Source organism: Amblyomma mixtum, chromosome 3 (assembly GCF_055824585.1).
Source record: "Amblyomma mixtum isolate Tamu chromosome 3, ASM5582458v1, whole genome shotgun sequence".
Classification (NCBI taxonomy): Eukaryota; Metazoa; Arthropoda; class Arachnida; order Ixodida; family Ixodidae; genus Amblyomma; species Amblyomma mixtum.
Genome location: NC_143014.1, coordinates 370,264,953 through 370,337,041, shown reverse-complemented (window position 1 = coordinate 370,337,041; position 72,089 = coordinate 370,264,953). Strand labels below are relative to the sequence as shown.

At 45.9% G+C, this 72,089-nt stretch overlaps 1 protein-coding gene across 1 annotated transcript; it reads right to left on the bottom strand.

Moving 5' to 3' along the window:
- Positions 1–13,212: 13,212 nt before the first annotated feature.
- On the bottom strand, positions 13,213–46,614 carry LOC149356749 (uncharacterized). The gene is made up of 6 exons (XM_089577817.1): positions 46,508–46,614; positions 28,533–28,606; positions 23,551–23,661; positions 22,825–22,932; positions 15,466–15,591; positions 13,213–13,328 (listed from the first exon to the last, which is right to left on the bottom strand). Exons 1-5 carry the CDS (start codon positions 46,612–46,614, stop codon positions 15,485–15,487), a joined length of 507 nt encoding a protein of 168 aa, XP_089433943.1. The 3' UTR covers positions 13,213–13,328; positions 15,466–15,484.
- Positions 46,615–72,089: the final 25,475 nt, after the last annotated feature.

Here is a 72,089-nt window from a genome sequence, read left to right as displayed (position 1 = left end):
CCTCCTGTATGGGCCAATCTATTGGTATGCAGTATTATGAAATAAATAAATTAATAAATAAATAAAATAAATAAAATAAAATCAAGAAATGCACTCTGTTGCCACCTTGCCGAACTCCCACTCTACTACTTGACGTACACTGCTCATTTTTTTTTGTTGAACCAAGCATCATGAGGTCGAAGCCTGGATCCTCAAAATGGCTTGAGCAGTCAGGGTCTCAGGGGATAAGACGGATCCCCATATATGACGAAGCAGAGGCCTTGAGTTATCTTTTCGAGATTGTCGTACAGGCTTGTTTTCTTGAGGATGCCTAAAATGCAGTGGCATCTTAAGCATAAAAAATGGATACCAGACGCAGGATTTGCACTTCAAGAAAGCTGGAATTTCAAATCACTATTGCAAAAATAATAAAACCTAAGCATCTGCACACCATGGGAAGAGGGTGACTTGGTGGATGACAACTAATTTCTTGGCAGATCAAAAACCTGCATACAGTCATTAATGCAACGCCAAATGCCCGCTCAGAATTTTAACGCGAAAACGTTAAGGGCCCCGTTACCCAAAAATCCGGTGCGGCGTTGTGAGCGAAAAATCACAGGCATGGCTCTGGCAGGTTGTGCCCAGAGAGCAACACAGATGGTAGGTTGGCCACCTAGATCCGTGAATTTGCGGAGCCATCATAGCCTGCCCACCGGATCGTGAGCAAACTGCCCACCATGCCATGTGACAGTTAAATTAATGATTGGTCGCTCAGGAAGAGCAACCTTGTCCGCACAAGGCACACCACCTGGAGCACCTGCCATGTCAGGGCAGTGGCGCATCGCTTATCCGCTGCACCACTGTGAGAGAAGGGGTATGAAGACTTCCAGGGATCTATGAATGTAAAGTAGAGACGGTCCTATCACTGCTGTGGTGGCCTACCGGTTTTGAGCATCCACCTCGCATGTGGCAGATGGGAGGTTTGATCCTCAGTGCCACCGGGTACCTAGTGGTGATTGTAACGGACACGTGTCGTGTTTGTATCAGTGCCGCACATCAGTGATTGTATCGCGCCGATGCGCAACAGTAATGCGAAGTAGGTACAGCGCTCTCGCTCGTGCCTATAAAAGCTGTGCCTTCAATAAACAGTGGTTCATTCTTGCACTGACCATGCTGCTGTAAGCGTCGTACCTCCGGCTGGTTACAGTGATAAAATGGGTTAAAGCTTGATCCTGTCTGGTGCTCGGATTCTTTAGGACGAAATGCTTGGGAAACGGAAGAAGAAACCACCTTGTGCCATGGCGCTCTTTGGCCACCCTTGCATCATAAAAACTCATGATCATCAGTACAGAATAACCTTCTGCATATATGGCAACTAACCCATTATGCTATCGCATCATACCCTGAAGGTAGAGCTTAGGTGCCCCCTCCAATTTGTTTTCTCTTTGATCTCTAGTTATCCTCTCCGTATTCATGAAAAGTATTCAGTATTCAATGCAAGCACAGCCGGACTACCCGGGATCGAACCCGACCGCGGCGGCCGCGTTTGGATGTAGGCGAAACGCTAGAGGCGCCCGTGTGCTGTGCAATGTCAGTGCACGTTAAAGGTCCCCAGGTGGTCGAAATTATTCCGGAGACCTCCACTGCGGCCCCTCTTTCTCTCTTTCTTCTTTCACTCCTACCTTCCTCCCTTCCCTGACGGCGCGGTTCAGGTGTCCGCCGAGATATCAGAGACAGATACTGCGCCATTTCCTTTCCTCAAAAACCAATTTACCAATTTTTATCTAATGCGAGCAGTTGCTTCATTCTGCCGCCATTTTACATTTTGTTGTGTATGAGAAGAGGAAGGAAGTGATACCTCGAGCTTTACTTATGACAGCACAAATGAATGACGAGTTACACAACAAAGATAGGTTTAGTGTCGGGCCTTGTGAGGTGGCCTTGTGAGGTGGACACGCTACTAGCACGGCGAAACATAACAGCGTGTCCCACCAGGCATCGGATCCAGGATCACCGCCGCATTGCCGAAGGAGGAAGGAAACGTGGGCCGGAGACGGGGAGTAGGGGAAGTGAAGGAAAAAACTGTATTTACATGGTTACATGATTAATTACATTATTTACATAGAGAGGGACTGAGAATGGCTCTCATTGGAAGGGGAACGTCTTCGTCAACCGTAGTCGACTGGAGCTAGCAGGCTTCCCTCGGCCACACTCCCGGCCGAGTTAAATATCGTTCGGTTTCCCCAGATCCCTGGCTGGGGAATAATGGTCGACGAGCACTGTCCAATCGGATGGACCGAAGGGGACGTTCTTGTTACCACCCACGGCTGGGCAGGTGCGAGCTTTTCCACTCTCTCGCAGCTGGGTCGATGAGAGGGGGAGATGCCGACTCATCCAGCCCTGCGGGAAAAGGAATCTCCCGAAGTCTTCCAGCAGGTGAATGAACTTGCTTCCCCGCCGATTGCCCAGAACGCGAGTCGGGGACACAGAATTCTTCAATTATCCGCCAGCGTGACCGGCGCCGGCACGTCGCCTCCGCTGTGGTCGCTCGGACAATAATTCCTGCGCGTCCCCGGCCTTCGCCGCTATAGTGGTCACCTCCGCTCAAGGAATTTCGCTGGGGTTACTGCTGACAATGGCCCTTGACATTCTTGCTACACTAATCCGCTGAGGCTCGGAGGGGCATTCCAAGCATCCCACTTCCCACCGCCGTCGCGGGGTTGTCGGCCTCGATGAATGTTCACGGTAGCTGCTTGATCGGGCCCACGTGGTCCGAAGTACGGTCACAACAGCACGTCCGCCGCCCGAAGAGGTCTCGTAGTGGTTGCAGCCAACGCTGCTGCGCGCAGAGACCTGGAGTTGTGTCCGTTCGGCTTTTGGTCACAGCTGGGCCCAAAGGTTCTTCTTGCTTCGTTGACAACTGTAACGGTCTCAACCAGCAAGGTACACAGCCCAACAAGCAGAAAGCGCCAAACCGACCTTAAGAACTGCCAAGCTGTTTTCGGTCGACAAAGTCTGTTTAGAAAAAATGAGCTGTCGCGTGAAATTTACGTCCTCCTCCGAAAGTTTCCAAGTTTGACCAAACCAGAATACACAGAGCTTGTTTAGCCAAAAGGGAAAAATTTCCTAAAATTTTTTGGGGGGGGGTGCCGTAGCACGGTTTTTGTCACAGAAAGCCACCTCCCGTGAGAGCACAAAGGGAAGGTGGAGCTGCTGAACATACATACAAAACAGACAAAAATGATTCCCGCTAAAGCAGAAAAAACAAAATACAAATTTGCATAGCGGATTAACGCCCGGGGAGTCAGGAAAGGGCATTACACGGGAAAGCTTCGGCTGAGGCCAACAGCGTTGCCATTACCTCGCAATTTTCTGCAACGCATATAAACTGAGTCCCGCAATGCCAAGCTCCAAAATTTCGCTCTCATTTCGCATAGGAGAGTGTAATGAACAAAAGACAAAAACAAGCATTAAACTCAATATCAGGTTATGCGTCATATCCGCCCCTTGCGCGGCCGTGGTCCGACAGCTGCTTTAGCAGATGAGACATTACATAATTACATTACATGAGACATTACATTACATAACTCTTGAGCACCGAGGTGCCAAATTGGGGCGGCTACGCGGTTCGGATTTCAGTCGAGCATTCAACAAGAGCCGCACTTTCCCCTTGATTAACTCTTCCCGTTTGGCCACCTCTATACGCTTCCGCTCCGTGGAAACCCTCGCTGTTGGTTTGCGAGGCGCGTCACTAGCCATCGCGGAACCGTCACAGGTTAAGTCGTCGGCGTTCGCCTCATTGTCAGTTTGTGATCCAGCCTGCTCTGGCTCACTAGCGTGAGAGTTTATGAGGGTTACAGGGCCACGTTTGCCCTCTTCACCCGCGTGCTCTGCTGGCGCTGCGAATTCTGGAGCCTTCGAACTGGTGAGGACCTGCGCAGCGTTATCTCCAAGACTAAGGCCCTTTTCTTTGGGCAGCATATCCAAGCGATTTGGGAAAATCGAGGGATGCTGCATAGGCAGGTCTTGGGAGACGGCTGCCTCGGTCAGACGCAGCTCGAGCGGGCTCTCGATCGCGACGCGGGCAGTAAGTTGGTCGTGTTGGATACCTTTCCTATCCTTATACTGGCGGTACAGCAGGCCAGGACGGAGCTGGAAAGGTATGTTCTTCCGTGACACACCTATGCCACTTTGGTGACTCAAGTTGCGTAGAGATTGGTCTTTCTCTTGCTCAGCGGTGAACGTTTCTCTGTCCACACGAAGGAGTTCGAGAAAGCCATCTGAGTGGGGCAACACTAGATTGGAATTCAATTCCTCACCTAGCTCCAGCTCATCACTTGCGCCTGATTCGGAAGACTCACTACAGCTTGCACTACTATCGGTGCTCTTTACCCCTGTGCTAGAAGTGAGTAAGTCCTGGGCTGGCTCGTCATTAGGTAGCGCGGAGCCGTCACAGCTTAAATCGCCGGCGTTCGTCTCATCGTCTGTTTGTAACAAAGCCTGCTCTAGCTCATCACCGTGAGAATTTACAGGCTTCGGGCTTACAGATTGAGGTTTGCCCTCTTCAACCCCGTGCTCTGCTGGCGCCGCGACCTCACGAGCCTTCGAAATGGTAAGGACCTGCGCAGCGTTATCTCCAAAACAAAGGCCCTTTTCTTTGGGCAGCATATCCAAGCGATTTGAGAAAATCGAGGGTTGCTGCTTAGGCAGGTTTTGGGAGACGGCTGCCTCGGTCAGACGCACCTCGAGCGGGCTCTCGATCGTGACGCGGGCAATGGGCAAAGACACACTGGTTTCAGTGGAGCATAACTAAATTTCGGGTGTTTGGTCGCGAGCGGCTGTCGTTCCCTCATCGTTGAACTGAGCGTTGTTTCAAGGCAGCGCTGAGGCGCATTCCTGGCTTACAATAGAACTTGCAGTTGCCGCTTTCAGCGCGCGACTGCTCTCTGGAGGACTACATTTTTGCGCTGCGCCTACGCCTTTCTGGGTTGCAAGAGAAATCTGCGCGGCATCGCGCTTTTCAGCTAACGCCGCGCTCTGGCTTGGAGCTCCACTGTCGCTGTCAGGTTTGCCCTCTTCAACTACGTGCTCTGCTGGCGCTGCGAATTCACGAGCCTTCGAAGTGGTAAGGACCTGCGCAGCGTTATCTCCAAAGCAAAGGCCCTTTTCTTTGGGCAGCATATCCGAGCGATTTGAGGAAATCGAGTGATGCTGCTTAGGCAGGTTTTGGGAGATGGCTGCCTCGGTCAGACGCACCCCGAGCGGGCTCTCGTTTGCGACGCGGGCAATGGGCAAAGACACGCAGTATTCATTCACGATTTTAATTTCACTTCGCGCCGAAACCTCCTGATTTAGTGTTGAATTCCTCTCGGCGCGCTTTGCCTCTAAAATTTGTTGCAACTCCAAACGCTTTAGAGCAATTTCTTTATCCAACCTGTCAGCCTCCTTTTTAGCGGCTTCCTTACGGTAAAGGCGTTCTTTTTCAACCCTGTCGGCCTCCTCCTTGCGTTCTTTTTCAACCCTGACGGCCTTCTCCTTGCGTTCCTTTTCAACCCTGTCGGCCTCCTCCTTAGCGTTCCTGATTCCCTCCTGAATGACTTCCCAGGTCTCCCAAATTTTGTCACCCTCCTCCTTAGCACCACATTCCTTAATAGCCTCAATCAGCTGCGGCTTTCTGTGACTTTTCCTGGCCTCAATACCCAGTTTTTCACACAGCAACATCAACTCTGGCTTCTTTAGTTTGCTCAAATCCATGGCAACTTCCGAACGAGGACTTTCAAAATAAGCTGCTACGTGAAATGCTTTAGCGAGCACGTGCAGAAGATTAATCTACAGGTAGTGATAAATTTCCAGAGTTATCAAGCCTGGCAGATTCTCAAAGAAAGTCAAGCGCTCACCACTGCTGAAGCCAGGACCAAGCGTGGAAGATCCCGCCGCTGCCAACCAGTTGTTATGTTTTGCCGAGCTAGTAGCGTGTCCCTCCAGGCATCGGATCCAGGATCACCGCCGCATTGCCGAAGGAGGAAGGAAACGTGGGCCGGAGACGGGGAGTAGGGGAAGTGAAGGAAAAAAACTGTATTTACATGGTTACATGATTAATTACATTATTTACATAGAGCGGGACTGAGAATGGCTCTCATTGGAAGGGGAACGTCTTCGTCAACCGTAGTCGACTGGAGCTAGCAGGCTTCCCTCGGCCACACTCCCGGCCGAGTTAAATATCGTTCGGTTTCCCCAGATCCCTGGCTGGGGAATAATGGTCGACGAGCACTGTCCAATCGGATGGACCGAAGGGGACGTTCTTGTTACCACCCACGGCTGGGCAAGTGCGAGCTTTTGCACTCTCTCGCAGCTGGGTCGATGAGAGGGGGAGATGCCGACTCATCCAGCCCTGCGGGAAATGAATCTCCCGAAGTCTTCCAGCAGGTGAATGAACTTGCTTCCCCGCCGATTGCCCAGAACGCGAGTCGGGGACACAGAATTCTTCAATTATCCGCCAGCGTGACCGGCGCCGGCACGTCGCCTCCGCTGTGGTCGCTCGGACAATACCTCCTGCGCGTCCCCGGCCTTCGCCGCTATAGTGGTCACCTCCGCTCAAGGAATTTCGCTGGGGTTACTGCTGACAATGGCCCTTGACATTCTGGCTACACTAATCCGCTGAGGCTCGGAGGGGCATTCCAAGCATCCCACTTCCCACCGCCGTCGCGGGGTTGTCGGCCTCGATGAATGTTCACGGTAGCTGCTTGATCGGGCCCACGTGGTCCGAAGTACGGTCACAAACGCCTAAAATGCGAGTCAACGATGGAATCTTGCAGTAGCTACAGCACTGCCCTGTCTTTTCATATCAAAAAGAGTAGTGAGCGCCTGATGGTAAGTCAAGACGTAAACACACGGCCTTAAAAGCACATGTGAAATTTTTGCACTGCAAGCACAATGCTTAGGGCTTCTTGTTCTATTTGGCTGTAGTTCCGCTCTGATGCAGACAATGACCGCGAGGCAAAAGCTACTAGTTTTTCACTACCATTTTCGACGTGCGACATTACTGCGCCCAGCCCGTACTCAGAAGCATCACAGGTATCCTGAATTTCTTTTTTCACATCGTAAAGCTGCAAGACATCATTATCAGACACGATTTCTTTACATAATGTGAAAACCTCGTCACACTGACGCGACTTGTGCCTTTTACTTTCTTTACGGAGCAAGTTGCGCAGTGATTCAAGGACCATTGCCAAGTTTGGCAAACATTTGGCGTAAAAATTGATCATGCCCAAAAAGGCCTTCAGCTGGGTTACGTTGGTCGGCTTAGGCGCATTTTTAACGGCCACCACCTTTTCAGGTGTGGGATGCAGCCCATCCTTATCAATGTCATGTCCCAAGTACGTTATGCGCTGCTGAAACAACGCACACTTTTTTTTATTCACTCGCACACCGTGTTCGATCAGGCGCCGGAAAACCTCTCTACTCTTTCGTAGCACTGCTTGTAGCTGTCGTCTTTGGTGACTATGTCATCCAAGTAGCAGGCCGTACCAGGCATACCATGGAGTATTTGCTCCATGACTGCTTGGAGCACTGCAGGTGCAGAAGCTACAGCATACGGCAAGCAACGAAACCTAAAAAGGCTCAAGCGCGTGTTTATAGTAAGCAGTTCTTGAGCTTGCTCGTCTAGCTCGAGCTGGAGATACGTCTTAGACAGGTCAAGAACAGAAAACACTGTTGCATCTTATAAAGTGGCAAAATATCCTCAGGCAGCAGCAAGGGATAAGGGTCCACCTTAATTACTGGGTTTACGGTGACCCGATAATCACCGCAAAGGTGAAGCTCCTTGCTGTTCTTTTTAGGGACTATGACCAGGGGCGTTGCCCAAGTGCTGTGCCTGACCGAATATACGACGCCAGCTTTCTCTAGTTGTGCCAATTCCTGTTCGACTTGATCGTGTAAAGCGTAAGGAACTGGCCTTGCTTTAACAAACACTGGGCGCTCGATCCCATGTTATCTGATCGTCAAGAAGGGCTAGCAGTCGGCACTATATGGCTTCGGAACGCAATCCCACGACGAGCCGATACCGCAGAGCTTCGCTCAGAAACGTGCCGAATTCGCAGGCTGAAGCTTGTCTCTCCAATTCGATAATGAAGTCCGCGATGGTCAGATGGATTTCTTGCTTGCGCTGGTGAACCGATAGCGTTCGGTGACAAGTGAGCGTTTGGGAGCGTAGTGCTTCTTTTGGGCACTTACCACTTCCTTGAAGACTTAGCAGGTGCCGGCGACAACAGCAAGCTCCGGAGCGTGACATAGGCCTTTTGCCAATAGCCGTTAAGAAAACTTGCAGTTTCTTGTCATCCTTGATTTTGTTGGCAGCAGCGAATAATTCGAAGCGTTCCAGGTACACTTCGAAGTTGCCATTTTCGGGCTGGAACTCCAGTAGCTTCCCGACGCTTTCGGTCATTCTGGTTTTTTGGTTGTCCTCATCGATCCCGTCCTCGTCACCACTTGTTGTAACCAGACGCCAAGTAACCAGACGCCAGCCAGGGAACGGGACGCTTTATTACGAGGTGCTCACTAGCAGCTTCAAACCAACGACAACCGTGCATGGCGTCCGCACGGGGTTAAATACATTTGGTGAGATGCCGGCGCATGCGCAGCAAGGCATGGCGAACGTGACAAGCCACGAGTAAACGCCACGATACAATACAACAATGGGCGAGGCTGTCGTCCAAATCGTCGTCCAAGGCACCTTTGAGCGAAGCAACTCACTGGGCACGTACTGAGAAGCCCTCGACTGCTGTGCAGTTGCTGAACCATGTGCTGGAAATTAAGGCTCAGCCTTGCCGAAGGGCACCCCATGCTCTAACCTTTGAAGAGCAGATTTTGCATCCATCATGATGACAACAGCTTAAGCCGGAAAAGTCCTTAACTGCCGTAAGGCCGTCTCAATGGCAATGATTTCTGTCGCAGTGGAGGAAACTGCCCAAGCAGCGCGGGAGCACCAGACCGTATTCAGAGATGGAATATGAAAAAGCTACTGCACAAATGCCGCTGGTTTCGTTCTCTTCACCATCGGTTATACTTTGAAGATAGAGATGAAATTCTCTCGAAATTCTCGAGTATGAACGAACGAGTTTCCGCCAAGGAATACTCCGCTTAGAGCGAATCCGAGGAATGGTCGGAGCACAAACGAGACTCTAAAAGGACCATGACGGGTTTAACTGCTGCCTCCGCCTCCGAAAGTTAAGACCTATGGCACTTTCAGAGTTCAGTGCCAGTTGAGTGCTGCAGTGTTCATTTCTGTGAAGTTGTAATTCTCGGTCTGTGAAGTGAAGTGTGAATTCGAATCCGGTGTAGTGTGTTCTAGAACTACTGCCGAACTGTACATAGCGGGGGCAGGCTTTGTCAGACGGCAGTTCTGCGGCTTTTATCCGTCACCCCCTTTTCTACTTTAGAGAGAAAAAGAAAGTTTGATTCAAGCCCGGGAGTAGGAGCTGTCCTGAAGATGCGCTAAAGGAGCTCTAATAACCATTGTGAACCCAAAAAGGCTTCAGGTTTAGAAAGCGACGCGAGAACAACTTGATTATTTGCAGCCGCCTGTGGTACTCCAAGGGCTCTCCTTAGGCACTTTGGTGCAAAGCTTTTAGCCGACCACATCCCGATATAGATGAGAAAATTCACCCCCTTGTGAGCTTCGACGAGGCAGGAAATCACAGTCGGCATAAGCCGACTGTGATTTCCGGGTCATGAGTTCAGCTTGTGTGTTTTCTGGCTCTGTGTGTACGGTTTAGGGCGAGCAGGGCTCGTCCAAACCGTGTTTGCTTCGCTGACAGACGGCAACGTGGGTAAAAGATGACCATTTTGGCATCACTTTTAAAAAAAGAAATGTGTCTTTTAGGAGGGTAAAGATAGCTGATACCTTATGCGGCTCACCACCAGGGCTTCGTGAATTACGCTAGACATACTGGTAGCCAAAAAAGGCAACGACGAAGCTAAAGTAAACAATGTCAGCGTGTAGGTAAATAACTGGTTTGGCTAAACGTACAATGAATGTGCGCATATCCGTGCCGCTTTCCTGCGAGTGCTGGCAAACAAGAAAGGTAGAAGTGTACCCGGTGCATACCGAGCAGCACTTCGACTCCACAGAAATATATTTGGACGGCACGAACTTTATCATCCCCAAAGTGTGTCCACGTAGTGAGTGCGAACGAGCTCGAGTGGTTCGAATCGTAGCGAGATGATGGCAGCAAAAAATTAGGGGGACACTTTAGGATATGAAGTGAGAGAATTGACGGTTTATTTCAGTAGTTCCTCTTCCTAAGCATCACTGTTTTTTTTATCATTCACACATCACAACATAGATTCGACATTATTTTCTTAGAAGTCTTCCACACCGCAGTTAAGCACGCAATGTTGCTTCTAGGTAAACACACATTGATTAATACGTTTCTACACGCACAATAACATGGCCACAAAGATGCGTTAAACTCAGGCGGAAGGTCTGTCATGAGAAAACTTGATCCTGCTCGCGCCATCTGTTGAGGTAGCGGAGCGCATCAGACGGTGCAGCTTTTCCTGTGGCCGCCGCATGCAGGCATCGCTATGCCACTTCAAGCAAAGAGGATATGAAACGCCAACATGCACATTGCTAATCTCTAAGTTACTGTTTCCATAATCAGAACTTCCCTAATTACACACAACCTCATTAGCATACACTCATAAGATATCAGTTTAAGTAAAAGACTACAACACATACATATATAACCCCGCTTGTACCTAAGCAGGAAGAGCATCCCTTTCTTTACCCGACTGGGCCCCGATGAGAACAAAGTCCCTGCGATACCCTGTCGGTAGCGCAATGAAAAAAGAAAACTACTCAATCGGTAGTGTGCGTGCCTGCTTACTGATGGGTCGGGGGTGTGAATCCCCATTAAATAGTGTCCCGTAGTGGTGAGTGCAGTCCGGTGAGCAGGAAGACTGCGGGAATGGCTTCCAAACGAAATTTTTTTTCAGCCCTGCCGCGGTGGCTCAGTGGTTATGGTGCTAGGCTGCTAACCCGAAAGACGCGGGTTCGATCCCGGCTGCAGCGGTTGAATTTCTCTGGAGGAGAAATTCTAGAGGCCCGTGTACTGTGCGATGTCAGTGCACGTTAAAGAACCCCATGTGGTGGAAATTCCCGGAGCCCTCCACTACGGCGTCTCTCATAGCCTTAGTCGGTTTGGGACGTTAAACCCCGTAAACCAAACCAAACTAAAACAAACCAAACGAAATTTTATTTGGGCTGACTTGCACCTGCAAAGAACTGAATGACTCGACGGCGGAGTTTGGCAGTCGTGGAATAGAATGCCTGCCGCTCTCAGGTGCACTCAATTTAAAGCCGATAGCGAACTTTCGAGATATGCGTGCAAAGTTACTACAGTATTCGGGAACAACGTAGAATTGACTCCGCCTGGATGCGATCAATCGAGATAAATCTGGTCGCGTCTTGCATCACAAAGGGATAAAGCGGCGTGCCGGCAGCTTCGAAGAATGAACTGCAAAGATTCGTGGCAATACGATAGAATTTTTTTCCCGCAAAACTTCATAAAGGTAATTTGAGACCTTCGCCGATTTTATTTCACATTACGTCCTTTCTTCAATTATTTTATTCAGTTCTATTCTATTTTCATTATTTCATTTTATTAATTTATTGTATGCTTTTTCGAGGGAAAAGGAGCCTTCTAAAGCTATCGCTTCAAACGCACATGAAACTCGCCTTCTATACTCCATCTCAGTTGTTCTTCTGAGCACTGCCAAAGCTGCGATGAGTGCAGAAGCGACGTTTTGACGCTGCACAACGTACTGCCAGCAAAAAATCAGAATAATCGACAACGTACGCTTTCAAATAGCGTGGTTCATAGTGTACATGTGGCAGACGCTAGTTCAAATTGAGCCTTTCCGTACGCTCGCGTTACGCACGCTATATTCCTAGTTTGACGTGCGTGGCTCTCACGTACGCTAAAATATCGTTTTCAAAATGGGGGCGCTTTTTGAAGCAGGACCTCTCACTTCGGACTGAATACGTCGTTATTACTGGCAATTTCAGCTCGTTCACTGGCCATAAATGGGCTACCGGGTTTTGCATCGTGTGATCTCCGCTTTAAGAAAACATGCGAGAGCAAAATTTTGAAGATTTTTTGTTTGTAGTAACAACTGTGCCGCTGCCAGGCATAATGAGGAACGTCAGTTTGTTGACAAAAATGGTTCTGAAATGTGCAGATGCGACGAATGGTGTAACGTCCCGCAAAATGCTTGCATTCAGCGCACCTTGGCTTGCATGCGCTTGTGGTACTCAGACAGCGTTGATTTATGCTCTTTTATTACTACATCTGTGTACGCCGCGGGCTGACAACATGCAGACGACAAGGCGCCGAGAAACACGTTTGACGCGCTCTCCTGATTGGCTGAGGAGGTCTCTACTTTCTCTTGTGCTGCTGGTAACTTACGAGATGCAGTATAGAGCTGACATGGTAAAACGAACTACGACTGCACAATGAGACACAATCCCTGTTTGTTAGAGATGACATATTGAATTCGTTCCAGTAGTTTATTGCCTGAGCAGCTGCAATAGGGACCTGACGTGAAACTAGCTGAAGAGCAGTGTCCTTTGTGCGGGCTGTGTTGAATCGTGATGTTGTCTTTGTAATGTCTAAGCGTCTTCAAACATCCCTAAGGATCTCATGGTCTTTTCTGCTTTAAATATCCAGGTTAATCTTATTTTTTTACTCATTTCTGCCGAATAAATAGACATGTGAACAACTCTGAAAAGGGAAAAATATGTGTTTTGAAACCTCTCCAAATTTTGTTCATCGCCCAAGGCTTCTTCGTGTATTCTAACTATTGTGCTTACCGCGCAGCTGCAAGCGAGCTTCTTTTTCTTAGATACAAACACCAGCAAAGTTTCACTTGCAAAACTTTTCTGCCTCAGTGGAAACAAGAAATGTCTGTTTTTGCGTTAGGCAAAAACGATCTTCAAAAAATAACTCCCCAAGGATTCAGGTTAGATTTGCTGAAGAAAAGGATGCTAAAAGATAGTTTCTAATTCTCGCTTCTGGGAACTGCTTTAAGAATACATGATTTCACGCACTGTTCTGCTGAAAGGATCTGAAAGCCATAAATTTGCAGTAATAAAACACGGCAAAATATTTTTATTTTCATTAAAATAATCTACGAGTCATTCAATGCACTGGAATGAATTATTAGAGAATGGCGCAATCGCAAATCACTTTTATTAGGCGTAAACAAAATCATAACCGATATTTTCGCATCAACAATTAAATCTTGGCTTTCTTCGTTCTGCAAGGTGGTAAGGTGGCAAGAAAGATGGCCTACGAGGGAAAAAAAAATAAGCATCATTTGCGGGCATAGCATTATAGGTGCGATTTATTTTCTTTAGCTAAATGATGGAAAATCCCAACGTGTCTGTAACAGCTGGCGTAAAGTCTCAAAAGGACACGTCACAATTTATGGCCGACAGGCTTTCATTACTTTCGTACACAACAAAATACAGGATTATTTTTTCTGAACTTTACAGATTGCCACTTTAAAACAGCGACGGACATATTGGTGGGGTCTGCTTAGCTCGGCTGACAGCAAGGCGGACATTATGTACGGCATGCGGCAAAATAAATCGGGGCATGCGACAGGCGGCCAGAATCAGATAAAACTGCATCGCCGCGCCATGTGACGTTGCACTGCTGATGTCGAGACATCGTAGTACGTGTTCGCGTCCTTTCATGCTCGCAGCCGTCTTTTTTTCTCCCCTGCTGCGGACTATCTGATTACTTCCACCTTCTGGCGTTAGGCGTCGCTTTCTTTATTCTTCTAGTCGCTTTCTTTCTTTGAGATACATGTTCATTTCTCACATCAAAACTATTTCAGATATAGCACCTGTCTTACTGTACATTCCTTTGCATACTTTTTTTCTAGCTGGTTCTAAGTCCTGCATGTATATATATATATATATATATATATATATATATATATATATATATATATATATATATATATGTGTGTGTGTGTGTGTGTGTGTGTGTGTGTGTGTGTGTGTGTGTGTGTGTGTGTGTGTGTGTGTGTGTGTGTGTGTGTGTGTGTGTAATAACGTGACAGTCTGTTGGCCTTGTCAGTTAGGGGTGGGAGCCCCGTCAAGCTACTGAGTTTGTAGCTTTTTGCTCCAACCCTAGCATTTCTTTTCTATTGTTCAGGACAAAAAATGCTGAATAAAGTTGATTGATTGATTGATATTCACAGCGTCACTCTCACAGCTCGCTTCACCCTTGTCATGCGCCCGCCGAAGTGCGAGCGTGACGTAGTTAATCAAGAAAGCGACCCCCTACCGCCAAACGCTGCGGATACGCACCTACTCAAATGCAAGCAAGGAAAAAGACACGGCTGCGGGCATCAAAGGACGCGCACTGCGATGTCTCGACCACATAAGTAAAACATCAGACGGCGCGGCGATGCAGTTTTATCTGATTCTGGCCGCCTGTCGCATGCCCCGACTTATTTTGCCGCATGTTGTACCTCACGTGAATCCAGATTTAGACTTAACTGAAATTCACTAATAAACTTTATTTTGCTTTAATTTCCTGGGCCAAGATTACGTTTGCTAATTGATGGGCATCTACATCGAAGGTGAGCCTTGATTTTAAAATTTCTTAATCGGCAATATGGTTCGAAACAATGAACGCCAAAAATACGCATTTGAATGTTGCTGCGCTAGTTTTCACGCATTACCTGGTTATGAACTGGTGTTGCCACGCGTGGTATCCACGCCGAAATCAAGTTAGCTTCTTCTACATCATCAAATGCAGCAACTGCGCCTGTATTTAATGGATAAGAAGTGCGAGAAAAGCCAATTTTGTGAATATGCAATGTGGGAAAGCCAACTCAACGAGCTCCCAAATGCATATTTTTGATGCTCGATATTTCGAAACACATTGCCGATGAAGAAAATTTAAAATCAGGAGTCATGTTCGATTTTGACGGCCATTAATTTCACAATATCGCCCCTAAAAACAAAAGTTTATTACTTAATTTAGGTTCATTATTTGTCTAATTACAGATCTATACGAGGTACACAATGTCCGTCTTGATGTACAATCCAACTCAGCCGACCGCACCGACGTATCTCTCGCAGTTTTTGAAATAAAAACCTCTAAAGGTTAGAAAAAATAACCTCCTATAAAAACAACATTACTGAGTTGGAGCAGTAAATGGCCGCCGAAGAAAATCTAAACCGAAAAATCACAGCGAAACTAACCATCGCAGATTTCCCCAGAGTTCACCAGTACTGTGTGCGTCAGCAATACGTCAGCAAACAAAGCACTGATAAGACAAACACACACACACGGGCGCCTTCTTTCCTTTGTTTACCGTAGCGAAGCGTACTTGGGCTAGAAGTACGCTTAGCAGTGTACTGAGAAGCCAGTTGAAACCTCTTTGCATTTCTTTCGCCAGCCTTACGTTTTCTTTGTTGTTCTGGTCAGTTCCACCTGCAACTGCAGTCCTCGCCGACGCACAGGCCCTTCACGCCTTCTTTTCCCTTGTGGTCCCTGAGGCACAGCGCCTCGCAGCTCGACCTTTCGCAGTCTGGGAAGAAAAAAAGAACGATTTCTTCAGCTCTCTACATTTTTCTAAGCTACCATTGTTGCGCACTTTCGAAACTTCAATTGCAGTAGTTATGACAATAGCGAATAATGAGGCCTCTATGAAAAAAACAGGTTCTTGGTTAGTGACGAAGCCCTGAAGCAAGCGAACGTGCGTTGATGACCTCCTGCTGCTTAATGCTCCCTGTGCGGTGCTAATGCTTAGTGGTTTGGAATTCTTCATGATCAGGTTTGGAAAGCCGAATACAGGCAAGGAAAAAAACAGGCGCACCATTTCAGTGTTAGCCCCAAATTAACATTGTTGTTATTTCCTGCTGTATTGCTCCCTCTTTCCGCTTTGCTTCCCCTCTCACTGTAGCTCAAAGTCCGCATGATATACTGGTTTGGTTTATGGGGTTTAACGTCCCAAAGCGACTAAGGCTATGAGAGACGCCGTAGTGGAGGGCTCCGGAAATTTCGACCACCAGGGGTTCTTTAACGTGCACTGACATCGCACAGTACACGGGCCTCTAGAATTTCTCCTCCAAAGAAATTCCGGCCGCCGCGGCCGGGATCGAACCCGCGTCTTTTTGGTCAGCAGCCGAGCACCATAGCCACTGAGCCACCGCGGCGGCGCATGATATACTGAAGAGATTTCAATTAGCACAGTGGGCTTGGCACCGAAATAGGCTGAGTGCGTTTTGAGCACTGTGCCCTCAACCAGAATCTCTCCGTCATCTTGTTGCCCCAATATAATTCCGAAAATAAGGTTGAACGAAATCTAATATAGGAACAATAAAAAAAAGCCTTTGAGTTATATTGTCGATCAATTCAAGAAGTGAACGAACAGACCGCATAAAAGCGCCACTTGAGCATGCACCGCTAAAATGTGGTCTTAATGCTCACACCTGGGCATTGCGTGCAATTCACTACCCGCCAACGGAGTGGATGAAGAAGGGCGAAATGTTGACTTCTAGGACGTTATCCCTAGTCACTGAAAAAAAATTTCCGGGTACGGCATCCGTTTCCACCGTACCGCTGGGCATATAAGGTATCCGTGGCCACCACCCAGCGTTCTCAGAAAACGTGTAATGCGCCTTTGAAGGCAAATTGCATAGAGTGGCTAGAGACACCGGAAGCTTTGACGGAGTACCGCATTCCTCTCCCCTCCTCAGGATCTGGAACGCATATGACGGCCGCTGCCTAGCGTTTCCAGTACAACTATTAGCTGATAGCTTGAAAGCCTGCGTTGTTGGCACAGCCCAGTTCATGAAAATGCGAATTAACGCTTACAAGACACAGGAAGCGAGGAATTTTCAACCATGTTTAGGAAGCACGTTGTGCACTAATGCAGGTCCTAGAGGGCAGTGCTCTGTACTTGCGCCGCTCCATGTAAATTACATGCAAAGGCTGTTGCTAGCTTTTCTGGCAACTTTGGGCTGGGGCAACCATATATCTTTCATGCTTGGCGGCGCGGGGCAACATAATGCGGCACTCTGGAATTTTTTCCCCTGACTGTGCCGAAGAGCCAGAACGCGCTGCTGCTCGGCCGAGGCGAAGGTTCGTTATACTGCGTTCTGGCACTGCGTACGAAAGGAGGGTGAGTGCGCTGTTGAACTAAGTGGCCGACGGCTCCTCAGGACTCGAGCGCAGCTACCATTGAGACACACTGGAACGCCTTTCATGCACTGTATTTCATGCTTACATCTACTTTCGACGACAAGATCGAATGTCAATTTTTCTTTATGGTAGCGTTGATCACTGCTGTAGATAAGTTCCGTACACATTCTAGATAAAGAAAAAACTACCGTAGGCACTTAAGCCTCCTTACGTTCTTATCGTAAGGAGCTTAAGTGCCTGCGGTAGTTCCTCTTTCCTTATCTTCAGTTTAGAGTGGTGCCTAAAAACGTAAAACATTTATTTAATCGTTTGTCTAAACACGTTACAACCATAAAAAGAAACCAGCAAGAGAACAGGCTGGTAAAAATTTAAAACAGAAACATGCACCAGCGCCACATGCAGGCATGGAAGATAGCAGCATGAAAACAGCTTGGCAACAAATACAAGATAAATTTAGCGACAAGAACTAAAAGTAATGATCAGAGAAGCTGATTTCGGACAGAGAAGTCCTGGTCGCAATGAATCGCGAAAACGAGTTGGCACGGTTAGGCATTCATTTTGTTTTTAAATAGATGGGGTCTGTAATAGCTGATTAAAGAAACAGGCCCTTAAGTATTTCGATTGCTATCATATCTATAAACTAAAGCTATCTATAAACTTCAGCGAAAATATTTTTCAGTGGGGTTATTGCTAATTTTCTTCCGACTGCGTAAATATATTCTGTACGAACGGTACTTATATGCAAATGCGATGTTATTTGCGATTGATTTGACGCTTTGGCAAGTTCTGATGCAAAGCCTGCCTTCGGGACGGGGCAATACTGCATATCTCAGAACTGTTACAACCGAACGGCAGTGTTGAAATAGCAACGGTCCTTCTTTTGAATTCTTTTGAAAACCTGCTATTGCGCTGATGATTTTTTTTTTTGGTTTTATGATGTGCATTAATGAGTACCCCTTTTTTCCCCGATCTCTTTTCCTACTGCTCTGTCATTACCTCCCACACCGCCCTTATGTCCTGCCTCGGGGCTTTTAAGGGACCAATAAAGTATTTTCTTTATCTTCAGAGGATTCAAATCGATTGTTCTATTTGAACCAATTAAGGTAATATAAACTGAAAAATGCTTCTTTTTGCCGACTGAAAATGCCACCTCTGCCATTGTAGTTTTTTTCGCGCAAATTCCGCCCCTTTTCATAGGGGTTTAGCCGACGTGGCTTGCGATGGCCAGTATAAATCACCTGCTTGGTGTAACAGATTTCTCTCATGGAGTTTCGACCGAAGACTGCGTGATTAACCGGTGTTCTGGGCAAATATTTTGTTTTCTTGAGCTCTATTGGTGTTTCTTTGTTTTCCTCTACTTCATTATCAGTTCCCACCATATTTTCTCAATCTGCTGTACCGCTTTGTTTCATTCCTGATTTCAAGTACCTTGCTGTGATCCCTGAATTATGCTACGTTGTTGTTGGCTGATTGTGCATTTTTTGTTCCTTTTTCTTCTTTCTTTTCCTTTCCTCTTTCTCGTGAAAAGTGCGTGTGCAATGGGGTGCACTGTGTGCCTTCAGAAAGCATACGTCCATAGTGTAAGGGAATAGGGAGCTAGTCAAGCTGTCTTCTGAGCTTTTTTTTCACCCTTCCCTCATCGACTGGCCGAGAAATAGAGGTGTTATTAATCAACTGCTCTGCTCGGGATATGTGCATTTCTTATCTATTTTTGTTTATTTAAAATGTACTGCCGACTAATTTGGTTCAGCAAGGAAAGAATTCATTCATTAGTAAGAATGAGTATGCTTTAGGATCAGCAATACTGTAGTAGTTGCAAATAAATTTACGCGTAAAGTGCCCTAATAGAAATAAACAGAGCAGCAAAACAAAGTACACTGTGTGCAAATGCATGCCGCAAGCATAACCATATCGAACGAGAGACACAGTATGGTGCTGCCAATAAATATATATATATTTTTTAATAATCGAACAAGATATATAAGCTGTCACAACATTGGAGAAAGGTGAGGTTAATCTTCAGATGAGTTCCAACTGAATATTATTTTCGGGAAAAATAAAATTTTTTGCGTATTCGCGCGGGAAAAGATTGCCTTGACGCTGCGACTGTGTTTATGTCCGGAAGGCCTGGCTGTGTCCGTTTCAAGGTAATCTTGTGGTTCAATACTGGCATTTTGAAAATACACAGAGCGAAAAATCCGAAGCGGGGTCGCCCTCCTCGTTCCAGTCAATGGTTCATAGGCTACCTGATGTAAAATGACGGACGGAGAGTCTCTTAGCTTATATATTTTGTATATGAATCGAAGTGCTATTCTTTGTACCTTTTCTCAATTTTTTTTTGTTTGTTGCAGAGTGTGGGTACCATATTTTGCTATCATAGCAAAGAATGGGTCTAAAAAAATTGGCAGTGGCTTAGCTCAGTTATGCCAGGATACATGTAGCGAGAGCTACATTTCCCTGAGATAAACCGAAATAAACAGAGATTTGACAGAGATAAACAGTGTCCGATGATCGGCAATGTAGCACGCAGTTGTCTCAATGCTGCCTACTCAGTATTTAGACTGGTTGGTTTCTCATGCGCCGCGCACCTGCTGCCCTTCTACGGTTGCCGCGCATGCGCACAACTGTCTACCCTGGCTGATGGCGTAATGCTCGACTGGGTAGCGTAGTGTAGCTCTCGCTACAAAATGGAATCGTGTGCTTGCAGCTAAAGTGTACTTGATGAGTTGCCGAATCGTCGCTTAAAAAAAACGAACTTTTTCCTAGCAGATGAAGAGTTCAGGAGATACAAGTAGACCCTTTAAGATCCGATGTTACGATCACCCCCAGGCACCGAAATTCTTACACTTGATAAGTTATGTAGTCCCTAATTCCATACGTAAAGCTAAACAGTTTTGTCATAATTAATCGTCATATACCGATTAATTCTCACACCAATCTGCTGGGAGCTGTAAAATCGCATTCAGGACTGGTTGGCCGGTTACGGAATGAGTGCTTTTAAAAGTAATGCAGCCATCGGCGAATAACCAAAGTGCTTGTTTCAAAACACTAAACAGATCGTTGATGTAAATATTACAAAAACAGGTCCGAAGATGGAGCCGCGTGGAACACCCGACTAAATATATCTAAAGCGGGAGCAGTGCCCTTGAATATCTGTATATTGGTATCGATTGTTATAATATTACATAACGAAAACGATTCTTCGAGAAGGAATGCCAATTGCTTTCATTTTACTTATTGGAAACTTATCGAGAACTTTGGATAAGTTCATAAACGTAATACCGACCTGCCCCCCGTCTGCGGTGAGTTTTAGTGAGCTCATGTACGCTTCCGGTTGCGTAGCAGTGGAAAAGTACTGCAGGAAGCTATGACGCCTATCGCTGATTATGCCATTCATGTCTACAAATCCTAAACAAATATGAGTACAATATTTCGACTGATTTTCAATGGACAAGACTGACTGATATTTGAAGTAATTTATAATAAAGTTTCTTTCTACTGCTGTTTCGGTTTTGGTTTCAACGGTCGAACGATGCATGTGACGTCAAGGAGAGGTTATAAGTCACGTGAACCTTGAAAAACTGCAATCTAATCAATGCTTCTGCATACGATGTCACTCCGGCTGTGAAAGAAGGCTCTTGAAGAAGGCTGGCTTCAGCACTGTAGGGAATTAAAACGATGAAGGAGCGACTATATCGCAATTTGTTTATGCCTCACGAGATTTATAACATCTTTTGACGTCCCAGCCATTGTTTGGCTGTTGAAACCCAAAACCGAAACAGCAGGGCAGAAAAATTCGATCACGAATTATTTAGTGGTCGGAGGCGAATGCCACATGGTCACACATGTGTAGTCGCGTCTTCCGTAGAATTATAGAGAAGAAAACATGTCACCAAAATTAAGTGCCTATACTTCTTTAAAAGTGACAAGGTATTATCTGAATTCCAGCATGTCTTCAACTAAAACCCTGTTTGCTGTATGTGCCAACCTCAGTATAAGCGTTTACTCAGTCGCGGTCTTGAAATTTTCAGTTTTCGTGGTTGCTTAGCTTGAGCACTTTACTCCCGTCGTTTTGGAGCTTTGCCATAAGTAGGCATTTTTCTTTGGTGTGCTCTTCTGGTCTTTAATACTTTTCCTTAGAGCCTTGTGGTGGGGCTACATCCCTTCACCAGGCTACTTGCCGGACGTCGGACACGTTTTATCTGGTATCGCCTCCACCTCCTTCTCGTGACAGTGAGCATTCTATGTGCTGCACGCGCCGCTGCCAACCATCTTTTGCCTTATGCGCAGCAGGGGGCAGATCGTTGCGTTCAGTCAGAAGGCTGCATTTTAAATGGACATGTACACAATTAGTGACCAGTGCGCTTATGCCCATCAAGTCTCCTGCTAGGGATGAGGTGGTGCGATGAGGTGGTGTGCTTTCCATCAGTTTCACACGGAATCAACTGCTTGATGTTTTCTTTTCTCTGCTCACCGAAATATCCCGGCTTTCCTGGATGTCAGTGATCACTTTCCACTTTCCCGCGTTGAAAATCAGTACATGAACAACCTGCCATTTATTACGTGAATGCTTTCTGTGGTCATGTTGCCATTTTATCTGGTTAGTAGGTTTATTGTATGCAATATTGGGGTCATCATAAAAGTCGCACCCTTCTGTTACATACATGAATGGAGTGAGTTTCTTATATGATGACGATGATGCTGATGAATTTAAATGATTCAAGGCCAGCTTTTGCCAAAAAAACACATGGGAGAGAATGCTATTGCCTTCGCAAGGTGACGTGAATGGCGGATTTTTACAATTTCACCCCAGAGAAGCCAAGCACCAGGCCAGGCAAAAACATGTATCCGTTAACTATTCGGTGGGTACACCTGGCGGCTCTGGGGATCGAACATAGCACCTGCAGCATACGAGGCGATTGATGAAACCACTGGGCCACCACCACGGTGTTTTTCATGGTGTGCTTTCAACTATGTTTATTTAGTGGTAGTAGCTTGTTGTATAATGTCGCTACAAAAAGATAGAATTCCATTCCCTAATGGTTTAGTGCCTATGAAATCGGTGCGGTTGTATCGGAGCTCCAACTCAGCACCAGTCACTAGTTGGCACACTGGAACCCACGCGTAGCGCTCATTCGCACGCTAATGCGAACATACAAGGCTAAGAGAAATTTCAGTTTTTTGTCTTATTGCTGTAAAATACACTTGAAACCTAGCACTTCTTTACACGCATGTGTTATGGCCTTTGCCGACGCCAGAAAAAGGCAGCGTTTCTTGCAATCGAGTGCGTTCGTGTTCCTTTGAGACCTGAATAGGCCGCTTCCCTTTAAACGCTTAGAGTTAAAAACGCACACATCCTACCTGAAATGTCCAGCATGTCTGGTCTGACGCTAGCATATTTGTGAAAAGCATAACAGCGGCTGTTTCTGTCCTTATGCCTAAGATGACACATCCATAAATCAGCCCTGCGAAGACATTCTTACAAATGTTCGCCTTTATCATCCATTGGTGCAGAGGACGAGAAATAGGCAAGAGACCAGAATAAGAGGAAACTGTGACATAATCCCTCTGATAAATTGCATGTTTTCTTCTTTCCATTTGAGGGCTGCACACTTACGGTTGTCCCACTTGCAGAAGCATTCGTGTCGGATGCAGTTCGCCTTGAGGTTCAGCTTGCCCCGTTTCGTTCTCAGGCAGTTTTCGTAGCACGGCATCTGTCTGCACGCTGCAAGTGTGAAAAATGAGTTGAAGAAACTACACGAGCAGAAACCTGTGTCTGCCCTCCATGAGCATCTGCACATCTGATTCCCCGAAGTGGTCACATTATTTTTATTACGTCGTACCTCATTCTTTTATGATTTGTCGCTTATGTGCAAGTTGCAATGCGCGGCAGTTGTAAACGTTCTATGGGATGTCTATAAAGAACTATGGCACAAAATATCCTTGTTCTGTTACTGCGTGCGTTACATGCGCTAAATAATGACCATTCGACAATTATATTAACACAATGTTGAATACACAAAGGCGCCCTGAAAAGTGTCTGAATCCAAAAACTTAGCTACCGCTAAGGGCAAGCTTAAGTTCAGGCTCCAATGTTTATTGTATATTAATTAGTGCTGCAAAAACTGCGCGGTGGGCTAGAAATAAACCAGAACTCCAGCATAAGCAACGACCTATCACTGTTCTGGCAGGTCGCTGCTGTATATTTTGTTCTTATTCACGGGTAAACTGCCTCAGCTGCTAAACGCACGGTTTACGAAATTCAGCACGACCATGCATGAGTACGGCTCTGGAGGCAAATGAGCAATAAGGGAAGATTCCCAAGACATAAAAGCTCCCTTACGTTCACGGTACTCGCAGTTGCAACCGTCTCCGTCGCAGCGGCCCGTAACGTCGAGCTTATCGGCTCCGTAGTGCTCCTCGCAGATCTGCTGGCATCGGTCGAGGCTGCAGTCTGCATGCGTACAATACAGATTCGAACGATTATAACTATCGGAACTTTAGTTTATGTCCCGCGACGGCTCATCGCAGCTTCCGAGTCTAGTTCGACAGAGAATTACGGGGCGGTTACGAGTGCCCAAAGCGGAGCTCAGCTGTCGTGGTGCGACAGCAAAGAATTTTAACCGGCGTGTTCTGCTTTTTTTCTTGCAAAGACAGAAAGGTGAGTGTAGACGTCGACTTGTCTGGGACTGTAGTAATATTTGAAGTGAACTTCTTTCGAAAGATCTCTTACAGATTTGGCAGTCAACCTGTACGTCTGTTCAGAGAAGCTGGTAAGAAAGTACGAATTGGAACTTCCTTCTCCGTGTGAACATTACACGAACTGCCTTTAAAGGATGGGGTGTTCCAAACTAGGTTTGTCCCCGAAGGGGCGTAGCGGGATTTGCGGAGCCTCTTCAATGCGGAGACCGTTCAGAAAGCCGGCCATCGGGCTGGGGGACACTTGAACCCATCCTTCTACGGGGGCTGGGTCTAGATTCAACCACCTCTCGCAGCAGAGGAGGATGCCCAAGACACTAGGCCTCCTTCCCTATCCCCTCTCTCACGTTTTTCTCCACCCTATTCTCTAAAAATGCAATCAATATTGCTGCCTGTCCATTTGGTCACTTGCCAGCCGAGGCAGGTGGGGGTGCGGGCACCGACGATGACGACTACGTGGAACTGAAGAACAGCTATTAAGAACCAGCGCTCTAGAAAGGAACGGCCACGCCAGGGTGATTTCAGCGAAAGAGCGTTGACAACGAGGGAGAAACCCCTGGCAGGAGTTGCGAGGAACGGGCTGAGTTTTCTATATATCAGGGTCTAGCTTGATGGTTGCTAGACTGCAAACTATAAGACACGCAAAAAGTCGCTAAGAGGAAAATTGGAGACAAAAAAATTAACCAAAGAGCAGCAGTCAGCTCTCCTATGACACGGTTTTACAAAGGAATTCATCCCTAATATGCGCGGTGTGCAGTGTGCCTCATTAATAATGAGGCACACTGCACACTGCAGTGTGCACGATCGGTTTCTAGACTCTAGCTCTTGTCCAAAATGCTCAGCAAAAGCGAGAAGAGCAAGTAAATGAACGAGAAGGAAGCCTGAGTCCATTCAGTAGTATTATGCTTTGCGTGGATTATATAAACCCTCACTGTGGCCGCGTCATAATGTGTCGCGCATGTCGGTAAAAGATTGTTAAACGCTAAAGAAAGAGAAGAGCGCGGCAATGTGGAAACGTTGCTACCGACCTCCGTGGTGCTGGAAGGTTCCCGCAGAGTTTTGCCAACATACATCTTGTTTGGATTGTTTTCAACAGCAACAGAACAAGAGGAAGTTTATTTTTTTAAGCACTGACTATTCCGACAGTCTAATCCCACTTCTTTCATTTGTCCAGGGAACACCGTGCATTGTTCAAATTCAATAATTGTTTAATTCCGCAGCCCTTTTCTAAAGTGCAACTTACTACTTAAGCTTGGCGTAGCTACCTCGCGGACAAATATGACTTTAAATAGTAGCGCTGATGCTCTCCACAATATGGCAGAGTATGCGCTTGCGTAACAATTAAGTCTATCTTCAGTACTTCATTTAGACGATACGACTATACGACGATTTCGAATTATAGTCTTCAATACTGTCAAGTATCTGGTGGGAGTATGAGGACTTGGATCATGCCCATTTTTGTGCGAGTATTGTTGGAATTACTGCAATCTAAACTTCGAAGTTACTTTCGCCTGAAGCCTTTCATTTAAATATTCTACGTAGAGGTTATTTTCATGGCCCCCGAAGAACGGTTCAAGGCGACTCAGTTGTTAGTTTCCTGTTTCAATTGGTGTAATAATAGCAATAAATTAACTTGTCACTGCACCAATGCCCAAGTAAACTTCCTTCACTGTACGAATGTTTTAAAATAGTGAGGTTGAAACCCCACAAACGAACGTACAGAGAACAATGCATTTCTCTAGGCATCAGTGGATGCAACGTAAGCGAGGTATTTCTTTGCTGGGCAACATGCTTTAGCTACGACGATGACAATGTGAAACGTCGGCACGAAATAAAAACATGGGTATAAGAAACTACCACTCCAACTATGTGAACGTGGCTCATAATTAGACAAATCTAAAACGACCCTTACCACCAAATAAGTAACCAATCGCTGTGAGCGGCCCCTTGCTTCAAAAGAGAACATTATAAATATGTAACAAAAATACAGTATTTCGTACAAGTGTCATTCTGTACTAAGCAGTAATAGACAGTTAAAACCAAGCCTCTTGAACCGCACAAGTCACAGGCAGATGCGACAGCCCACCTCTGGAAGATTCCGGCACGCGCTCATCCCACTGAAACAAACAAGTTGATTACAAGCTCCCGCTTTTGGTCTAGGTGTTAGACCTGCAAGCACTTACTGAACTGCGGCACAGTTAAAAGCATAGCAAGTAACAAAATTTAGATAAGGTTTATATCCAATGCTGTCTTCAAGCTGCAGTGCTCCTTCCGTCATAGGCATATAATGGGCGAGACAAATCAAGCAACTAGCACCAGAGGGGCTTCGCATCATTTAAACACCGTGATTAATTTCTTAGGCAGGTAGTGGCCGCTGATCCAGACAATGAGAGCAAAATGACTTGAAGAATTATGACTTTGAGTGCCTATGGCAGGTTATTTCAGAATAGCAGTTTACCAATGTCCCCCAAGAGAAAGTATACAACAGCAGCATCTTACCGGTACTAACCTCTAGGGCAGAAACATGGAGGCTAACAAGAAGTGTTGAGCCTAATTTAAGAACAACGCAGCGAGCTATGGAAAGAAAAATGATGGGTGTAACGTTAAGAGATAGGACGCGGGCAAAGTGGGTGAGGAAATAAACGCGGATTCATGATATCGAAGTTGAAATGAAGAGGAAGAAATGGGCTTGGACAGGAAATAGTATGCGGAGGGAAGATAACCGCTGGGCCTTAACGATGATGGAATAGATTCCAAGAGAACGCAAGCGTAGCAGGGGGTGGAAGAAAGGTAAGTGGGCGGATGAGATTAAGAATTTTGCAGGGATACGGTGGCCGCCGCTGCAAAAGGAGAGGGTTATTTGCAGAAACATGGCAGAGGCCTTTGCCCTGCAATGGGCGTAGTTAGGCTCAAGATGATGATACTGATTGATTTGTGCGAACTTAAACAGAACGTTAGGTAACTACGCTTCAAATCACAAGAGCAGAAAATTTGAAAAGGCCTTCCCTATTAGTACGTTTAGGGCTCTAAAGCCTACGAGCACCAACACCTCCAAAGGAAAATTCTTGCTAGCATGTTGGTGCGTAGTTTCGCTTCGCCGGACTACAGGCGCAGGATGGCAGGGTCAACAGAAGCGAAAGAGACAGGACACAGTGCTGTGGGCCTTTTCCTTTGTATCGGTTTTCACTGTAACTCTCCGCTAGCAGTCCGTCGATAACTCCAATGGAAACTTTAACTATTTTTTGAGGCAAGCGGTATCCGCTGTCAAATTATGGCTCTTGGGAAGAGCACAATTCGCCGGGATGTTTCTTCCTAGGCTTCTGCCCACCTCACCTTATTTATTTGATTCGTTCGTTCTCTTCGCTTTTCAGCTTTGATCCCGATTCTTATTTGCGATTCCTTTCCAAATTAGCCCCTCACTTCACAGCTCTTAGCAACCTCCTACCAGCAGCCGCAGCCTTCTCATCCCACTGCATTCTTCTCCAACCTCCGAGCCGCCGCGGTGGCTTAGTTGTTAAGGCGTTCTGCTGCTGACCCGAAAGACGCGTGTTCCGTCCAGGCCGCGGTGGTCGAATTTCCATGGAGGCGAAATTCTAGGGGCCCGTGTACTGTGCGATGTCATTGTATGTTAAAAAACCCCAGGCGATCGAAATTTCTGGAGACCTTCACTACGGTGTCCGTCGTAGCCTGAGTTGCCTTGAGACGTTAAACCCCCGTAAACCCATTCTCTTCCCTCTCAGTCAAGCCCTCATCCCCACTCCCTCAAAGGCGAAGACCTTGTCGACAGTTTCACTGGACCTTCGCGTGTTCAAACTGGCAGCTTGAGAACCGCTTTCCCATACAGTCAACAGCTCACAACTAGTCACAAAATGAGGTGACTGGAATGTGTGCCACGCCAATAACTGCACTTGTCCGGACGGTGACTCTTAAAACGGCTGAATGAAAGAAAACCAATATTTCTTGGTGTGTAATAGAACTACAACTGCGGCTTGTTGAAAACAGTGCATGAAGGTGAACTTTGTACATCGTGAAGGCCTCACGGATCACTGCAGAAAAACACACATCGCCGCTGTCTGGAAGCTCATGTTTAGTGGCGAGTTTATAAAGCGAATAACAAATCACGTTTTTAAACATATCCAGTTAAACTGATCCAGGCGAAGTAGCTTATACTTATGGAAGGTTACCGAAATGATACTAAAGTAAAATCTTTATTTTTATTTCTTTAACCGCAGACGAAGGTTACCTGCTGCATTTGCTCAAGAACGGGGCTAACGGCACTAGCCATCCTCCAGCTTTTCTTCTGGAGAAATAGTTTGAGTTCATTGATTGTGACCTTTATTTGAGTGTAAATTTTAATTAACTTTGTAAATGCTCCTCTTGCTCATTGCTTGCGCTTATCGTGGTTCGTCATGACCTTATCAGCATGGGTAACCCATGATCTTTCACCGCGAGGTGTCTAATTGTTTTTTTTTTCACCCAGCATTGAATGTCCATTCAGTGGTGACGACGATTTCTGTGCATTTCGGTGAGTACGATCATTGTACCACGTTTGCCGCTTTGCGAAGCTGATGAACTGCCTCGGCTATTCTTTGCTGCCAGCCGGGCCTAATTGGATTTCAGACTCACCAGACACAGCTGCCATGTGCCATGTTCTTGTAATTGGGGGCAGCTTTATCTGTTGTTGCTGCTGTTGTTGACCACTGTAACGGCAGAAATAAAAAAGCATGATGCACCCGACGACGACAGTCTTTTCACCTATCAATTTATGACCTCTAAATCTACTCTGTTCAGTTAAAAGTTTTTAAACTGACTTATTGAACAATGCATAAGGATTTGCCACTAAATTCTTTATCGTTTAGCTCCGTGAGTCATCGGCTGCAAAATGCCTAATTCATAAGAGAACAATGTATACTGCAACACGGTAAATTTTTGCTTCATTGGTTGTCCTAGGTAGAGCTGTAAATTAGATTGCATAAACAATACAAAGATACTTTGAACTATATGATAGATAAATAAACTCTCAGAAAATCCCCCGAGGAAAGCTACCCGAACCATATTTGTTTCAAATGATTGAACTTCAACCCGTTGCAGGTTCAAGTTCCAGAGCACAACCTGGAAAGCAAAATGTACTGCTTCTGGACACAATATATCATCTCATGGAGTAATGTAGCAGCTTCCGTCAGCGACATCTCCGGCGCTGGAGCCTGAACTTGCACAGTTTCTACAACTTCGCAGCTAGAGTTTGTTTCCCCTAAACATTTGACCAACTTCGCAGCTAATATGGCATGGGATACCATATCCGCTTTGCTTTTGTGTGGCTACGGAAGACACTTGTAGCTTGAGAAGTAGCTGGAAATACTAGATAGCGCACTTGTCTTGCTCTCTCTCAGATAGGAGTCGAGGAAGAACTAGGGTTCGAAGAAATTCACATGAGAACTTGCGCGAGAGGACCTTTGCGTTGCTAAAAGCTGGAAGCGTTGGAAGTCAAGCAGACGATATTTGTGTGAGCTAGAGATGTACATTACAAAAGTTTAGGAAAACATTACTGCACTTTATCAAATGTGCTAAATGAATAATATATACGACGAGCTTGCGGTGACGTGAAGTAAACACTTTCAGAGACCACCTGCACACCTCATACCCCGCTTCATTAAAAAAATGACTACGTGTTCATTTCTATCAGCTGAAATTTAAATTGGGCGACCAATGCCTTGGTGTCCCTGATGTTCATTCAGGTGTATTTCGCTGGGAAATGAACCGTCGCTCTATATCCTCAATGGAAATTTTTGTTAGCTGCCTTCTGCCCCCCTGTTTGCTTCATTTTGTCCCCAAAATTAGCTTAAATAATCTATCAGCTTATAACGTGTTACAGCTGCTGGAACGCCAGGCTTGCTCTTCTAGAAGACGTCAGAAGTGAAAGTCATGCATGTATTTAGACGCAGATTGTCTTTTGGCGCCAGGCATAATCTAGATACACGGTACCACATGCGAATAAATGGTCCCTCTCCGCCATTTTTGCTTTTCGCGAATGAGTTTTAGCCACATGAAATTTTTACGACCAATAAACAATTGTCACCCTCGCGAGGTTTTGGAATGACTTCCGATATTAAGAATAGGATGTTATGCAATGAGAGGGCGCTCACACGAATTAAACTCACTTTTATCTCTCGCTGTAAGGCAGTGTCTTGAAGAAGTAGTTCGATACAGTATTCTTTGTGGGCATCCGATTGTATTAAGGAATAGCGTGATTTTGGAGTGTCCTCATTCGTTTCGATGCATGTATACTTTAGGCCTACGCATGCATTCAAGACCCGAAAAAGTACGACGCTAAAAATATATCTCACCCTTTAAAGGCGCAACACTCGAAAAATTGGGCAGGCTTTTGGTTTTTTCATAGATTGGAAAAACTCGTTCTCACTGCTGCGATGCTTGCTTCCAGCAGTAATTTTCATGTTTCGTGCGAGCCTTCGCTTAGGTGTACGCGGGTTTCAATTCTCGTGAAATTACTTCGTTCAAAATTCCTGTGTTCAGTTTGCACCTTGACGTCTCTATCTGTAATAAAGCAGACATATTATTATGTATCGGCAGCGCGAACACAACACAGGAAGAAGAAGGAGAAGAAGGTAAAGAACGCTGAACTTCCAACTTTTATTTGAGCAAAACTGAACTCGCACTTATATACACATACCAGGTAAAATCCCACCAGGGGGGTAATCAAGGCGCGCGACAGAATTGGGACCAACACGATGTCCAGGGCATCAAAAAGATAACTAGAATCGCACTATACAATGACTTCCGTGAAATGAAGCACGAATGACATGCGGAAAAACAATACAACGTAAAAACAGTGTTGAGTGTGCGCAAATGGAAAAATGGGAAAACAGAGTTGAGGGCGCGAATTTTGCTAAAAAAAACATGAGAAGGCGAGAACACCGTACCGCTTACCTTTTTACCGTGTTCTCGCCTTCTTACGTTTTTTTGGCAAAAGTCGCGCCCTCAACTCTGTTCTTCCATTTTTTCCATTTGCGTAGACTCAACCCTGTTTTTACCTTTTTCCGTGTTCTCGCCTTCTCATGTTTTTTTAGCAAACTTCGCGCCCTCAACTCTGTTTTTCCATTTTTCCATTTGCGCACACTCAACCCTGTTTTTACATTGTATTGTTTTTCCGCATGTCATTCGTGCTTCATTTCACGGAAGTCATTGTATAGTGCGATTCTAGTTATCTTTTTCATGCCCTGGACATCGTGGTGGTCCCAATTCAATCGCGCGCCTTGATTAACCCCCTGGTGGGATTTTACCTGGTATGTGTATATAAGTGCGGGTTCAGTTTTGCTCAAATAAAAGTTAGAAGTTCAGCGCTCTTTACCTTCTTCTCCTTCTTCTTCCTGTGTTGTGTTCGCGCTGCTGATACATATGGATCGCAACCAACTAGCCCGACAGATGGTGTTATTCAAGACATATCAGGGCATATTTTTGGCTAGTGGGCACTGCAAGCATACCTTCACGATTTCCGCTGCTCACACTTTATCTCGTCAAAGCCATAAAAATTGCTGATTATGAGCACGTGTCCGACACGCGACTCAGAGGCGTTCATCGCCTTCATTTCCTACGAAAGCCAGAAGGACAAGCCATCGGCTGCGTGCGCCCAAATAAAATGTTGGCAGACTACGCTGTAACTTGCCGTAGAAAACAGCCCCCGGACTTCGTGGTGTCAACACGTTTTTTCCTTCTTCCCGGCAGTTGTCAGCAGCTAGCCCTCGCTCTCTTATGTGCTATAATTTCGCGGAAGTGTGCTCCAGCACGAGAAAACTACTTCGCAGTAAGAACATTGCGCCAGTAGACTGCTGTTTTCTCAGGCCATTACATTCGAATGAAGTTTATGGTTTTGGTCTGCGGGGGTTTACCGTCCCAAAGCGACTCAGGTTATGAGGGACGCCGAAGTGAAGGGCTCCGGAAATTTCGGCCACCTAGGGTTCTTTAACGTGCACTGACATCGCACAGTACACGGTCCTCTAGAATTTCTCCTTCATCGAAATCCAACCACCGCGGCCGGGATCAAACCCGTGTCTTTTGGGTCAGCAGCCAAGTGGCATAACCACTGAGCCAACGCGGCGGCATTTGCAATGAAGTTACAACTTTAGGGCCTCCGCTGCGAGTTTTTCATGGTTCGCTGCTAAGCCAGCCGCCCAGGTGCAGGTAAAAATGTGGAGTTCCTAAATTATGATAATGATGTGCGTCGTACAAGGGCGGGTAGAAAAGATTAGCACAAGTAGCACGAAGGGCGGGATCGCATCGCGCTGATAGCCACAGCAAGTGGAGGTTCGTAAGTGGAAATCTTTACAAAGGTAGCCGCTTCCCAAGCGAAGGAGTGCCACTGACTGACTGAGGCGGTGACCGGCCTACTTTAACAGCAATAGCGATGTATTCATTTTTATTTTGCTCTTTCCTTGTAAGCAAGCCTCAAAAACAAAAACAAAAAATTTTCCCCGGTGATGACTCCGTGCTCAGCTTCCATAGACACACAACTACGAAAGGCCTTGCGCTGTCGTTATGGGCCTGTTCACGAACCGCTGCGCCGCGCATTGAAATTGCGCGGCTCCGGTGATTGGTCAATTGTGCTGCTTTTTACTCGCGCCTGTACAAAACTTGAATCAATATAAATTGGTCGCACAAGTAAGAATCGCGGCAACTCAATTCATGAAGTTGGAATGTTTTCGTATTGTGTTCGCGTAGAAATTTTTGTAGTTTAAGAAACGGTAAATCATAAATTTCTCCACGAACTTGACATGAACAAGTTCTGCAGCGCCACAGAGAGTGTCGACATCAGACACTTGTGTGTCGCAATATAAGAGGGCAGTTATTTCTGGCTTCAAAGAAATTCCACGAAATATAAAAAAATTCTACTTTACGATCCACTCGCGCATAACATGTTCAGCTGAACAACGAATAGTGCTGCCAGTCTAGTCAACATAAGCAGAAAACACACAGCGCAGCGATATACCGACTGGCTCCAAAAACCTGTTGCATTTCTGTTATACCGATTGAGCGCAATAAGACTCTATCGCTACAAATCACCTAAAGCGTTTTCCATATCACATAGCGAGCGTGACACCGGTTGCTATCCCAAATGTAACTACCAGCGCATGCGTTATGGTCACGGTACTTTTTCAGCTAAAAGGGCCTAGACCGGAATAGGGTTTCGTGCATGAGTTCATATGGTGAAGGGTGAACAGCTGGTCAGGTGATTTTTGGTTTTTCGGCGTTTTTTCTAAACAAAACTGCTGAAAGATCTCAACTTGAATGACATGAATGAACCGCTCGGTAAATAATTTATATGTCTCCGAATATTATTATATTGATTGGCTTTGGACTAAATAACACAAAAATAGGTTAATAAAACCTGGCGAGTTAGACACAGTGGCAAATACGTTTAGTTCCTTTTGTGCATTACCAATAGCATGCTTTTAATTGCACCCTCCCAAGCGCAAGAAATCTAACCAAACGCACGCTTCTAGTTTGCGCGATTGCCTTCACGCGCAGCGTGGCGCTGAGTGCCGAAACTAAACGTGAACGGTAGATCACGTGGGAATTTCGGAACAGGCAGGCGACCATTCCCTAATGTCGCCGGGAATCTTTATCAATCTCACAAAAATGAAAGTGGACGAGGAGGGGAAGTACAGCGTGGGAAGTGATCCTGAACGTATTGGTCTGCAGATGGGAGCCCTGACGAAAGCAGTAACGCAGAAACGCAAAAAGGGAACGTAAAAATAAACGAAGAACAAATAGGGCTAGTAGCAGCAGACGTTGAGGAAGAAATGGAGAAACACACCATAGAGTAGTGGGCAGGGATCAGAACTAGTCATTACAACGAAAATGAAACAAGTGAAAGTGGCAAACAGCTGGAAAGAAGAGAGGAAGCCACGAAGATCATGGAATAAGAAAATACGGAGGCCATCGAGGAACGACAGGTGGCTTGAAGACAATATAGAGAGGCAAAGAAGGCGCAGTTGTCTCAAGATGAATTAGACCCAATATGGGACTCTTATGGTTAAAAGCAACTGGAAGTATAGATCCTGGTGCTGGGTAAAATAGAGCAGTCCAGCGATCACTGGAAGGCTCTTGGTCGCAATGTACCTTAAGGTGGGCCAAGAGAATTCGGGAACCATATAAGGTGGAAGGGTAAAAAGAATCAGTGAACGTGGGGACGGATTATCGACGACAAATGTTTAGAGGGAGACGACGCTGTAAATGCATCACATGAATTATAGCTTAGTCATTTAGGAGCAACGATAGATTATCTCCACGCATCAAGAAGCAAAGGACTCCATAATAGAAAGGAGCTTAGAATTTCGAATCAAAATTGGGAGAAGGCGAAGGAAAATAATGCTAAAGGCCCAACCACAGAGATAGATGAAATTTCAATCCAGTTGACTAATGTGCTTGGTTCATGGAGCGAAAGAACGTTGTTAACAACATTGGAAACAGCCATCTAGTAGGAAAATTCTGGACAGCTAGCGGCAAAGTAAAATGAATCTGATTTATAAAGGGAAATATGATAGGACGAACATAGTATTTGAGAGCAATTATGACAGCATATATGCAGGCTGGTAATACTGGCGGTGAAATTGAAAATGCAGATATGGGTGGATATAATAAGATACTCGGAGAACTTCAGAACGGGTTCAGATGTGTTTGTCGCCTAGATGATAGCCTGTTCGTGATTCCCTTCTGTTCGCCCTATAGCAAGTATACACCTCATCTCTGCTCCTAACCTTACTAATCATTATAAGAACGCATTAAAAAATTCTAAGGACACTTAAGTCTGCTGACGTGGAGGATTGCGAAAGCATGCGTGTTGAGGAAAGGAAAAGGCGCAGTAGCTCTGAAATCTCGACATCTCTGGGGACCCCTCAACTGCGTCTTAAAGCATGTAACTGAAGGTGCATGTGTCATCGGCCCGAACACCTGTCGCAAGCTAGCCTAAAACTTCGCATCTCGACATATCGGTGGACACCGCAACTGCACCCTAAGGGAAAATGCAATCTCACAAAGCATGCAGCTGAAGGTGCATATGTCCTTGGTCCAAACCCTTGTCGCAAGCTGCCCTCTAAGTCCTCTAACTTGACTAAAACGTCGAAGCTATGTGCAAAGTGAAATTCTATGACACCACCCGGAATGCTGCACGACCAACGAATGCTGAGAATTTCGGTGAATATATTCGGTAATACTGCCACCGCATTGAGGTCAACCAGTGATATCATCGCGGGGATTTTGTCTGCGTCTGCGATATCTGTTGGTAAAACCAGCGTCGTCGCTTCGGATGACGCGGTTTTCTACCGCGCGTCTTTATCTGTCACACTTTTCTACCGTCTGGACGTGTCCGGGATTGTGACTCTGCTTGGGTGTGACGTAATAACTGCCTAAATTTTGCGTTATCGTGTCACGTCATCACGCACTACGGCGGCTCGGTTTAGATTCTGACGTAGTCCACAATTTTATTTTTTTTTCAATTTTCTTATCATTATAATGTCTTATGACGTCATACAACCGATTACCACACAGGAGACCAATTTCCGGTGACAGATTTTGGGGACACTTCCGGCGTCAACATAGCCTTCTAATGCTTTCGCTAATGGTTTCGCAGTAATAACCGCTAGTTCCTCGAATAGCACTTCTAGACTAGCGTCCCTGCAGAAGATTCTAGCGTGATACGCTGCCAGGTTGTTTTCGATGGCGGTCTGTCAGGAGCCAGAGATCCTTATTAACCTCTCCTGGGTCAGAGCTCTGACCGCCGCCTTGGCCAGTGCCTATGCAGGCGCTGTGGACTGTGGGTGGAGGGCTAAATGGTTCATTGAAATTAGAGGTTGTGGCCAAGTACAACACTAGGGTGGCCAAATCCTGTTCTGGTGAAGGAGTGCGTAGTCGGTTCTGGTCACCGCGATCATGCAGCACCACAGGCCTGCGTATGCATATCCATAGGCATGCGCAGTTCTTTCTTTTTATCCGGTTGAGAAGGAAAAACTCCGCGTGTCGATGGATCGGCAATTGCGTGGAGACTAACGAAAAGGGTTGAGTTCATGTTAAGGAGAACGCAGTGAGCTATAGAAAGGAAAATGATAGATGAAACTGTAAGAGACAGAAAAAGGGCACTGTTGGTCAAAGAACAAACAAAGGTAATGACACCCTAGTCGAAATCAAGAGCAAGAAATGGATTTGGGCAGGGCACGTAATGCGAAAGAAAGATGACTGATGGCCGTTAAGTGTAACGGGCTGGATTCGAAGAGAAGGCAAGTGTGCCAGGGGGCGCCAGAAGCTTAGGTGGGTGGGTGAGATATCAGAGGTTTGAGGGGATAGGATGCCCGCTGCTGGCAGAGGACACAGTTAATTGGAGAGATATCGAAGAGGCCTTCGCCGTGCAATTGGCGTAGCATTATTATCTCAGTCACTTGCTAACAAAACAAAGCGTATTTTCTATTCATCAGTTTTGCCAACCATGTTAAAAAATAAACACCCTAAAATTTTGGAGTACTATAAACCCTAAACGCTCGCAACCATTAGAATTACACGATCACTGCAATCACCTGATTCCTGCAAGTCAAACAGCCGAAGAACTAAACCGCGCATTCAGTTGTGTTTTCGCACAACAACCTGCTAACACTTTACCAGATTTTCCCCATTACGATCACACTGTTATGCCGGAGATCACTTTTAATCATCCCGGTATTGTGAAAAACATTAAATCATTAAGGCTTTCATCTTCTGCAGGTGTCGACGGCATTAACCCCAAGGTACTGAAACATACGAAAAACACTGTCAGTGTGATTTTATGCCATATTATTCAGCCATCATTGTCATCAGGAGTGGCGCCGGAAGACTGGAAAGTAGGCAAGGTTTTTCCAGTTCCGAAAAAAGGCTCTCCATCTTTATGTTCTAGTTATTGTCCCATTTCACTAACTAGCGTTTGCTCAAAACTAATGGAGCACGTGCTTTACTCTCACATAGCTAAATTCCCGATGACTGTCACTTTTTTTCATCCTAATCAGCATGGGTTTCGCAAAGGGCTATCATGTGATACTCAACTAGCTTTATTTATTAACTACATAAGCTCTAATCTCGATTTAAATATTCCGGTCGACGCTCTAATTTTGGATTTCGAAAAGGCATTCGACAAGTTTCCCCATCAAAGAGTTCTACTTAATATTTCAAGCTTACGCATTAACCCCCTTGTATTGGATTGGATACGCAATTTTCTCACTAACCGGAAAAAATTTGTGTATGCTAATAACCTCTCGTCATCTTGCTCCCTGGTCCTTTCCGGTGTCCCCCAGGGCACCGTGCTTGGGCCTTTGCTCTTTCTAACCTATCTTAACGACCTCCCTAATAATATTGTAACGTACTTGTTGACGAACTCCGGCATTTGATGCGTGGCGTCAAAGAGCAGCTTTTCGCAGGCCTCGTGCGCAGCCCACCATCGACCGTTGCTGCATTCCTTACAGAGGCCACAACGATGGAAAAGGTGCTGCAACAACGTTCTGCGACCTACGACCGGCCCGTGCATGCTGCTGCTGTCACCGCATCGTTTGCTACCTCCGGGAGCCCTTCCTCGTCGTCGTCAGCAGCTATGCGCCACCTGGCAATGCTAGGTGGCATTATTCCCCCCCTTATGAAAAAAGAGCGCTGTCGACGTAACAAAAAAAATAAACAAAAAACGAGCAAAGTTCCGCAAGTGAACCGTTCCAAGACATCAACACGTCTGCGTCACCGAGTATAGTACGGTTTAAGCCGTACAACGTGCACAATGTCAGAGCTGGGCTGTCGGCGTCGGGGTTGCGCAACACCGTCCGGAACCACTTCATAGTTTACGTCACTCACACGCCGGATCACTCTGTAAGGGCCAAAATAGCGGCAGAGCAGTTTCTCGCACAAGCCTTGGCGACGGACAGGAGTCCATACCCAGACTTGGTCACCGGGTTTGTAGTCAACCTGTCGGTGGCGAAGGTTGTAACGGCGCGCGTCGGTGCTCTGCTGTTGCCCGATGTGCACGCGGGCCAGCTGACGGGCTTCTTCAGCACGTTGTGCAAATTGTTGGGCGTCTGGGTCGAGTTGGTCATCCTGTGGGCACGGGAGCATGGCATCAAGCATGCTCTGAACTTCACGTCCGTACACAAGGCGGAACGGTGTAAAGCGCGTAGTTTCCTGCAGGGCGGTGTTATAGGCGAAGGTGACATACGGCAGGACCTCATCCCAAGTTTTGTGCTGGACATCTACGTACATGGACAACATGTCCGAAAGGGTCCTGTTCAATCTTTCGGTCAAGCCATTGCTCTGCGGATGGTAGGCTGTGGTCTTGCGGTGCGTTGTGCAGCTCAATATCACTTCTCATATCCGTCTATTTGCAGACGACTGTGTAATCTACCGCCCCATCCATAGCACCTCTCATTAGGGGAACATTCAGCCCATCTCTCATGTAATACCGCATTCCTGGGGCATTTGAGGTATTGATAATAAATAAGTAAATCTGAATATGAGCTATTTGGCCCATATCGCAATGCAACAGCAGACAACGAAGGACAGCGCACAGCAAACAGACACGACAGCCTCGTGTCGTGTCTGTTTGCTGCGTGCTGTGCCTCGTTGGTTGCTGTTTTATCCCAATGGGCGCAGTCACGGCAATGATGATGATGACGATAATATTGTTTTTCTTATAGACAGAGTTCACTTACTATATACGTCGGTTATAATGAACAAAATGCGCGTGACCATCAGGTTTGTTATAACTGGGCTCGCCGGTATCAAGGCAGATTAGGAAGGAATAGTTCTATATCACAAGAGTCAGTACCTACTATTGGAAGCTAGATAGGCGAGTCTTAGATCGGGAAGCAGCAAAAGAAATTTAACTAGAAGATGACTTATGTACAGTGTGGCTAAATCGGTGAAAACAATTTAACATCTGATAATAGAAGGTGGCGGTATCCACACTTGAGTTAAGAGATAACAATGACCATGTCAATTAATCGGCGTTAGAAGTTAACAAAAAGCAATTTTAAGATTGGCGGCTGCAAATCAGCTAGGTGGAGTAATGTTAGAAGCGCATGAATAAAAGTTGTAATTAAAGAAAACGACGATTGTATAGAACGATTTATCGCACGCATGAAATCGTTAAAGAAAGGCAAAAAAATGGCAGGTTTTTAGCGTAGTTAAACCGAGTAGACGTGCGAAAGCTTGAGGTTAGCAAGATTGGCGTATGGTTTGCTTTGCTTGGTCGACGGAACGTCTGGCGAAGAATCAGATTCATGTTAGGCTCTGATTGAGGTTAAGCTGATCTGATCTGTTCACGCCGCAGATAAAAGTTGATGATCTAGATGATGTGCAATGCACAGTGCGAGAGTGCGTTGCAGTTAACTCGAGTAGTGATCGGCTGCAGTTATAGCTTAACGACCACGTTTAACTATGCTCTCTGCTCGAAACAGCGCATCGGCCCTTGGCCGAGAAATTGCAACATCTAAAAGCATCATGGACACCTACAAGATTGCGCTGGCTCGTCTGCCGTCCAGTAATGTTGTGGTCAACACAGTATTTTTGCATGGTGATCTAAATGGCCGTCCGTAGCGAGCTCCTAACTTCAGGGTTGCCCTCGCCCGTGTTATGGACATACGAGATATTGTTTGCATCAGAAAATATCAAAGGAGCCATATTTGGATAGTGACTTGTGCGAGTTCCCTTTCAAAACAGAAGCTCATGGACTTTGTGGAGCTACGCGTGAAGGGGCTGAACCGCATGATATTTGATCCGGAAACCGGAAATATTAAGTTGAACTTGCTTCGGCTTCCGCGCCACATGGAGCATGCCGGATTATGGAAGCTTTGGAACCGTATGGCACTCTTCATTCAGCGGAGCGTGAAAAGAGCCGCTGCCCTGGAATGGAGCGTATGGAGGCGATAAACAGTGAGGTGCCTATGACGCTGAAAGTTGGGGTCTCATCTTCCAGCATTCCCCACACCCTTAGTGTATTTGGGATTCAGGCCATGGAAATCATACCCGGCAGGTCTCCGCTGTGTCTTCGGTGTTGCAGAGTTGGGCACGTCCGGCGGCAGTGCCGTACGGCGCGGTGCACGCAGTGTCATAACTTTGGTCATAGAGTGTATACCTGTGTCGTGACATATGCCGATAGGTAACGTCAGGGCTCCTGGTCCAAAGACTACGACGAAGTCTCAGAGCACGTCATGGATATTTCAGATGTTGTTGACGCTTCCGGAGAGCTCAACACTGAGGTTCCACGTGAAACATTGTCCTTTATTAACTCAAAACACACCACGCCGTCACCTACAGAACCTCCCGACCCCAAGCCACAGGACACTAGCCGGCTTCAATATGGCGCACCTGATTTTTAGCTGGCTAAACAGCCGCGTTCTACTGTACAAGTATGTGAATATTTGGCACCGGAGACTGCCTAGGAGCCAGCGGGTGGGTGCGCGTCGAGACTGCACCTTCGATGGCACGTCGCTGGGGTGTAGTGAGCCGCGTTTGGAGTCAGCCACCGGCGTCTGCAAAGAGCTGCCAGTCAACCTTTGAGCCGGGAGTGATGTGGTGCTCCAGACGTCATGGGCGGAAGCCTGAGACACCTTAATGGCCTTCATGGACAGCAGCGTGCCTCAGAAGCGTCCCGCGAATGAAGAGCTCGGTGTCAGCGGAGATCCTAGTAAGGCATCAGGGGCGGAATGAAATGGAAGCGTGGCTTGTAAAAAGAAGGCAATGAGAGCCCAAAAGGCCGCCACTTCGCCGGCGGTGGTCCCCGCCCCGGCGGATGGAGTAGAATAATGTACATGTAAAAAACGGCGGGGGTCGCAGCTTTTGAGGTGGATACCCTTAACGTTAGAGGCTTGCGGAATCGACGGCAGCAGTACAAGTTAAAGCACCTATTTGAAAGCTGTAGAGTGAATGAAGCTGCAATTCAGGAAACTAAGCTGGGTACGGATGAGGATACAGAAACTGCTCTCAAGATATTTGTACCGAGATATAATATTAATGTCAGTCATTCGAAAGGCTGAGCAGGATCGACCGCCTGCTTGGCTCCCTTTTCTCGATGTTTGCGTGTATCTCCCGGAATTTTGGTTTGGTTTGGTTTATGGGGTTTAACGTCCCAAAGCGACTAAGGCTATGAGAGATGCCGTAGTGGAGGGCTCCGGAAATTTCGACCACCTGGGGTTCTTTAACGTGCACTGGCATCGTACAGTACACGGGCCTCTAGAATTTCTCCTCCAAAGAAATTCTAGGCGCCGCGGCCGGGATCGAACCCGCGTCTTTTGGGTCAGCAGCCGAGCACCATAACCGCTGAGCCACCCCGGCGGCTCTCCCGGAATTTTGATGTGCTGAAAAATTGTGAGTTGATGATGGTGTCACTGTGTATGGCAGGTTGCGTGATGCGACCCAGTTATGCCGGACTCGAGGCCTGTCAATGTGGGTGTACTTCCATGCAATGAAGGGCTAAAACTGCGGCTATAGCTTAGTGTTCTTGCGCAGTGGCCAGCGAAGCTCATCTATTCGCTCCACAGCGGGTTCGAACCCCAGTCGCGGCAGTGTTCAGTTTATTTATTTTATTTATCGCTGTGAAGTAGAGCTTCCGCTCAAAAAAAAAAAGCCGAGCAGGCGGCAGCTGCTTCCGCACCGTTTCAAAGGGGACGCTCCTACCTTTCTTCCTTCTATCTATCCATCCGTCAGGCCGTCTGTCTGACCCTCCCATTCAGCCATTCATCTGCCCACCGTGGGAATTGCGAATGCTCAATACATCGAATTGGTTTCCTTATGGTAATCAATTCGAGCATTTTATAGTTGGAGTTCGGCAGCAAGCAGAAAGGATGGGCCATGATAATCACCATTTTTCGGGACTAAATAGGTTTCTAAAAATTCCAAGTTTCAAACATCCTCATACAGGTATTCGCTACAGGCGGCCAGTAGATGACGCTAGTTACTCATGTCCAAGGAAGCTTGCCATGGCCAGCGGAGTGGTACAGCCTTAAGCGTTCGCTCAAGTTGCATGGAAGGCGGGCTGCGTTCAAGAAAAGTTGGCAGCGCTAAAGGCAGTCTAATCACCTTGTCTATGTCCTTTTAATCACTGCAGACTAACCAAGTCTGCATGCGTGGAAAGGAGAGCTTTGGCCGCACAAAGTAATCGCTGTCCTGCATACCATGCCGAAATTTAGGCTGCAGCAGCGCACACTTGGAGCCGATCTCAGGCACACACACTTGCTTCTCTAAGGCAAAGAAAGATGTGAAACCATATAAAAAGTCGCCCAGTGCACAAATGAGGTGACAAGCAATCTCCCCTTAATTATCGCCCTGTAAAGAGGAAGATGGAGCAGCAGAACCGACGCGCGGCGCGAGACGAGAAGACGACGATCGGCAGCTGAAGCAGCAGAGTCGGCGCGCAGCGTGAGACGAGAGCATGAACTGTTCAGGGACCGGACCTGCCCTTGCCCGCTCTAATCGGCCTTCACAATCAGTCTTCTCCTGTCAATAAAGGCCGTTACAGCCCCATTTCTCTAACCAGGGTTACCTGTAAAATCATGGAACATGTCATTTCTTCCCAAATTATGAATCATCTTGATAGCAACAAGTTTTTCTATCCTTCACACGATGGCTTTCGCAAGGGTTTTTCTTGCGAAACCCAGCTTGCACTTTTCGTTCATGTTCTGCGTACTAATCTTGATCGTAACATCAAAACTCATGTCATTTTCTTAGATTTTGCAAAAGCCTTTGACACCGTACCTCAAGCACGTTTGCTAGTAAAGCTAGAGTAGCTAAATTTACCTCCTAACATTCTTGGTTGGATCAATGAATTTCTAAAAAACCGCTCCCAGTTTGTTTTTGCTAAGAATCCAAATTCTACCGACCTCGCAGTAATATCAGGCGTCCCACAAAGCTGTGTCCTTGGTCCACGGCTGTTTCTAATCTATATTAACGATTTTCCAACGCATCTAACATGCAACGTTTGCATGTTTGCCGACGATTGCGTCATCTATCGCACAATAACCCACATATCCCATTAAGAAGCTCTTCAAAATGATCTTAACACGTTCATCGCTGGTGCGACTAATGGCTCATGAAGCTAAATGCTAACAAATGCAAACTTGTCTCCTTCCACCGCCGCCAACAGCCCCTCGCTTTTAAGTACGCTGTCCTCAGTTCTGCTATCGAACTCGTGAAATATTATAAATACCTTGGCTTAACATTGAGCAGTGACCTTTCCTGTCGCACTCATATCACTAAAGTCATCATCAGCGAACCGATCTCTTGGATTTCTGAAACATCACCTACGTGAATTTCCACCGCCCATGAATCTACTCGCCTATAAGTCGCTCATCCGGTCTAGGCTAGAATATACAGCTCCTATCTTGCATCCGCATCAAACTTATCTAGCTAAAGCCCTTGAAGCTTTGCAAAATCGCGCTGTAAGATTCATTCACTCCGATTACTCTTTCAATACAGCGTAACCTCATTAAAACCTCAGTAAGAACTTGTGAGCCTAAGCACTCGTTGTCATATAGCTAGGCTTTGCCTGTCTCATAAGATATTTAATAGTTCGCTTAATCATCCCCCATGCCTAGCACTACCTTCACGAATATCCAACCGCACTATGCATCCATATTTGGTTGCTCGATCGCTCACTTGAACCGCTACGTTCGCTGGCTCATTTTTTCTCCGAACAGCTCTTATCTGGAACGGCCATACCCACGACACTGCTGCCATCACCTGCCCATCGAGGTTTGCGACGAGTGCTCATCCTCACATTCAAAGATTGTAATCTCACCCCTGATATGTAACCCACCCCTTATGAAATACGCCGAAAGGGGTCTTTAAGGTAATAAAACGAAACAAAAGTCCTCCCGTAGAGGCATGCCCTTCACTTTGGCTTATAAAGGACTTCCATGGCACCTACCGCGTAGGACTTCCTACAACACAGCAGAGCTGCACGGAATAAAAGAAGCTGTGTCCTATATCTTCCACCATAATCCAGGATGATGGGTAACGTTCGCAGACTCTCAAGGAGCTCTACAAACCGCAAGTCAATATCTCATCACACTGGATACCTGCACCATTTGGCTCAATGGATTCCAGCTCACTGCGGCATTCTGACCAACGAGAGAGCAGGTGAAGCGGCCCGCAAAGGTCTATAGGGTCTTAACTGTGAGCGCATTATCTTCACAAAATCATACGCGCCCTAACTCACCAAAATATATAGCAGGATGAAAAGAACCGCCTCTGGAACTTGCCAAGTGATCATTAGCCCTTTGTCCATTCCATCGATCCGCAGCTCAAATCAAGACTACCGCTCGGGCTTCCGCGTCCCCTAGAAACAATCATCGCCTTCGTCTTAACGTTGCATTTACGAAGAATCTACGATACCGTTTCAAGCAAACAGACAGTCGTTACTGTGACAATTGCGGCTCAATAGAGACGGTACTTCATATTCTCTTTGAATGTCCAGCTTACGCCAACGAACGCGCGCACTATAAACAATGCATGCCGTCCGTCAGCCATGTTCAACTCGCAGTGGACTTTATATTAGGCTGCTACAGACCGCAGCAACTTGCAATGATATTCTTATTTGCCTATTTAGATGCTATTGGTGTTTTAGAAAAACTGAATTGCCCGAGCACTTGACAACCCCGCTGTACGTGCACAGAACTTGACTTCGGTCTTGTCGAAAGAAGCCATCATGCTGTGAACTATTGCGCAGCAACCCTCTTCAATGACACCACTCTTTTCTAGCACCCTTCTTCTAGCTTTAATTCCTTATTCCCTCCCCTAGCCAGAGTAGCATGTCGGCAAATATTCACGCCGGCTAAAATCTGTTTTTCATTAAAGAGTTCTCTCCCTCTCTCTCTCACACGAAGGAGGCGTGGTGAACAGTTTTGTTTTCAACACCCTCAATGATTTACAAATTAAAGTGTGAGCATAAAGCGCTCTACTAGTGCAGCCATGAATGATGACGCAGCGGGAGACCAGCATAATTTAATTCGGCTTTAGGGCCTCCATGTGGACACTTTGGTTTGGGAAGTGGACAGGAAGCCGTGCTAAAACAGGGACAGTTACTTGTAGATCTTGGTTGATTGCGCAGTATTATGCAACACTATTTACGAAAAGACAGGTGATGAAACACAGAAGTAAAAACGAGGCTCACCTCGTTTCTACTTTTCTGTCTCTTCGCCTGTCTCCTCGTTAGTAGCAATGCGTAGTAGCGTGCAGTAAACCAAGATTGAGCATTGACACCGCGAAGTGAAGGAGCACATCGTTCCAACGTTAATATGTTAATATGCCGAAAAAGCAACCTGAAGAATTATTTGCTGTAGCTAGGCCATCTCTAGAAACTGAGATGTAAGTACTTATTTGTCCACAATAACCGTCATGTGTTCTACCACGAGCCATTGCCTGACACTGAAATGCGGAGATACGTTCATTAAGGACATCATCTGCTGTCCATTACTGAAGTTACTGAGGCGGCCTGCGCTGCATCTGTCTGCTCTAGCCCAGTTTGGGAAACACTGAAGTAAAATCAGATCTCCTCAGAGAAAACAAAGGGACAATCAATGGCGCATTGATGGCCTTTTAGAAGCCAATTGTTATAACGACTATTTTGCTCGCAGAGAGCAGGACGTGCTACCCTTCACGGAAGCTAATGATTATTCTGGTTTACATCTGTTCACGAAGCTCTCGCCTTCATTGCCAAGCTCCGAGTATTATTTAACATCAGGCATACTCACTTATGTGTCAGCTGATAATAAGGACAGGCCATAATATGTCGTCGCCTGTTGCCAGAATAGTATGAATCAATACCTCATTTTATGTTTTTGAGTGCCTTTCAGCTTCAAGTGCTTGCGATTGCAAGAACGTTGGTAGCTGCACAAAGGAGCACGCAGCTCTTATAAAATCTAGCACGACCTGTCAGACGCCACCGTAAACATGTGGCACCTAACACGCGCACTTTCCTCTCTTTTCGCTCTCTTATTCTTAGTCTCATCCGAACCTGTTCGTCTCGCACTCTCATGAGACTTATTGAGATATTAAAGGATGTGATATCGTGAGTGCCACCCGAAACGAATTACTGAAAGGATTTGATAACGTTGGAGTTGCTCCTTCTTTTCAACTCCTTCGAGCCTAGTAATTAAGAAGTTCAGCACACCAAAGACAACATGGTGTTCTTAATCATTTTCCATTTGTAACACAGCACGGGCACTATTTCCTGGCAAATGTAATGGCTATGAGTCGTGGCTTCTTGCATACGCCGTTTTTTCAGTAGCCGATTCATTGTAGGTGCAGGGAAATAGATCGACTATCACACCGCGAAAGACGCTGCCGTTGACGCTGGTGGACAGTTGGTAACCGGGGCACGAAGGCGTACCGCGCATGATTTCAGCAAAGGCTCCTCCAGAAGAAGTTATTAGCTGCACTCTAAAACCAACAAGATCCGCATGCTTTCATAGTTACGTGCGAGCAATAAATCAATCACCGGAGTATTTTGTTAGCCACGCGCTATGTCTTTGAATGTCTGAAGCTGACCTATGCAGGCTCACGTTCGTCTACCAGAGGGTGCACGTACGTACCCGCCCTTCCTGTGGTGGTCGTAGTGGTGGCCGCCAGCCAAGACGAGTGTAGTGAAAGACAGGGCGAGAAAAACGCGAACCAATCCTGCTCTCGCTGCCGGCTCCATGCTTGCCTTAGAGAAGTGGACGCTTGCTAAGGGGACCACAGCTATATTGCACCCTTCCGCATATATATGTCGGCCATAGCCACTCCTCTCGCCCTCTCGCAGTGGTGCAACTCGGAGAGAGCACCGCCTTTGTTCGAGCGCAGTGGTGCAAGAACCATAAAGCATGAGAGATAGCAAGGGGGAGAAGTATTGCCGCGGCTTGTTCAGCCCGTCTGACGACGCAGTATAGAGCACACTTGCAGAGAGGACACAAGAGCTAGTATTGGTTTCACGTTCTCGCTCTTGCTGCTTTCAATTCCTTACCTTTTTTTCGAGTTCTCTTAAGAACCCACTTTAAGAAAACTTGTTGCTGTTTTTGGACTCGCGTAAATGATTGATGAGCGCTGCTGCGCGGAAATTTCAGACCTTTTTTTCTGCCCAGTTTTTCTCCCCCTGCCAGTGGCGTCGTTCGAGTGCACTTTAGACGTGCCCCTTTCACTTTGTTCTCTTCTGCACGGTGTCCGCCGTTGACAAGAGGAGCGTATCAAGGGAAACGCAAAAGCAAGTGCACTTCACTGGTGGCAGTCAGCATAAATCACTATCGAAATACGACCGGGCGCCTGAATGGGACAGTTCGTCGAGCCAGTATTGTTTCCGGACAGGGATGCGAGTTGTTCCACCTGGCTGATTCATAGTTCAAATCTTCCGCCAGTTTGTCCCTGTGGCAGTAAGAGAGAGCGGCACTGACAGGAACACTTTTGAATAGCGTCGGCGGCGCATTCAAAATACGCAGCTGCTCGCCTCCCGCAGCGCTCTGGTCCTGCTGGTTCTTATTTTTAATGCCTATCCTTGCTTTTTCTCTGGCCTGTTCTCAGTTTTTTTTTTACCTGTTCGCGCTATATTCGCCGTGAACACAGTGTGCCGCTGAAACTGGCGACAAAGACTGTTGTGGCAGAACCGTCACTTCACCCTCCTTCCAGCTAGTTTGCAAAGAAACTCTTCTCTGTTTCTGCTTAGTACGGCTCCCATAATGAGAAGTAGCCGATAAAGAAAAACATGCATTCCCTTCTGCAACGAAGTCTCATGGCAGTTTTCCAAGTGGCGATCAATATTCAAGCGGCTAGGGCGAGACGCTTCAAACTTTTGACACCTGGTGACCCAAAGCATCTGGTCCTTAGCGCTTTATTCCGGGAACAACCTGGAGCAGCTAGGTTCTCTTTCACGGCGTGCATTCTTTTGGTCCTGTCAGTATAGGATTTCGCGGAATGCTAGTGCTTTGTGTGAAAGCGTTTACAGTTATTGCTTCATGCGATGAGTTCTTAAAGCAGTTTGTACATGCAAAATATGTCAATCGTTCCGGAGTACGTCTCTAGTGCGAAGCGTGAGACGGTCTGAAGCGACATTTTTGCACTGTACTTTTTCTAGGCAAGCCACTTCTTGGCATTTTATAGCTATAAAAATAAAATTACAGGACGCAGTGATAAAAGAATACTCCCCTTACCCCTGGTTCATGTTCGGTCAACGCTGTTGCTTCGAGACGAACCATTTGGTAGATTAACGGAGAGTTAGATATACGATCAGAAGAAAAAAAACAAAAACGCTTGGTGAATGATTTCACAACACAAAAGGAAACCTGATTTACACATTTAAATTCAAAACACGATATGAACTAACTGCAGGAAAAGTAAATTGACAACGAAGGCAATTTTAACGATATTTTTTACTCAACACCTTGGCACTGCAGTGAGAAAACGATATGCACACTCCATCATGCATCTATGAAACGGCTACTGCTATTGGTGGTTTCAAGAAATAAATTTTGAATCCGCTTTCGGGTTATTTTTTATTTTCCTGCTGATAGCACCTTGCATTGCTGACAGACATATCATTTTATTTTTATTTACAACATACTGTTAGCCTCTGTCTGAGGCTGTGGCAGGTTTGGGGCATAGTATAGCACAAAAGAAACAAAAATAGTGAAAGCAAGGAAGGAACAAAGAAAAGTCTGAAGAATCGAACTCTTAATCACATCATCGAACAGAGTTTTGCAAGCTGTAAGCGAAAAAAAGAAACAAAATGAAAACTGACATTATCTCACGCACTCCAGTGGAAGCAATTTACGAACAAATCAAGTACGAGATAATATTACAAAAAGTTTGGTTTGATTTATAGGGTTTAACGTCCCAAAGCGACTCTGCCGATGAGAGACGCCGTAGAGAAGGGCGCCGGAAATTTAGACCACCTGAGGTTCTTTAACCTGCACTGACGTCGCACAGCACACGCGCCTCTAGAATTTCGCCTGCACCGAAATTTGACAGCTGCCGCCGGGATGGAACTCGCGTCGTTCGGGTCAGCAGCCGACCACCATAACCACTGAGCCACTGCGGCAACCCTTCACAGAAAGTCACTCAGAGTCATAAAAAATTGTTATTTTTAAACAGAACCGTCACGAAGATTAAAAGAAGGGGTTATCGCAGTAACTGATCAAACATAAATATAAATGGCCTTTGAAACCCTCGCAGATTGCTTGGCGCCATATCTGCAGGCTGTCTAGAGCTCATCACTATATACACTTTAAAAAAATATGTGTGTAAAATTGCAAACATAAAAAAATAAGGCACCCAAGGCAGAAACCGCTTGACGATTAAAAAGAGATTTTCTATGCTTACAGGAGCTGCACCCGAAGTGCAAGTCACGCAGCCCTTCGTTTTATTGAAAATTGCCTTAAAAATGCCTGCAACTCATCATAAATTAGTTTTACATATGCGAAGAACAACACCGAACATAGGCAATTTTTCTCGCGGATTAAAATGCATTCCATACTTTGCGACAATTTTTTTTCGTTTCAAGATGGCCGCCGTCGTTATAATTGCAAATCACGTCCGTTTTCTGCATTGTTTTTCCGACTAGGCTATTTGCGAATGAAGGTAAGCAGTGTCTGTTCTGCTATTTGGTATGGATAACGTACTATATTTATATTTATTGCTGAGTTATTGCCAGGCGGTACTGCTATTCTGTAGACAGAGCGCGATCTTGTCCTGCTGTTTGTGCTGTCGCCGGTCACAGAACAGCGCTTAGTGCACGCGTACACGCTAGTCATTGTGATCCTTGCCTTTCTCAGGTAATTCTTGCGGTAGGCATGCTTACACTCGATGACGAATCTAATTCGAAAGGCCTGTGAGAGCGGGCACTAAAGCCAGTAAAAGTATTACGCGCCCTTTTAATAGGAGTAGAGATGCGTGCAGTATGAAAGGTAGTTAAAAATGTGTGGCGCTGCTAGCGGGCCGCGTGCCTTCGACCGTTCTAAGGACAGTGGGAAGCGCTGTCTCAGGCTAGTGTTGTCTACTCGGAAATGCTGGGCGGAAGTACAGGCCGAAGGGCTCGATCGAAGCGTACTTCGGTCTGTGAAATGGGAACCAGAGTTTCTGAAATTTCAGGGATTCCTGTCGTGCTTGTAGAAAGCGCGCGGGCGACCCGCACTGCCACGCTTTCACGAGTAGACTCTTATATTCCTCATATTCCCAAAACAATAGTGCTAACACTGAATATCTGGTACTCTAGTTAGTGAGATGGGCGTTCATAGGTGGTTTTTAAATGAAGTTTATAAATGTGGCTATTTGATACCTAATCATGGTACCACAAGTTAGATACCGGCCGCGACGGCCGCATTTGGATGGAGGCGAAATGCTAGAGGCCCGTATGCGGTTAAATATCACTGCATGTTAATGAAACCAAGGTGGCATAAATTATCCTGACCCCCAACCTCCTACGGCGTTCCTCATAGCCTGAGTCACACTGGGACGTGATTAATGCATCATTTAACGGAAGGCCTACGATTTAATTGCGACTTTGTGGCTTTGGATCATATTTTGTTAATATTTTTTTAGTATATTTGTTATGGATTCATTTCTAGTAGGCCAATCTTAAGCCGGTCTTTTCCTTCCAGCAGAGCCACAGAAGTTGTAAATTTTGGGCAGCCGTTTCAAGGAGGAGCCTTCAAAGACCAGCACGGTCATCCATCACGAGCTCCTGCGCTAATAATTTGACTTGAAAAGATTGAAAAGATTGAAAAGATTTATTTCAGCAGAGCAGTTACAGCATCTGCTGCAGGGGCAGAGGCTAAAGGCTGTCGCGCCTGACGAGGCCTCTGTCCCTCTGCAGTCGACGTAAGTGCAATACAGTTTGAGCATAACAAGAAGGTAAGTCACATAATTAAAACAAAGGTGGATAAATAATGCCAATATGATGACAACATTAACACAGTATGATAAGTACAAAAAAAATGCAAGGATATTATACAGAGATTTTGTTCAGTAGACAATACATTGAAGGACACTTATAACAAAAATAAAGTGAAAAACCATAGTACAAGAGAAGGATACATCCTGTGTATGCATGTCATATGTACTCGTCACTCCCCGTACAAAACACCTGATATTATTAGGACATCTTTAATGCGCTTTTTGAATGTGCTAATATTAGATGCGAAATCCAAGTTACCTTCAAGTTTATTGAGAATCGAAGCCATTTGATAAGGAACTGTTTGTTTACCGTAATTGGTTCTAGTTTTTGGTATGCGTCTTTTATTGTGTCGGAAAGGATAAGTGGAGTTTTCTTCCCTGTCGCAAATGTGCAGCTTCCGGAGTTGTACGAACTGAAGTAGTTTATAGTAGTATAGCTGGTCAGCCCTCAGCATTTTATATTTTAAGAACAAAGGAGAAGTTTGTAGGAGCTGGTAACGTCCATAATAATTTTCATAACAACGTAATATCTTTTTCTGCAGTATTATGAGCTTATTGTAATTACCCTTTGTTGTGGTTCCCCACACCATCATCCCATATATTAGTTTTGAATAGAACAGGGAGTTGTACAACAATTGTTTTAGCCATAGAGGAATTATGTGCCCTACTTTGTATAAACATCCTACGGTTCGTGCTAGTTCATTTGTTAGATGATTCACATGTGGCGTCCATGACAATTCTTCCTGGAACCATACGCCAAGGAATTTTTGTTCTTTAACCAAGGAAAGACATTGGTCATCAAACTTAAGTGTTATTCTTTTGTGCAGTGGTTTGTTAACTGGGCGAAATACGATGAATGTTGTCTTTTTTGAATTCAGTTCTAGCATATTTTCCTTCAGCCAGCTGGACAAGTGCACTAGGTAGTTATTTACTTTGGTTTCGAGTGCTGTTATCTCATGCGATGTGAAAAAAATATTAGTGTCATCTGCATACATAATGATCTCTGGTGATTCAGGTATTTTCACAATATCATTAATATACGCGAGGAAGAGCAACGGTCCTAATATCGATCCCTGTGGGACACCCTGAGTTAGTTTTAACTGTGATGAACTTGAGCCATTAATGAGTACTATTTGATATCGATCATAAAGATAAGAAGATAAAAGTTGCAGGGCAACACCACGTACACCGTACATAGATAATTTGTGTAGTAAGATGTTGTATTGGATAGAATCGAACGCCTTTTTAATATCGAGAAAAAGTCCTACTGTGTATTTTCGATCCTCAATGTTAGAAATTATTTTATCCTTAATGTATAACAAAGCCTGCTCCGTTGATTTCCCTTTTCGAAAACCATATTGACTTTCTGTAATAATGTTCTGTTTATCAAAAAATGACACTAATCGGTTATGAATGACACCTTCAAAAATTTTTGAAAGCGTTGGCAGGACGGATATAGGGCGGTAATTTGCTAAGTTTTCAGGGCCCGCGCCTTTATATATAGGGGTGACTCTTGCTACCTTTAACTTTTGTGGAAAGACTCCTGTGGACAACGTAAGATTTATAATAAAGGCCAAACTAACGGATATCACAGCGGATATATACTTCAACTCAATCGGGCCGATGACATCGATTCCAGCAGCAGCATTATTTTTAAGCTTGTTTATTAACATTTCTACTTCGTGAGGAGTTGTTGGGCGCATATAAATTGACTCGCATAACGGTGCTATGGTCGATACTGACTGATCAGTGCAATTCTTTGTTGTACAGGCATTCGAGCCTACTTTAATAAAATGCATGTTCATAGCATTGGCGAGAGCATCACCGCGCACAATCTTGCCATCAATGGTGATTTCAGTAATATTTAAACACTTTTTAGTTCTTCCAGTGAGTGTATTTACTGCATCCCACACCTTTCTAGGATTTTCTCTTATGCTATCGAATTTACTATGGAAGTATTCTGCCTTAGCTTTCTTCAGATCGGATGTTAGTGCGTTCCGGTACTTTTTAAATTTCAAAAATAAACCTGGGTCTCTTTTGTGCAAAAATTCGTGGTACATTTTGTCCTTTGTTTTTATGCGGCTGTAAAGAAGTGAATTCATCCATGGTTTTCGGAATTTTTTGTTTCTACGAGAAATGACGTTTTCTTCTGGAAATGCCACATCATACGAGGAACGTAACAAGGTGAAGAATATATCGAAGGCTTTGTTAGCGTCTTTTTGTTTATAGATTTCACTCCAGTCAACTCTTTCTATCAGACGCGCAAAGCGCTGCAGAGTTTCATCAGTGATTTTTCGACGCGTATGAAGCAGCGCATCCGGGGCTTTCCTGGTTTTCTTTTGGGATACCGCAATAAAAAATAATGGCAAGTGGTCGCTCAAGTCAGATGAGAGCACTCCAGAATAAAATTCATGAGGTTCTAAATTTGTTACGCATACGTCTAACAGTGTAGCACTCTGTGTGGTTATTCTTGTTGGCATGCGTATGCTGTTTTCGGAATCGTATGTAGAAAGAAGAGTCTTTAGTTCGCTGGCGTGCAAGTCATTGGAAGAAAGGTCTATGTTTATATCTCCCAGAATAACGCATGAATATTGTTTTGCACCAACGAAGGAAAAAAACGTGTCAAGAAATTGCAAGAAGTTTCTTTTGTGCCCCATTGGAGGACGATACACAACTAAGATCACAAACTTCCCAACTCGTGCTCCTAGGCATTCAATATCTGGTGATATAAATGAGAAATCTTGTAATATTTCATACGTGAGTGTTTCCTTAAAATATACAGAGATTCCTCCGCCTCTCTTGTGTTCGCGATATACATGCCGAGGAATGTAGCCGGAGAAAAGTGGTGCATCATCAGGAGTTGTAATCCATGTCTCGGAAAAGGCCAGGATGTCATAATTTATTTTGAACGGTTCGAGAAACGTATTTATATCGTCACTCTTTTTTTTAATACTTCGAATGTTCACATGCATTGCGGAAAAAGTACTATCTCTGTTGCTGTGCTGGTTATTGAATTCCTGGGTGCTATAGTAGCCATACATGCTTAACCTGTGGTGTGCTGGTGTGTTTGCTGGTGTTTCGCTTGCTACTCTTATGCAGTAATCAGGGCCAGGTCCGCGTGACTAGCGATTTGAATAGCCGACCCGTGTTCTTCTTTACGGGCAAGTATTTTTCCGCCTGCAGTCCAAACGAACTTCCAACCGTTTTCCTTCTTTTTCTTGATTGCAGCAGAAAGCAGTACCTTGTTTGCCTGAGTTAGGTGTTCATTGACAAAAATTGGTTTTCCCGTTTCATCACCCAGCACAGTGGTATCAACTCTTTTTTTTCTGCATTTGTTCAGAATGTCATTTCGCTTGCTTCTGCGCACAAACCGCACGATGATGTTTTGCACATCTGAATTCTGCGTACGGACCCAGTGGCATGCATCGATATCAGCAGTATCAACTTTTTCACCAACATGGTCACCTATCTTTTGAACCACAGTGAGGGGATCAGTTCCGGAGGAAACACCTTTGATTTCTAGGTTGTTCAATCGTTGATATTGCTCAAGGTCTTCACATTTGCGCGCTAAGCGTTCGTTTTCTGCCTTCAGTTCCTGGTTCTGTCTGAACATTTCTTGCATTTCTTGCCTGAGCTGCTTTATTTCATCGGCCGTGTTCTTCACTTCAGTGCAAACATCAGTGCAGAATGAAACGCTGTCTTTTAGCTCGCGCATTTCAGCCCTGAAATCACGCTTAAAATTTTCAAATGCGGTTAGCAACTCTTGCAGCTCCTTCATATCTGTGGTTTCTTTTTCACACTCTTTTCCAGCGTTTTTCACGTTCCCCTTCCCCATTCTAACACATCATGCAGCAAGGGCAGTATTCGGCAGCAGTGCACCACAATAACAGACAAAATACATAAGGTAGAAACAGTTGCACACTGGAATTCTCACCTGCAAAAGCAGAGAGCAGAGAACGTTCCTTAGACAGGTGTGGTTAGCGCACTGCCGCCGAACTGCGTGGTGGGCTCGTTGCGGATGCCTTTTTATGCCGTGAATGGCCCCGGAAGCGCTGATAGCCTCTTCCCCTGTAGATTTCCGTGACGTAGGTATGGCGTTGCAAACGATGATCTTGCTTCCAGAATGCTATCTGTCTGGAACACGGCGAACGGGTTTTCGTTGCCAGGTAGCGCAGGATGCGGCGTGCAGAAAATCTGCAAAAGCAGAGAGCAGAGAACGTTCCTTCAAATCACTTCACTTCAAATCATCATGTGTTCAAAATTTCCTGGGTTGTTTTCTTCAGGTAAACAATATTTTCACATAAACCACCAGGTGTCAGAATCCATGTTTAAGGGACATCTGTTATAGCAGTCATGATTCCATGGGTAGTGTGAGAAGGTTTTCGCGCAGCTTCCGCCCTCACCGTTCGATCACGTTTCGCGTGGAACTCGCAGTAATACAGGACGTACTGCGTCCGCCGCTTTGGACGGCGGTAGCGCTGCTGAACACTCTCAAGGTTCGGTTACACTACACATTAATAGTCCAGAAAGCAGAAGAATGGACAGCCGTCGCTGTGGCTCAGTTGCTAGAGCCCCGGATGCAAAATTCGGAGGTATTAGGTTCGGATCCCACCGGCCGCATGTGGTAGTTTTTTCTTCTGCCCAGTTATCTTAAATTTTCACCTATCTACCTCCGGCTGATGCATACCACAAATTAAAATAAAATTATCTATGATCCTTGCCTTCGGTGACTTAGTTTCTTTAAAAGTATGTCATAACGGGCCCTACTTTTCTCCTCCCTTGTTTGCTCCATTGCATACCAGAATACCCAGCATATGTCGTTCCTCACATAGCAATGAAGAGAGCGGAAGTCTTAGAACGATTAATCCGAGCTCCTGACACTGAATAAAAGTCTTCTGTTAGGCGAATGAACAGATCGATGCTTCGCTAATCTGCGCAGAAGAACACGAGGTGATCTGTATAAGCTAATACCTTCAGTTCTTGATCCATAATACGAAAACCACTGACGCTCTACTATTTAAAAGACTTTATAAATACTAGACTATTTATAAATAAAGAATACTCTGAATAAAGCTATAAGACAGGGGTGGGGACAGTGGGCAACATTGTCTCACAGAGGACTGAACGCAGACTGGTTGTGAAAGACAGCCATTTAAAGTAACTCCTTGAATTTCACTCCTTGATAACTCCTTGATAGTTCCAATAACTCCTTGAAATTCACTCCTTGAATTTAAAATAAAGCACGTCGAGCAGTTTTTGTAACAAAGGCGTGTACTGGTAGAAAGAATTGCACCAAGATTTACGCGATTTAAAAGTGAGAAAAAAAGAAATTAATGGGACACTCGATCGAACGCCTAGGCCAGGTCCATTTGCATCAGTGCTAATTATTCATGACCATCACTGCAATGCTGCAACACTGTGCGCGCAGCATGTAGATTAGACTATATAGACCGTCCCCTCAAGCCACATGTTTGACGAGGAACAATCAAAGTACAACTTGGAAGCGTTAGCGGTTTTTCCAGGTCTTTACCAAAAATCTTATAATCAACATTAGAAAGGATGATTGGTTTGTAGCCGTTTACAATTCGTAGTTTTTATTTATCGGCAGTTTTTGGTATGAAGGCAACATGAGGTTTTGTAAATACCTCTGGCAGGATTCCAACGCTAATACTGGTCTCAAAAATTTGGAGTAGGGCAGAGGATAAAACAGATTTAAATGCCTTGTGAAACTCTCTTCAGAGGCCCTCAGTTACCGGGGTTTGAAAGTGGCAATCGATCAATTGCATCCTCTAATTCACCAATGGTTAAAGGACCACTTATTACCGTGCACTGATTCTCAGAAACGCCTAGTAATAGAGACTCAGATAATATCATCTCTGATACTTTTATTGACAAAAAGTGACGAAGTAATGCTCGGTGAATATTTCATCTGTACCTTTGACCTGGGCGCCAGCACAGTTGAGCACAGAGAACCGCTTGGCACACACGTGGCGACGGTAATGAAGCAAGGCCTGTCTAGTCGGCTCCTCAGTGTGCAAAGCACGCTTGCTGGTGTGTCGCACACGGGCCCGTCGAAAGCTTTCTGCACCGGGCGGTTGAAGGTGCACTTTATAGTTACAATTATATCTGTGTACAATCCAATATGGCTAAGATAGTTAATGTAGCCGACGGTTTCTATACAAATCTATACAGCAGCAAATGTAACTGGTACGTTAATGAGCTAGGCAGTAGAGCAAATCACTAGGGCTTTCCGCCAGTAGTGAAACAGGCAGTAAAGAAACCTTTGGGAGCAATGAAAAGGAGGAAAGCAGCTGGTGAGGGTCAGGTAAAAGCTGATCAGATGAATGACGGAGGGGAGATTGTGCTAGAAAAACTAGCCACACTGTATACGCAATGCCTTGCGACCACGAGCGTGCCAGAAGATTGGAAGAACGCGGAAACTATCATAACATATAAGAAAAGGCATTTCAAGGACTTGAAAAGTTACAGACCGATCAGCTTATTGTCTATTGCCGATAAGATATTTACGTAGGTAATCGCTAACAGAGTCACCCGCAAGGGCACTTTGAGTCTCAAGGTGGTGGTCCTTGGTGCCACGAGGAACCCTTAGCCCCCATACCGAAGCTGTAATCCACACCGTTGCGGTAAGTCGTAAGGCGAAGGGTAGAAACCATGAACGGTGGCGGTCACGGACATGATCAAGCCCCGGCCGACGGGCGCCTCATATGTAGACCGCGTGAGGGGCTCCGGGACCATCTTGTGTCTATAAGCGTGAAGCACAAGTGACAGAATAGGAATCCTGAATCCAGAGGTGACGCACGGATTCTCAATTACTCCCCCCCCCCCCCCTCTAAAAAAACGATCAGAACCGGGAACTACCCCACCGAAGGAATCAAAGTTTCGACTCCAAAATGTCCTGAAAATTCCCCACCCCCCCCCTCGTTCTTGATAGTGCAAGCTGTCTGTTGAGCAAAATGGTCCAGTGGCTGCGCTATCAGTGTTCGTGATACAAAAGTGGCTTGAGTCCAATATAGGTGAGGAATATGAGGGAAAAAAACTCATCCGGAGATCTGCTTACAAAAGAAGTCCAAGAAACAGTGATATATTACTCAGACAACAGAAACTTGCTGACCTTTACTTTACAGTAACACCTCACAGAAGCCTGCACAGCGTTCAGGAAGTAATCTTTGAGCGGCTTCTAATGACGGAGGATGACAACGATCTCGTCAAGAATTAGCGTGACCAAGGAGTGACATACCTTCGCCGCGTCACTATAAGCCAGAAAGGAGAAGAAATAAAAGCAGCTCACTTCATTCTAACATTCGGCAGCACTCCATTTCCCGAGTCTGTCCGGGTTGCATTCATCAGGTGCCCAGTGCGCCGATACATCCTTATTCGTAGGAGATGTATCTATTGCCAAAAGCATGGACATGGCACCAAGACATGTAGAGCCAAGGAGACCTGTGCCAAATGTGCCGAAACCGAACATGACAAAGACAGCTGCCAAGCTACTGAAACAAAATGTGCAAATTGCAAAGGTCCGCACGCAGCCTACTCGGGAATCTGTGAAGTCTTCAAAAATAAAAGCAAATAATCAATCTGAATGTACGTGAAAATATATCCTACCCTGAGGCACGAAAAAAGTTCAGTGAACAGACATGAAGATCTTATGTTGATGTTGTGCGCCGGGGGCTGAGCGGCACTGGTGACAGTGGGCCCAAAGTACATCATCGTTGATGTGTGCCAGTCCCATCACCCACCCGAACGGCACTCCGGTGTCGGCCCAATTGTCATCCCAGCGGTGCACCTGACAGCGGCCTCTGGGACAACCAAAGTTAGTGGGAGTGGAAATACAGCACTCCAACTTCAGGCCGTTGCCAAGGCAGGGCTATCAAGATCTCGTACAGGTGCAGCCAAGGCTGCCCTGAAGTCTCAAAAGAAAGGCTCGCTATCCTCTAGGCCGGCAGGCCGCACAGCTTCTCCCCATATCGAGAAGACACAAATCCGTACCCATGCAGGTTCTTCGTGGAAATCCAGCGCCTCCTACTAGGCGATGGATATAAGCAGTAGCCCGCCTCCGCTGCAGCGCGACTCTCTTGAAGAAAAAAAAGGAGGGAAAATATCCATAACGGGCCCCACAAAATAGGGACCATAGTGTTTTAAATACATCCCCAAAAGGTGTCAGATACGGCGTTTCTTATTCACTGCAACTGTCGAGGCATGTTACAAAAAACTACATTGATGTAAAAGATAATCTGGATTTATATTCCCTGGCTGTTTTGTGTCTCCACGAGGCGCACTTAGGATCAAAACGTAAAAATATTTGAAATAAATATGAAGTCTCGTCACGACCGAGAGAGCAAATGGGCTCTCGGTGGCACCGCCATAGTCGAAAGCAGTGTGGCCACTCGCGAAATCAAGCTTCAGACTACATTTGAAGCTTTTGCAGTCACTGTTGAACATTTCAAACAATTGCATTATGTTCCGTATATTTTTAACCACACCTGACAGTAACACTCCATGAGTTTGAAAAACTTTTTAATCAATTACCAGAGCCATATCTGTTATTCGGGGATTTTAATGCTCACTCCATTTTGTTGGGAAGCGAACAGACACCAAATGCTGTATCATAGAAGATTTTATTCTGTGCTATAATATATCCCTTCTTAATACAGCCAGACACACATACTGCTCTCTGAACTCAGGAAAATTGAGCTGCATAGATTTGTCTCTTATATCACCTTGCATTTTTGTTCATTTTAAATGGGATGTCTTGGGCAACCCGTATAGCAGCGATCATCTCCCGATTCTTATGAAACTAACAACTTCACCAGATATCATTCCAAAAAAACCACGACGTTAGAAGCTGCACTCGGCTGAGCGGTGTTTCAAGAAAATGCCAGCCTAGAAGAAATAGATCCAGATAACTTAGAGAAGAACTTCATGAAATTTTCACAACCTGCACTATTTCCACTGCGCGCTTGGCTATACCTCAATCCTCTGGAGTGGTGAGACAAAACCACAAAATCTGGCGCACAAAAGAATCTAGAGTAGCAAGAAAGAAACAAAAACAAAGCATGGGGAATCTTAAGCTGGCACCCCACATAGAAAAATCTTATAAATTTTGAAAAGGCGAGAGCAAAAGTTTGATAGATCCGCCGTAATGCCGAAAACACTTTGTTGCAAAGTTACGAGAAATCCATAAATAGCTCAACAACATCAAAAGAAATGAGAGAGAAGGTGTGAAAGCTGAAAGGTAAATACTCCTCAGTCACACTTCCCCTTCTAACAGCCCCTATTATGCACACAAACATCGAATAACGGGCAGACATTTTAGGTGAATATTTTCCGGAAAATTCCAGCTGATCACATTATACAGAATGATCTAAAATACAAAAACACAGCCGAGATTCAACGGCTCCCTACAACTGGCTATACAAAGGAACCATTTAATAATCTTATTATAGTTCATGAAATCCACTCACTCTTGTCCACTGGTGAACAGACTGCGCCCGGCCCTGAAGAAATACGTTATCAAATGCTTTCTCCCCTCTCTGAACCTGCCGTAGGGGCACTTCAAATTTTTTGATAAGATTTGGGTATCGGGAAAACGACCCGAAGCCTGTAAGAAGGTCATCATCGTTCAATTTCCAAAAACCCGAAAAGCCACCAACATTTCCCAGCAGTTATACTCCAATAGCCCTTAGCAGCTGCCTTAAGATATCTTTTGAAAGTATCGTGAATAATAGATTAACTTTCGTGCTAGAAGCTCGAAAGCTTCTCGATGTCCATCAGTGCGGATCCAAAAAGGCATGCTCCACTACAGACCACCTCGTTTGTCTTCAAGGTACTGTCCGTGAAGTTTTTATACACAAACAACTCTGTCTTGCTGTTTTTTTCGATTTAGAGAAAGCATATGACACAAACAGCAGGTTAGGGATTCTTCAGGACTTGGCTGAACTTGGCATTTGCGGCAGGATGTTGGCCTGCCTAAAAGACTTCCGTCAAACCGTTCATTCCATGTACGCCCTGGTTCAACACTCTCGAGAATTTTCATTTAGGAAACTGTAGTGCATCAAGGGTGTATTTTAAGCAGTACCCTCTTTGTTGTTAAAATGAATTGTGTTAGTCAAATTGTATTAGTCAAAGGTGCAGTATGCATTCAGCCTATGTCGGCGATCTTCAGATAGCTTGCACATCCTCGAACATACCAACATGCGAAAGGCAAGAGCAGTTAACAATAAATAAACTTTTAAAACGGACTGACCGAAATTGTTTTCGGTTTCCCCCACAGAAAACAGCGGCCATTCTTTTCGCAATCAAGCGTGGTCTTCAGAGAGATCCTAGCCTACACCTCAACGAAACCTAATAACCGGTAAATAGTGACCACGAATTCCTAGTCATAGCTTTCGACAAAAAACTGTTCTTCTTGCCCCACATAAAGAACCAGAAGAAGAAAGCTTCCTGATCCCCAAATATCTTAAAGGTGCTTTCATGTAACTGCGGGGGATCTGATAGGACCCGTCTTTTACACATCTACCGTAGCATAGTTCGCTCCTGCTTAGATTATGGGTGCATAGTGTACATTTCGGCTCAGTCGTCCTACCTGAACCAATGAGATCCAGTACATTTATTTATTTATTTATTTATTTATTTATTTATTATACCCTCAGGGTACAAACGTACATTATAGAGGGGAGGGGCGGATGCAGAGGCATACAGATTGTACACAAAAAAAATGTACTAGTAAAAAATATACACAATCTCTGTAAAACCAGTACAAAAACAAAAGTAAGCACGCAAAAGGACTGAAAAAGAACAAAAGTACGAACGGTAAATTTCCAAATCGGGAACAGAGTTAATAAATACAGAAAAGCATGACAAAGAAAACAAATATAAAACAAGGAATACAGTTCCTAATAAACAAACAATGATAATGGGAATATGAACGCTATGAAAGCCATGATGATAATATGAGCACCAGCCATGAAAAGAAACTTTGTATTATGGATATAAAGTTCTCAATTTCAGATATGCTTGTTAATGATGCTCATAGGTTATTCCAGTCATTGCTTGTCCATGGAATAAATGAGTATGAATGTGCAAGCGTATTTGATTGTGGAATATTTACCTTTTCGCTGTGGTCACGGCGAGTTGAAATGTATGACGGTGGTTGAGCCCAAATATAGCAGAAGGTTGTGTTATGGTACCATATTTTATGAAAGAGAGACAGGCGAGATAGCTTTCTTCGGGTCGATTAAAGTGTTAGTTGTAAGTAGGTTTTCATATTAGTAACACTAGCGGTCCTTTGGTAGTTGTTTAAGATAAACCAGGCTGAGCGATTTTGTATTGCCTCAACAGAATGTATGAGTGTACGTGACTGGGATCCCAAACAGATGACGCGTATTCAAGTTGTGGACGAATGTGAGTTGTGTACAATAATAATTTTAATGATGATGGTGCAAGGCAGAAATTTTGGCGTATTTATCCAAGGGTGCTACTGGCTTTGGAAGCGATGTGATGACATACGATTTCGAAGTTAGTTTATTGGTAATGAGAACTCCCAGATACCTGTATGATGTCGCCGATTCTAATGAGACGTTATTAAGCATATATGTGGGACTTATGTGGTTAGTGCGAGATACCCTCATTGATTTGCATTTGTTAATATTTAATTGCATACACCATGCATTACATCATTCCACAATATTACTGAGGTCATTCTGAATTAATACAGCATCTGAGGCATCAGTTAGCTTATGGTATAAAACACAGTCGTCCGCAAAAAGACAAGTTTTGGAGCAAACGTGACAAGGTAAATCATTTATGTAAATCAGGAATCAGAGAGGACCTAGAACCGACCCTTGCGGAACGCCGGATTGAACTGGGGCGGAGGATGAGTTCACTTCACTGGTGGTTACAAACTGAACGTGGGATGTGAGGAAAGCATTAATCCAGTCAATCATTGCAGGGTCTATGCTTAAGAAGCTTAGTTTATGAAGAAGTAGTGTATGGTTAACTTTGTCGAAAGCTTTGGAGAAATCGAGGAATATGCAATCAGTTGAAAAGCCACAGTCTAGATAGGCATGCAGATCATTAGTGAAAGAGGCTAGCTGAGTTTCACAAGAGAAATTTTTGCGGAATTCATGCTGCACACTGCAAAAAAGCTGTTATCTTTATGAAAGTTAACTAGATGCGTGTATATAATGCGCTCCATGATTTTACACGGTACGGATGTAAGGGTAATTGGCCTGTAGTTGAGCGATTATATATTGGACCTGACTTGTGGATGGGGATTACGTTTCCAGTTTTCCAGTCATGAGGTATACTACCAGAGTTATACGACTGAGAAAAAATGCACTGTAGTATGATTGAACAGTATTCCACGGTATGTTGCAACAATTTAACATTGATCTCGTCGACTCCACAAGATAATTTGAGTTTTAATTTGTTTATTATGGCTTTGATGCCAGTTGCTTCAAATATTATGGGTTCCATCAGGTGATAATTGATAGCATTTAGAGCTGGCATTTAATTGGTAAGCACAGGGGATGAAAATGACTGAACGAATAGGTTGTTAAGTACTTTGGAACAAAGGTGAGGCGGTACTGATTCCCCAGAACTCGTGAGTGGTAATAAGCCGTCCTTATTAGTACTTCCTCGTATAACATTCCACAAACGTTTTTGATTAGCCTTTAATAATTGTGGAAGAGTAGTGTTAAAAAATGAAAACTTAGCTGACCTTAAGGAAGTACTATAAGACTTTGTCGCTGTTTTGTACGCTAGCCAAGCTGTCGGTTTTGAAGGCTGTTTAGCTGAACGCAATAAACGCTTTTTTTTTTGTTGGATAACCTGTTTAAGTATCTGTTATACCAAGGGGCTTTACTCCTGGTGTAGGCGGTTCTAAGGGGAGGTGTCGGCTGATTAATTCGGAAATTTTTTCTTTGACCGTGCGCCAGTTAGTTTCTATGGGCCGATCCTGACAGAGTGGTAAAAAAACGTCTAAAATTGACCAGAGTACGCTGTTTATGGTGGTGTAATCAGCTTTGTTATAATCACGAAATTTTCTTTTCTGTCGATTAATTTTTGTTTCAGTCACAGTTAGCGTGAAGTGTAATTCAATTCAATTCACCTTTATTTTGAACATTTCACAATGTTTACGGTCTCCCAGGAAAAAAGCTGTAGTAACAGCCTGACGAGGCCTGGAAGCCGGCGGCAGGCAACAGTGACAGCAGTACAAAAAATTATATGCAAGATAACAATTGCTATCACATTTTATCACGGTCACATTTTATCACAGATTTACAAAAATAAGAGGTGAAGTAAATGAATCAAAAAATATATTGAGATGTTATACAAAGGCCAGGGTTAACATGCACATCAAACTGCAAAAAAGCGATAATGGCACATATGAGAGGTTAAACTACCATGTGTATGTTTTTATTGTACACGTTACCATTTTACGCCAGAAACAGCAAACACGGGTCACACCCGAAACATTGAACGCAAAATTTTGCGCGTTATTCGAGCGTTATTAAAATTAGATAGAGTGATCTTATTTAGTAACACTGGCACTGTATAGCTTAATGACTGGAGAAGGTAATTAGTTCGGTGGTGTGCAATCGACCATTTTTCAGGGGCACGTGTTTTCGAAATGTTACAGCGCAACGTTGCACCTTAGAGTGAGAGAAGGAATTCTTTATACATTTCGTTAGCAAAATAAAAGTGGTAGAGGAGGCGGTAACTATAAAGAGACTCTATATTATTAACATGTTGGTGACGAAATAGCGGGGCTGAAGGATGTAAATATGGCACATTGCTTATGCAACGCCTGGATTTTTTTTCTAGACGCAGAAGTGTACCGACGTTTTTTTTTTTGTAGTCGTTCCCCATACTAGTGTGCAATAGTTAAGGTGTGAACGGAAGAGTGCAAGGTAAACTTGTAGTCTAATGAATATCGGAAAGAGATCACGGGTTCGAAATAAGGCACCTACAGCAGATGAGAGTTTTTTAGCCATTTGCTCAACATGACTGTCCCATGTCATCTGACTAGAGAATACGACACCAAGTATTTTATGTTCTTTCACGATATCTATTTCATTAGGCCCCAATTTTAGCTCACGACTGGCCTGGCGTTTGTTTTTAGGCGCAAATGAAATTATCTTTGTTTTGTTCACTTTTATTTTTAAGCTGTTTGTTTCGGACCATTTCAGTAGTTTTTACAACGCATTATTTGCCATTTTAAACAAATCAACTTCATTAGTTGAGCTAAAGAACAAGCTTGAATCATCCGCATATAGTACAAATACGGCCTTATCATGAGCAGACATAAGGTCATTTACATAAACAATCCATAAAAACGACCTAAGAATACTACCCTGTGGAACACCGGATGAAATCTATTGGAAAGTGGAGCAGTAACCATTAATGTCAACACACTGGGATCGGCTGGTTAGGTACGACTGCAAAAGAGCATTTGTTAGCCCACGGGCACCATAATGATCTAGCTTATTAAGGAGAGTTGTGTGACATATTGAATCGAAGGCTTTACTGAAGTCTATATATATTCCCAGTGTATATTCATTAGCTTCAATGTTTTTTATGATGATTTCCTTTTGTAACAGAAGGGAAGATTCCGTTGACCTATCCTTACGAAAACCATGCTGACTTTCTGATAAGATATTGTGTTTAGTAAAAAAGCCATCCAGTCGGGTAAGCATAATCTTCTCAAGGCCCTTTGAGAAGATTGGAATTATAGATATTGGTCTGTAGTTGCTTAGATCGTTCCTGTTTCCGCCCTTATATACAACAGAAACCTTTGCACGTTTCATGTCGTTAGGAAAAATGGCAGATGCTAGCGAAAGATTGAATATATGCACTAAGTGGGGAGATAGGAGATCAAGAACATGTTTTATAGGTTTAATCTGAATGCTGTCAATGTCAAGGGCTTTGCTATTCTTCAGGCTTAGAAACGTGTCAAAAACTTCAGATTCATCTTTTGGTTTTAAAAACATGGTCTCAGGAAAATCTTTCAGTGGACAGCATGAGACCTTACCCGGTGACGAGTCTTTTTTTGGTCTGGCAGCAAAGTGGGCATTAAAACGATAAGATAATGCAGGTCCAGAAATTGGCTCACCATAAACGATGATCTCGAGCATATTGTTACGTAAATGTAGGCACACAAGAAGTAGTCACTGAGGAATGCTGACAGCAGCTCACAGCAGCTCAGTCGAACCACTGCCGGCCAACGGCGCACAGATCACACTTCGTCCTCTTCGCGCTCATTGCACGAGCACAGCACTGTCTTCTTCGTTGTCCACTGACACAACTTCCGGCGGCCAAAGCATCGTCCCGATGCTAAGTGGAAGACGGAGCAGGTGCACGGTATGGCTTGAGGCGAACCACGTGAACAACGTCAGTGGTAGGGGGGGTGGATGACGACGGAGGGTCGAGGGGGGCAATCTCATAAGTCACGGCGGTCACCTGACGGAGCACGCGATAAGGGCCCTTATACTGATGTAGGAGTTTTTCTGAAAGGCCGACACGGCGAGAGGGATACCAAACGAGGACGAGTGATCCTGACGTGTAGTGTACTGGGCGATGTCGGCGGTCGTAAACTGACTTCTGGTAGGCCTGGGAGGCGGTGAGACGGTCGCGGGCGATTTCGCGGGCCGAGGTTGCTTGAGCGATGGCGTCACGTGCGTAATCCGTGGTCGAGGCCGAAGAAGGCGGCAGGAGTGTATCCAGTGGCAACGCAGGATGCCGGCCATACAAAAGATAGAAAGGCGAATAGTCCGTGGTAAATTGTAAGCAAATGTTACATAGGGCAAGGCAATGTCCCAATCACGATGGTCGGGTGCGACGTACATGGATAGCATGTCAGTAAGGGTCCTATTCAGGCGCTCGGTAAGCCCGTTCGTTTGAGGATGGTACGCTGTAGTGAGTTTATGCTGCGTGGAACAGGACCGGAGTATGTCGTCAACTACCCGGGACAAAAAGTAGCGGCCGCGGTCCGTCAGCAATTGGCGTGGGGCACCGTGATGAAGGATGACATTTTGCAACAGGAGATTCGGCGACATCGGTGGCGCAACTGGTTGGTAAGGCACGTGTGATAGCGTACCGAGTGGCGTAGTCAGTCGCGACGGCGATCCAACGGTTGCCGGAACTGGACGTAGGAAAAGGTCCGAGGAGGTCTAGTCCGACACGATGAAAGGGTTCCAGAGGTACGTCGATAGGCTGCAGAAGGCCGGCAGGCAAAGTGGAGGGCCGCTTCCTTCGTTGACAGAGGTCACAGCTGGCAACGTAACGGCGAACACTACGGTAAAGGCCGGGCCAAAAGAAGCGGCGTCGGACCCGATCGTACGTGCGGGAGACACCGAGGTGTCCCGCGGTGGGCAGGTCGTGTAGTTCCGCGAGGACAGACGAGCGGAGACGCTGAGGAACGACGAGCAGGAGCGGAGGGCCGTCAGGGCGAAGGTTGCGGCGGTAGAGGATGTCATCCTGAAGGACAAAGAGTTGGAGCGAAGGATCGGGGTTGGCACAGGTGAGGCGGTCAATAAGGGGACGCAAGGAGGAATCTTGCCGTTGCTCGGCCGCGATGTTAAGCAGATCAGAGATAGCGAATAAGCATGGGCCGAGGTCACTGTCTCCAGGATCTGGCGGCTCCACAGGGTGACGAGACAGGCAGTCAGCGTCTTGATGTAGGCGCCCGGACTTGTAAACAACGGTGTAAGAGTACTCTTGCAGGCGCAGTGCCCAACGACCAAGCCGGCCTGTGGGGTCCTTCAGCGAAGAAAGCCAGTAAAGAGCGTGGTGGTCCGTCACAACTGAGAAAAGGCGGCCAAACAGGTAGGGTCGAAATTTAGCGACCGCCCAAACAAGGGCGAGGCACTCGCGCTCCGTTATGGAGTAATTGCGCTCGGCGGTGGAAAGAAGACGGCTGGCGTACGCAATGACACGGTCTTGACCTTGGTGACGTTGGGCGAGCACAGCGCCGATACCATATCCGCTGGCGTCTGTGCGAACTTCAGTTGGTGCCGACGGGTCGAAATGGGCCAATATAGGAGGGGAAGTGAGCAATTGGATTAAGGAAGAAAAGGCCTCTCCTTGGGCAGGGCCCCAGGTAAAAGGGCTGCCTTTCTTAAGGAGGTCGGTGAGGGGACGTGCGATGCCAGCAAAATTTTTGATGAAACGTCGGAAATAAGAGCACAGGCTTAAAAAGCTGCGTACGTCCCTGGACGATTGCGGAAGAGGGAAGTCTTTGACAGCTTGAACTTTAGCAGGGTCCGGGCGGACACCCGAGGCATCGACCAGATGTCCAAGGATGGTCAGTTGGCGACGAGCGAATTGGCATTTCGACGAGTTGAGCTGCAGCCCGGCTTTACGGAAGACAGAAAGAATGCTCGTCAGTCGTTCGAGGTGCGTGGAAAATGAGGGCGAAAAAACCACGACGTCGTCTAGGTAACACAGGCATGTAACCCATTTAAATCCTCGAAGCAAGGAGTCCATCATTCTCTCGAAGGTAGCTGGCGCATTGCAGAGACCGAACGGCATAACTTTGAACTGATATAAGCCGTCTGGTGTGACGAATGCAGTCTTGTCACGGTCTTGGTTATCCACAGCAATTTGCCAATAGCCGGATCGAAGGTCGATGGAAGAGAAAAATTTGGCTCCGTGAAGGCAATCCAAAGCGTCGTCAATTCTGGGGAGAGGATACACGTCCTTTTTCGTGATGCGGTTAAGGTGCCGGTAATCAAAGCAAAAGCGCCAGCTCCCGTCTTTCTTTTTAATTAGGACAACTGGTGAGGCTCAAGGACTCGACGAGGGCTCTATAATGTCTTTGGTAAGCATTTTGTCCACCTCCTGCTGAATGATGTTCCGTTCTGTACTGGAGACCCTATACGGACGTCTGTGGATAGGAGCGGCGTCACCGGTGTTAATGCGATGCGTAACCACAGAGGTCCGAGCCAAAGGGCGGTTGTCGAAGTCAAAGATGTCGTGAAATGGGGAAAGAAGACACCTGAGGTCGTGAGTTTGTGCTGGTAAGAGGTCAGGGGCAATAATTTTTGCGTATTGGTCAGATGGTAGGACATCGGACTCGGGGCATTTCGGCCGGTGACAGCTGATACAACGCAGTCGGAAGCAGGGCACAGCGTGGCGAGCGACATGCCTTGGGGAAGCGGCTGAACGTGCGATGAAAAGTTGAGGATAGGAAGGGACGCTCGATTGGCAAACATAGTGACCACTGTATGTGCAAGGGCAACACTCCGTGTGAGAGGCACATCAAGGGCTGGAGTAACGATGTATTGGCCATCGGGAACTGGTGGGACGGAAGAGAATGATACGTAAGTGACGGCATCGGGTTCAGGCGGACAAAATCCACGATACATAGGCGATGGACAACTGGAGCCGGTGGCTCCTCGTTAAAAGGTAGGGCGAGCTGAACGACACTTGTGGCGCAATCAATGAGGGCAGAATGTTCGGAAAGAAAGTCAAGGCCAAGGATGAGGTCATGAGGGCAGTGTTCGAGGACAGTGAAGAGAACCGAAGTATGGCGGCCGGCGATTGACACACGCGCTGTGCACATTCCAACGACAGCGGAAGTACCGCCATCGGCGAGACGAACAACAGCGGAGTGGGCAGGAGTGAGCACTTTCCTTAGGCGACGGCGTAGAGAGGCATTCATAACGGAGACGTGCGCTCCCGTGTCGATGAGAGCGGTAACAGGGATCCCGTCCACGTCTACGCTAAGTATATTCCGTCGGGCTTGTAGAGTCAAAGGAGGATTTCCAAGGTCGGTCGTCGGAGCAGCATCACCTCCAGACGCTGCAGCCATCAGTTTTCCGAACGGGATCGAGCATACGGGCCAGGAGATGATGGGCGTCGAGTTTGGGGCGACGGAGATCGACGACGGTAAGGAGACGACGAGCGGTTAGTTGGAGGGGCCTGAGCGTCGGAGCTTGCGAGCTGTGGTTCATGGGGCGACGACGAGCGGCGGGGATAGAAAGAATCAGGATAGCGGCGGTAGGTCGATGACGGACGGCTTCGGCAGTGTCGGGAGATGTGACCAACTCGGGAGCAGTTAAAACAGATGGGCCTGTCGTCAGGTGTTCTCCACTCATCCGGGTTGCGGCTGCGGCGAGTGTGGTACGGATGTCGGGCACCGAGCACGGGAGACACATTACGAGCATCTGGGCAACTAATGGAGCATACAGGTCGGATCCCGAGATTGGCGAATTCTTGTCGGACAACAGCCTGTATAAGGGATACTGCAGGGGCACTGTCCGGTACCGATAACTGGGAAATTGTGGGAGACACTGCCTCTAGTTCTCGGCGTAGAAGTCGTGTCAGGCTGTCGGATGTTGGCAGTGAGCACGGTTGGGATGAGTCTACGCAGGACGACGTTGCCGCCGTGTTCGGCAACCGCGTGAACTGAGGGGAAATACGGCGGCTTTTCGCTTGTTCAAAGCGGTGGCATTCTTTTAAGATGGCGTCAACCGTTCCACAGTCCTTGTACACCAGGAAGTTGAAGGCGTCGTCTGCAATTCATTTGAGAACGTGACCTACTTTGTCACTCTCTGACATGGCGGAATCAACTTTCATGCAGAGGGCTAAAATGTCCTGAATATAAGACACATATGACTCTGTTGAGGATTGTGCGCGGCATGCAAGCTCCTTCTTCGCAGCCAGCTGACGTCCGAATGGCTTACCGAACAATTCGGTAAGCTTCTGCTTGCACAGGTCCCAACTGGTCAGTTCTTCCTCGTGTGTCTCGAACCAGACCCTTGCAGTGCCCGTCAAGTAGAAAATGACGTTGGCCAACTTCATCGTGGGGTCCCACCGGTTGTGTGTGCTCACACGCTCGTACAGCGAGAGCCAGTCTTCGACGTCCACGCCATCAGTACTGCAGAATGTGCCCGGTCTCGAGGGTGGGCTAGGACGACAGTTGGCGTGGCAGGCGCGTCGGTAGCTATCTCGACGGATCGGCTCGTCGGCTCGTCGGGTCAGCGGCATGGCGGCTCTTACCCAGCACCTCCACCAAATGTTACGTAAATGTAGGCACACAAGAAGTAGTCACTGAGGGATGCTGACAGCAGCTCACAGCAGCTCAATCGAACCACTGCCGGCCAACGGCGCACAGATCTCACTTCGTCCTCTTCGCGCTCATTGCACGAGCACAGCACTGTCTTCTTCGTTGTCCACTGACAATATCAGGGCGGTTAGGGCACTTTCCAAGCACGTCATTGATGATTGGCCAAGTTTGGTCTGGTCGACCCATAGACATGCCACTGAACAATTGGTAGTAATAGTGTGCTTTTGCTTCCCTTAGTTCGGCCGTAATCTTGTTGCGAAATTTTTTTAATGCTGCCAACGTTAACGGATCCTGGCTTTTCAAAAATCCACCGTATAGTTTGTTCTTTTGACGAATTAACTGCATGTGTTCGGGATGGATCGAAGGTTTTCGCGCACGCTTATGAAACTTAAGGTTTTTTGGTTTGGTTTGGTTTATGGGGTTTAACGTCCCAAAGCGACTAAGGCTATGAGAGACGCCGTAGTGGAGGGCTCCGGAAATTTCGACCACCTGGGGTTCTTTAACGTGCACTGACATCGTACAGTACACGGGCCTCTAGAATTTCTCCTCCAAAGAAATTCCAGCCGCCGCGGCCGGGATCGAACCCGCGTCTTTCGGGTCAGCAGTCGAGCACCATAACCGCTGAGCCACCGCGGCGGCCTTAAGGTTTTTTAGAGGAAAACAACAGCTGCAGATTTTCAAAAGCATAGACATAAAGGTATTGTAGGCGCCGTTGGTCGTGTTTTCTTTGAGAACCGCAGACCAGTCGTTCTGGATCTTGACATGAAATAAGTCCACACTAGAATAAGTAATGCTTTGATGCTTAATTATGGGCAGTCGTCGCTTTACAGGAGGAGTGGATCGCGAGTAAGCTATGAATATGGGACAATGATCACTAATGCTAGAGCTTAAAGTGCCAGTCGCCACCACGGGAGTACTAACATTGGTTATGAGCAGATCCAAAATACTAGAAGTTGTTGGAGTTACACGAGTTACTGCCACCAAGGTGCAAAGACTGAGAAGAACACTTAGAAACTTTTTCTTAAATGAAAACTAAAGACCATGCTGTGCTGATAATTTCGTTCGCCTTCACTCCGGATCTTTACCTTCATTGTGATGATTGGAGACGTGCGCACATAGATCACTGTTTTTCATAACACCACACTACTGATCCAACTTATTGT

Bases quoted from the DNA above. Each gene is read 5' to 3' on its own strand.
- LOC149356749 (XM_089577817.1), bottom strand. From the start codon at position 46,614: ATGGAGCCGGCAGCGAGAGCAGGATTGGTTCGCGTTTTTCTCGCCCTG. The intron at 23,662-28,532 runs GTGAGTCTGAAA...GTACGCATGCAG, and splicing joins GCACATGGCAGCTGTGTCTG to ACTGCAGCCTCGACCGATGC. The intron at 15,592-22,824 runs GTAAGTGTGCAG...TTTTCTTCCCAG, and splicing joins CTTCTGCAAGTGGGACAACC to ACTGCGAAAGGTCGAGCTGC.